General features: G+C 40.4%; 1 protein-coding gene, 1 long non-coding RNA gene and 1 other non-coding gene across 3 annotated transcripts in view; 1 reads left to right on the top strand and 2 right to left on the bottom strand.

The window, feature by feature from the left end:
• Positions 1-1,650, top strand: part of LOC133797922 (uncharacterized) — a 2,727-nt gene extending 1,077 nt beyond the window's left edge. The window contains exons 2-3 of the long non-coding RNA XR_009875737.1: positions 270-333; positions 1,494-1,650. This is a non-coding gene — a long non-coding RNA (uncharacterized LOC133797922). The remainder of the gene's footprint in view (positions 1-269; positions 334-1,493) is intronic.
• A 29,184-nt stretch (positions 1,651-30,834) lies between these two features.
• On the bottom strand, positions 30,835-31,317 carry LOC133795689 (secreted RxLR effector protein 161-like). The gene has a single exon (XM_062233147.1). It carries the CDS (start codon positions 31,315-31,317, stop codon positions 30,835-30,837), a length of 483 nt encoding a protein of 160 aa, XP_062089131.1.
• A 4,460-nt stretch (positions 31,318-35,777) lies between these two features.
• Positions 35,778-35,884, bottom strand: LOC133798953 (small nucleolar RNA R71). The gene has a single exon (XR_009876168.1). It is a non-coding gene; the product is annotated as a small nucleolar RNA R71 (small nucleolar RNA).
• Positions 35,885-72,089: the final 36,205 nt, after the last annotated feature.

Below are 72,089 nucleotides of genomic sequence, written 5' to 3' on the forward strand. Positions count from 1 at the left end.
TATGTATTGTTATTGAAGTATTTTTTTGTTATTAATATTGAAGTAAGTTTATTTATAGACGATAATTATTATTCTTGTTATTATTATCATAAGAGTACATTATCTTATGAGCAAGGTTTAAAGCATGGTTTTATATGAAGAGTTATTTGTATTACGTTGATAATAATTATTATTATCATTCATATAGTTTATGGTATTGTTAATCTACACTATCAATAGTGTATATTTACGATTTCGATAGAATTTAATAAATGATGTGCCTTGAATAGGATTTGTATGGATTTGATTGATTGACTCTTGCTGAGCAATTTTAAAATAAGCTAAGGACCTAAGGTAAGTAAATCTCACCTTTTGTGCTTAAGTGTAAGATGCATGACTACATTGATTGTGTACATCTGATGAGTTAAGTATGGTATGATGATGATGCATATGATAAGTATGTGAAGAATGGTTATATGAACACCATAAGGGTGTTGTGTGATATGTAATTGATGAATTCCGTGATATGTGAAATATGTCTTACTTGGTTAAGAATGATATGAATTATGTGCAAATATGTGTTCTTATGTTGATGGATATGTGAATTACTTTATGTTCATGATTTGTTATATGTTATGATATATGAAGCGTTTAAGTTTTTAGACTGGAAACCTTAGACCTGAGCCATAGCTCTACGTTAAGGTATAACAACGCCACCAACCCAAAGCTTCATGTATTATGACTAAAGATGTTTTGAGTTATATGAGATGTGATACAATGCCTTGATTGAATACCATCAACATGAATCATGAACATGAACATTGGCATTTCAGCATCAGCCTGTATGCATGGCATGTACAGTTATGTGATACATTATTATGTGATATAAGACCATGCATATAAATATGAGAAAAGTTATGAAATGCCTTGAAAAGTCTTATGTAAAATTTAACATTTTAATGACACAAGACTTAAGCAAAGTGATAATAATATGTTTAAAAAGGGTGCCACTGTTTTGATGAAGCAATTAAGTAAGTTCAGCAAAGAAGACGGAGGTCTATAAGACTAATAGTGGCTGCCCACTAGTATGGGCTAGGTCAGAGTTGACCATTCAGACATGCTTGCCATGTTCCCGTCTTTCTCCTCCATATGTGTAATAAGTATGGTAGCTATGGCGACGATGAAATGAGTGTTATGATGAGCCTAGCTGAGATGATGGCTAGCCGGAGGAGAACCCATGGGATTCTATATGATATGTGTAACAAGCCCTGCAGGCATTGGCCGAATCAAACAGTGTGCACAAGTGATATTGGGCCCATAAAAATGTGAAACTAAAAGAAAGAGCATAAAAGTAAAGTTTGAAAGTGCATGAGCAATAAATGAAATGCATAAGTATATAAGTCAGCATATTAGTATATGTGCACTACAAACTCACGACATTCATGTGTATGTGTATGCATGAGATTTGCTTACTGAGCGTTAGCTCATTATGTTATTTTCCAACATTTTTCCAGGTGTGGCTTTAGCTGTTGAGCAACTTGTGGAGCACGGACTCAGTAGCAATGCAATAATAGTTTAGAGTTTTCATATGGCTGCCTTAAATTTAAAGTATTCATACGTGTAATAATTTCTTCTAATAAGTTTATATAAAAGTTTTAAATTTTTCTGTAATTCTTCGTATCATTTTATTTAATTCTTTTGGTCAAGTGCCTTACATACTCGTAAACCCTAGAATTACGAGTATGTGGCAGACGTACCCTACCTTAGGGACGTTATAGTTCTCTTACCACCTTTTGGTTGGTACATTGTATTCCATTTCGGCTCATCCTTTAGCAATCTCCAACAGTCCATAAGCAGAAAATTTGAGTTGTTATTTTCAGATTTGTACAATTGATGTGCATTCTCAAGAATTTGCTCATCAGACCAACCACTGTGATGTGCTTGTTGTACTCGTTTATAACACCCATTGAAACGCGCCACCTTTTGATTCATCTTGTTCCAATGATCTTTGCATTGCCTTCCAGTTCTTGCTTGCTCGCCTTTTTGGTTGGTGTTGTAGTATTCTGCAATCCGAGCCTAGAAATGTGTAGAAGTTTGGTCATTCCCCACAATGGCACCCTTAGATGTATTAAGCCATCCACTTATCAGAAGTATAGTGGCTTCCTTGCTCCATTTGACTTTACATTTATGCCTTGATTCATCTTCATTGTGTTGAACTATATTTTCCAACCCTTCAACACTATGTTCAGGTTGGGTTTCAGAGACAGATGTCGATGATGTTTCGTGATTCAAATCAATACTAGACTTTTCCATACTTGGCCTATAATTTCTTGAAACCATTTCGGGTTGGTGTAGGGAAGGTATATGAAATGCATATGGTAGTGAATTTGTTGGTGTGAAGAATGGAGCTTGTTGGGGTGTCTCAATAGAGCCAAAATTTTGGTAAGGGTAAGAGGACATGGGATAATTTTGAGAATTTGGAAAACTTTGGTTAAATTGATAATATTGAAAATTTGGATTTTGAGGATTAGTAGAAGGAGTATTTTGAAAATTTTGATTGAAATGAGAATATTGAAAATTTGGATTTTGGGGATTGGTATGTGGAGAAAATGATGAATTTTGAAAATTTAGATTTTGGGAGTTGGTATTTGGAGAATTTGGAAAATTTTGAGAATTTTGGGAATCCATTGGTAAAAAAATAAATTTTGTGATATTGATAATTTGGAAGAAAAATGTATGAAATAGTGTGAAAATTGAATGAAATAGATGAGTTTTTAATATATTACCGTTTTTTACACCAACGGTAACATTTTCCTATATATAATATATATGTATAATTAAAAAAAAATAAAGATAGCACCGTTGCCTCTGTGAGTCAACGATTCCTTCATAATTGAAAAGCCACTTTTCACTCCAATGGTAAGCCATCAACATATTCGGTAGCCTGTCAGAGAACTATTTAGGAGACCACGAGCGTTGGAGATGGCCTAAGATGACAAATACTTCCTAGAAAATTGGGCCACTAAGCAATATTCCATGTTGCACTTAAAGCTAATTTAGCAAGAGTATGGGCAACACCATTAATAACAAGATAACAATGTAAAAACACAACATAAAAAAAAGTAATTACAAACAAAAATAATGTCCTTAAGGATGACTCTAAGATAAGAATCATATGTCTCATTTCCATTAGTCTTGTTTATCACGACTTGGCAATCTAACTCCAAAATCACTTGTGAAAAGCCAAGAATTTTGCACTGACGGAGCCCATAAAGAATCGCAGTTGCCTCCGCCATTTGAGGAGAAAAATTCGCTTATAATCTCCAAATAACAGAAGCCACTACAACCCCAGACTCATCACGCACAACTAAACTGATCCCCACAAGACAGTCAACAGAGTTCAAAGCAGCATTGACATTATTAGCCTTAACCTTTCCGGCAGTTGACCGAACCCAACGAGGAGAATGGTCCACATGAGAAGGCTCCAAAGCAACAGGTGAAGGAGTATCCAACATGGAAAAATTTGCCTTTTTGTGAGACTCCAACTAGTCGAGAGCCCACGACACAATAAGATCACCATTCAATTCAACTCCATTGTGAATCTTTTTATTCCGCCTATGCCAAATCCTCCAAAAGACAACAAGGGCTTGCTCAAGTTCAAAGGAAGACAAAGAGTAGCATAAATCTACCAGAAAACTATGGAAATCAGACCACTTATCGCCACAAATTTGATAAGCAAAAGGACAAAGCTTACAAATACGATGCAAAGACTGGCAACCCCACAAAGCATGGAGAGTAGACTCAACTTCTCGAGATCAAAAAGGGCATATAACTTCAGTAGGAACACCATGTCTCTTAAGATTAGCCAAAGTAGGAAGCCACCCAAGAGAAGCTCTCTAAGCAAAAAGTTTAACCTTGGGAGGGATTTTAAGATCTCAAAGTTTCTTCCACCAGAGTGAAGGTCCAGAAGAAGAAGAAGCTTGACCAAGACCTTTAGCACGAAGAGCAAATCAATAGCCACTGCGAACAGTGAAGCAACCCGAATCATCATGACTCCAAACAAGCTTGTCTGGCCTTTCAGTAATTGGCCAAGGGATTGAAAGGATAACTTCAGTCTCATTATTCAAGAAACAATGGTCAATAAGTACTTTATCCTATTCCCCCGAAGGTAAACGTATGGATGAAACTCGCACATCCTCACCTAACAAATGCGGCGAGAGAGACACACTAAAATTAGGAATGGGGATCCATCTGTCCTTATAAACAACAATGGACTTCCCGTCACCCACCCATCAGGTAGCACCATTTAAAAACAACTTCTTTCCCCATAAAAATTATTTTCCACATAAAAGAAGCTTTCTTGGAAGGAGAAGCCGATAAAAAAGGATTATTGGCATGCCAAAGCCCATTAACAACTTGAGCAGTTAGAGAGTGGGGCAAATTGTACAGTCTCCAAGCTTGTTTAGCTAGGAGGGACTGATTAAAGATAAATAGATTATGAAAGCCCATACCTCCATCTCTCTTGTGTCAGCAAAGTCGCTCCCAAATGCACCAATGCATGCATTTTCGTTTTCACATCACTACCACCCCACCAGAATTTAGCACACATCCTATGAATATCATTAATAATCGCCACCGATAAGTGAAAAAGATTCATAGTATAGGTAGGGATTGAGAGAATAATTGCTTTAATCATAATTTCTCTACCAGCCATAGAGAAAAATTTAGATTTCCATACAAACATCTTCTTCCAAATTTTATCATAGATAGAGTTGAAAAGATCTTCTTGCTATGCCCCGCAAAGCAAGGGAGACAAGATACTTCTAGAAACAAGCAACCTTGTTAACACCCAAGATAAGTGCAAAACAGTCTCCATCCAGCTCGACAATGTTAAGGCTAAAACAAACCGCACTTTCTTGAAATTCACTAACTGACCCGAAGCTTGACCATACCAGTGAAGAAGCATCTTGAATCTATGGCAAACCTCATTCGATGCTGCAGAAAAAATAGACTTTCATCCGCAAAGAGGAGGTGAGATATTGTAGGCCCTGTACTCCCGCATTGAAGCCCCATAAGCTACCCTTCTCCACAGTTCCACTTAACAAGAGAAAAGAGACCAATGAGAGCATTATTAGTAATGAATCTACTAGGTAAGAATGCACTATGTTCATTAGATATTACATGTAACGACCCAAAATCACTATTAGGGCTTAAGGGCCTTGATTAGCATGCCGGGATGACATAATTGGTTTATGTGTGATTTAATGATTAAATGCATGTTTATGAGTATTAAATATGCATGTGGGCCCTGTTTATCTTATAAGGGCATATTTGTAATTTTGGTCCGTTGAGGGCATAAATGTGATTATAGGTAATAAATTGTTGAGACCACATTATTATGTGGATATATTCGCAGAACATGGCTCGAGATGGTCCTAGTGAGCAGATTGACGAAATAGTCACGGCGGGGATTTATACTCGGCTCGGGGGAGCCTAGGGGTATTTTTGAGGATTTAGAAAATATATCGGGGTTTACTAAACATTGGATAAATAATTGGAGGACGGGATTAATTGATAAATGTTAGGAACACTTGAGGAATTAGTGGGAATTGGAAGCAAATGACTATTATACCCTTAGATGGATTAAAGTATTAAGTGTTATGTGGGATGACAAAATGGTCTTTTGGGTTAAGTGATATATTCAGACTTCGGAAAAAAAAAAGAGAGAACTAGAAGCTAAAGGAAAGCTCTCACTCCCTCTCTCTCATCTCTCACGTACTTCCTCTCTCTCACCCTCCCTTGATGAAATTTGAAGCTAATGAACAAAAGGGCATAAGCTAGACTTTGGGCTGGTGATTTTTGAAGGAATTGGAAAGGAATCAAGCTGGGAATTGCAGCTACAAAACAGAGGAGAATTCAAGGAATTAAGTTGAATTGGTGCAAGGATTCTGTTGGGAAGTTGGGCTACAATTTGAGGTAAGAACCTTGATTTAATCTCTGTGTTATGCTGGGTTGGTTTAGGTAGAATTTTGAGTTCTTGAGTGTGAATTGAGTGATGAAATAGGCTGAGTTTGTGAGGTGATAAGAGTTGAAGGATTGGGACAGTGATGTTGATATTGTAGCTAAGGTTTAGATGATTAAAAATATGTAATTAAGTCTTGAATTTGTGGCTGGTTTAGTGTTAAATTGGGGGGAATTGATAGGGAAAATTCTGGGTTCAATTGGGTGCTCTTGGCTGAGAAGGAGGAGGAGGAAAACCCATATATTTTGGGTTCGAAGGGGGCATGCCGCGGCGCGTGTGGCCATTTTGGCCTGGGGATGCCTTTGACTTGGGGGCACGCGGCGATTCACTAGGCCAAGTCACGGCTTGCCTCCCTTTTTGGCTGGGGTGCTTGCTTTCTGACTTGGGGGCAAGTCGCGACCCGCCCGAGGAATTTAGCCCGAGAATTGTTTCTAGAATTGGTAGGGCTTGGGGGTTCGAACCTAGGTGCTTGGGACAATTTCTACTACCCGGTTTAGTAGAAATTGAGGTCCCGGAGGCTAGTTTCTGTCTCCTAGGTATTTTATTTTGATTGGAAGTTGATGGATACCCATTGGCCCTTGTGACTAGGTATATCACCAAGGCTCGGGGCTAAGGATCATGCTCGGAACCATTTCACCTTCTCTGCTCAGAATTAAAGGTAAGAAAACTGCACCCTTTTGTGTGGCTGTGTTGGAACTAGGGTTCCCTATATTTGAATACAAATGTTGTATGATTATGATATGACATGTGAGCATGAAATAAATGATCTAAGAGTGCTGGGACTGATATTTGTGCATAGGATGCGGCTCGGCCACTGAGAGCTGAGGTCAGCTAAATAATCACTGAGCTTGGCCTAAGCGAGCTGGAGTCAGTGGGTTAAATGGAGGGTACCCTGAGTATTGTATGATGATTATGATATGCTTACTGTTGTTAATCTGCTGTTTATGGCTTGTGATTTGTTGATTTCCATCACTAATTATGTGTCTGTCATAACATGCTGAATACCTAGTTAATTGCCTTATGGATTATTTGTTTGTCTGTAATGTTTATGCTATGCTATTTGGTTTTCTTGCTGGGCCTTGGATCATGGGTGCTACGTGGTGCAGGTAAAGACAAGGGTAAGGTGGACCAATCATGAGTTGGAGAGCTCTGGGGGCGGGATGTACATAGTCAGCTGCTCGTCTGCCACGGCCGAGGGATAGTATAGGGACAGGAAAACCTAGAATGTGCATTTTTCCATTAGAATGACCTTTGCTTGTATTTAACTTTTGAAAGTTGTAAATTTGTTCTTTAAATCCTGTTTTTGGGATCCCACGTACAAAAAATTTATTTAAATGAAAAATTATTCGTTTATGACCAAAATCTTTTAACCCTAGCTTGCTTATTACTTTAGGGTCACATTTTGAACTAAACGACTTGACTAGCAAGTCTTGCACAATTATAAACACACAGTGTAACGGTCTTGATTATCCAAGGCGTTACATTACTTCTCCTAAAATCTCTCTCATTCTATTAGTCATAGTTTTAGTGATGATCTTGTAAACCACATTGTAGATATTAATAGGTTTGAATTCAGACGGATGAGAAGGTACCTCCACCTTTGGAATTAGAGCAATAAGTGTGCGGTTGATATCCTTAAGGCAACCAATATCACCATTCAAAAAATACAAACAGGCCGTAGAAACATCATTGCAAATCTGATCCCAATATTTTTGATAGAATGTTGCACTCATACCATCAATACCCGAACTTTTAGAGGGGTCCATTTGGAATAAAGATTGCTTAACATCTTCCAGAAAAAAAAGGTCTCATGAGGCGATTATTCATGGAGTTAGATACTTTACAAGGGACCTTATCAATTACCCTGAGTAAATCATCCATGGTTGGTTCCTGAGATGAAAAATGATTTAAAAAATAAGACTAAAAAACAGGAATAATGGAAGCTACCCCCCTCCATTTAAACATTGTTATCATTCATGATACTCTTAATACCATTCTTCGATCGCCTGTGGGAAGCACACTTATGGAAATAAGCGGAGTTTTATCCCCGAGCTTAAGCCAATTATTTTTCGATCTCGAAGCCCAGTATTTTTCCTCCTTTGCATACAAAACATCAAGCTCTTTTTTAGCCCTTCTCAACTCAGCACAATTAGCAAAGGATAAATTAGCATCAATCATCTCAACCTCTTTTATTTTCGAAGCAATAGCCTTTTTATGCTTAGAAAACAATTATTGTTCCAAGTGGCCATATTGGATGCCACGACCCCAACATTAGCAACCACATTAGTCAAGCTATTCATATGCCTAGGGACCCAATCACGAGAAACAATCTCATTACACTCTAGTTCGTCCGCCCAAGAAGTTTCAAAATCAAACCTTGAGCCTTTAGAATGTCTCCCAGTAATATTCGGAGCAATACAATTAACAGACGAAAAAGCAATATGGCAGTGATCCGAGCCCAAGAAGCCAAGGTGAGTCACACTAGAATTAGGAAACATTCTTAGAAAATCATAGCTACAGACAAAGCCGTCTAACCTTGCTTGGATAAAGGATGACCTCTTTTGGCGATTACACCAAGTAAAACGAGGCCCAAAAAACCAATATAAAAAAGACCACACGCATCTAGTGCACCTCGAAAATTATTCATCAAGGTAGGAGATCGAGGAGGACCACCATCTTTTTCAGAAAGCGAAAGAATCTCATTCAAGTCACCTCCACACATCCATGGACAAACACACTCTCTAGCCAAATACTTCAATAACTTCCAAAAGTGTATACGAAGGCTTGAATCCGGTTGACCATATAACCCCGTAAAGCACCAATAAGGAGATACATCCATTGAAACCATAACATCAATGTGACCCCAAGAATAATAAAGGAGGTCAACCACCACATTATCCTTCCACATAAGAAAAATACCTCAACTTCAGCCCACTTTCTCAACAACCATTTTTCCATAAAAACCAAGTCTAACACGAAGAAACTCGATTTGAGAAATCGTCCCCAAAGTTTCGGAAAGAAACAAAATATTTGGACATAAATTCTTCACATGAGTGTGTAGCACTTGGAACGTCCTGTCTTGACCCACACCTTGAACGTTCCATACTAACACATTCATAATGATCGGCGGTCCTGCACCGCAATCACCGCCGTTAGTGGATTTAAATGTTCATCACTGGCCACAACAGACTTAATATCCAAAACAAAAGAAAGACCCGACCCCTCCTCACCAATCTCGGGCTTCGAGATGTTAGGAACGAGTTTCCTAATACGCAGCAGAAAGGTGGTGGGGTTGGCCCAGTGTACAACAAAAATTTTGTAACATATTTAAACTACCTTTAAATATGCGGATCCATTAATATACATACATTAATCATAAGCAAGTTAATGATAGAATTCATACCTCTTGAAGCCTATCAAGTGTCCTTGCTATCTTTTCGTATTTAGAATGATCTTCCTATCCAAGCCGCTCCCATGTACTCACACCAAGATCTTCCAAAGCGTTCTTTACACCTCAAGAAGTGTGTGGGCACTTAGAGAATGAATGATAGTTTATTTGTGATTCTACTTGATATACTCAACACATGAGATCAAGAAAATAGGCCTGAGAATTGGTTCTTTATTTTTCAGGGAGAGAAAACTATCGTTCTATTTTTCACAGAGCGAATGTTTTGAGTTGTCTTCGATCTCTGAATATTTTCTGATTAGTCATACTTAAAAGAAAATATTCAAATTTAAAAAATAAATCTGTAACCAACTTACAATTGAATTTTTAATTAATTAATTATTCTATTAATGAAAAAATCTAAAAACCAAAATTTGAATTATCCATTAATTAATTAATTAAATAAATAAAAATGAAAATCCTATCCCTGAAAAATAGCCCTACGCGCCACACACAGTCCATGGACTGTGTGTGCACGTGTAGCATCCCTATTTTTAGGATGTTAGTTTTTTCAATTTTTATTTAATTATTTATTCAAACTACTTTGTCAGATAAGATCTAACAACTTGATAACTAATTCAAATTTAATTAATTATTTGAATAAATATTAATCTTTTAAATTCAAATCCAATTTGAGCTTATCAGATTATTATCTCCCACTCAAATAAAGATATTTAATTAATTCTACCAATTAATTAAATCCAATATTTTCGAAAATAAATATTTAATTTATTATAATTTCAAAAATTATAATTAATTAATTATTTAATTAAAATTTGAAATTAATTTAATTATTTAATATAATTTCGAAAATTATATAATAATTAAATATTAATTAATTTTGTTAACTACAACTCATTTGTAATTAATTAATTAATCACTATTATCATATAATTGTATATTTGGTCTGAAGAACAAATTTCTTCTCAAATATGTCTTTAAACTATTTTTCCCTTCATATCAACTTTTACCTTGAATAGTGTTGATAGAGCCGTTATGGGGACCTATAATTCCAAGCTCCAATAAATTTGAGATTATTAATTAAACTCTTTAATTAAATAATCTTAATTTATTAATCTCATGATTACTCCACTATAAATATGAGACTGCACTCTTGTAATTATAGACATTTCATTTACTGAGTAATTTATAATTATAAAGCGTCCATTGATGTAATCATTGCATACAACTTGACTCTCTAATAATGGTTCATAATTAATCGGGAATAAAATTACCGTTTTACCCTTTTAATTATCTCTTGTTTCCTTAAGTACCATTGACTTTACTAGTGAAGGTTAATTCATAACTAAATTATGAATTTGAGCTCAATAACCTTTCAGTCCCAAAAGTCAACCCTTAAGAGAACCATCATTCAATCTCTTGTGAGAAGGCATAGATTCCATATCTGTATACTATGTCCCAGTCATCTACATTAATGAGTTCCCAAAACAAAAGTTTCTAGCCTGATCATTCTAACAGACCCTAACAAGTGAAGCAAAGAACTTATATAACATAAACAGGAGTTCATAGTAACTTCAGGATTAAGATCTATTTGTATATGATCATCAGTTGATATATTTAATTAATACTTCGAAACGGTATTTAACTAAGTATTAATAAACATATCTGGTCTAGTTCTATATATTCTCTAATATATAAAGCACCTCCACTAAAGTGTCCTACCACACTAGTGATCCGGATCTAGATCACATGTATTCATAATACTAGTAGACCGTACTTGTAGTAATTAATCTAAAGATTCCATAACTTTATTTTACTGCGAACTATTCAAGTTCATTTATCTCAAACACAATCCTCCCGTACCAATACGTGTTTGAGATCACATATATGAACTTAGGAATTTTCCTGATATTTACATAATATTATCACAAAATAATATAGTCCATAAAATATATGCATAACAAATTCAATTTATTTATTTATTTCATAAAACAATGTCTACTACATATGCTTTCAGGGCACATTTCCAACACGAGATAGGGGTTGTGCATTTTCCTTAGTTTTTCATTTCATGACCCGCTTAGGCAGGGGTTTGGTCACATAATTATCAGTTTTCAAACCCTTGCACCCCATCCTATTTTTAATGGAGCCAAAATTACCACAAAGAGTGGCTGGAAATATTCTCCTCTTCAGACTCAACGTTGCTACCTCAGGATTAGTCGAGGAAAAATTACCAAAAACAATAGATGAATTTCTATTAGGCAATGTGTTATGAAGACTAGAATTACCATGCAAACATAAGGAATTCCCATGCATATCCTTATGTGTTATGATTGGTTAAATACAAATGATAAATGATTAAAATACAAGCAAGGTATAAACACTTAGTAGAATTCACATAGTGAAGATGTGAATTTGAGTTTCAATTGTAGGCACTTATAAAATGCAAATTTGGGTCCAAAGTGATACATAAGAGTATCTAAGGGTTCCCAAAAATTTTGGTGGCATTTTGAGCATTTTTGGGACCTTTGGAAGTGTCCAAATCAGAGGGGGTGGCGATACGTCGCCACCCAAGAGGCGACACATCGCTTGAAGGCTAGGGTTTCTAGAAACCCTAGCAGGCGATGCATCGCATGCTTGTAGTCGCCTGCTATATTACTTGAATTTACGTAAATCCTCTAAATTACGTGTTTTACAAGTCTAATCCTATTGGTTAGACATAATGATGGTGCCTACTCTATATAAGGGTCGAAAACAGTGATTTGGGAGACTTGATCAGTCTCTCTACCCTCTCTTTCTCTCTAGCTCCAAGAATCTCTAGTTTTCTTTAAGAACTCTCCAAGAAAGTGTTTGACTTAGAGAGTTGAAGACTTGTTCAATCTCAATCCTCATTTCCTCAAGAGAAGACCTCAAGCATCAATACTGGCTGGGAAATAGAATATTAGGACAACGTTCTACAACGTGTATAACCCTTGGTTTGTGTTTGGTTTGCTCAAAGGATTGTTCAAAGTGGTGAATTTTCCTAGGGTTTGAAGCTTCATCAAAACTTGAAGAACACCACTGTTCTACTTGGGTTTGGATGTTCTTTCTTAATCTTTTTTAAGTCTCTGTCAATCCAAATTTTGTGTAGATTCTAATTTTTGTGGTGGTGTTATCTCACTCTCCCCCAACATTATGTCCATGTGAAGACCCTCCCAAAAAATCACCTCCAGTACATGTATCAATATCACCACCATCGTTAGTCATAGTAGCATGATTGGTGGGACTCCCTTTGAATTTGATGCACAATGTGTGCCAAAATTCCCAAGATTAGGTAATTTAATACTCAATTGCATACGCCTACTCAACTCATTGGGAGGTTTTTATAATTAAGATTGTTCCTCAATTCATCACATTTCCCATTACAAGAATCATGTAAATTAGAAACAATCAATTTATTTTGGGTAAAAATCTTTTTAGAGCTGTCCACATGTTTATTTTTACCCAAATCTAATTGCTTGCCTTTACCATGACTAGAATCATGGCCAATTGGATTCGTCTTCTTCCAAATAGGATTCAAAAACCCTGGCGGCTTCTCGTTACCTTTCATCGGCGAACTCGAGTTGTTGGCCATCTTAGGAGGACCCAATCGAGCTCTTTTTAGATTTCCAACCGGTTTTTGAAGAGCAGAAGCATGAATTCAGTCTCCGTATTTCCATTTACGACCCTCAATAATATTCTTGGGAAGAGTCGCACACTCCCGAATGGGGTGTCCCAGCACTCCACAACAATAACAAAGATTTACGAGCTTTTCGAACTTCAACGGGATGAGAGATTTCTCCTCACCTTTAATCAAACTGAATTTTAAAGCATTGGGAATTGGTTGGGAGATGTTAATACTAACATGGGCCCAAAGAAACTGCCCCAAACAATCACCCGATGTGTTGGTATCAATTATCATAACTAGACCAAGAAGACCACCAATCTTTTGTCCCATCGTCTCCGACATATAACCAATCGAGATTCTATGGCATTGAACCTAAAAATTAAAATATTCAAATTCATTTTCAGATAATCACCTACACCGGTAGGTTCTTCTAAAGCCAACAAAGCATTTTAAATAATCCAAGGACCGCTAAAAAAAAAACCTTCGGTTTATCGGCAAGATTAGCAAACTGAAAAAGAAACAAGTTCTTTCCGGGACTCTCTGATGGGAAATCTTATACAAGATCTTTATTTATTTTCATGTAGATCTAATATTAAACAAGTTAATATGAGACAACCTAGAATATGTTTTTGTACGCCCTGATTTTCCCACGGGCAGATTAGCGAGCTGAGCTGCAGCCTAATCATGATTATCTCGTGGACATCCCCAAAACCGAAGCTTCCGTCATAAGGTCGTACCTCCTTAGATCGAGATAACCCAAAGGTTAGCCAAGATTGCTTAAGACTTGAGTCCGGACTCTGGAGGCCGAAGGTCGAGTTAGGCATCCAGCTCGTGGTACAAGCTGGATTTGGAGGCTATGACTCTTTGTAAAGTCAACACACGCAAGGTAAACGTGCACATATCAGACATCACGTGTCTGATATGCCCCTGACTTCTCGGACACGCAGCAGGAACGTGCGTATTCAGACACCCACGATTGGGTTGGGCCGTGTGGCCCATTATCTCCTTACCTATTGATTTGACCACACTTACGTGTCAGGTTTAGGAATTAATCATGAATGTCACAGAGTTGATACGATAGGTAAGAAGGTCACGGGATGACCTTCTTACCAACTCCCAGGTGCCTTCTCCTATAAATATGGAGACCCTGGGAGTTGATAAGGGTTGGATTATCTCTTGTAAGAAATATCCTGTAATCATATACCCAGAATAGAGCAATAATATTGACTAGTGGAGTAGAAGGATTTTAACCTTTGAACCACTTAAAAACCGTGTCTTGAGTCACCATTTCATTTTCGAAGATCACATATCTGTTTCGGTTCATTATTAGCACTAATCCCTTTCTCTTCTTTTCTAAAATTACCTGTTGGCGAAGAACCGCGTCAACAGTTTGGTGCTTTCATTGAGAGCAAAGTTCAATTAGTGCAGTTGCAAACATCCAACTATGGTGACTACTCGATCCAGGCACGGTAACGAGACAGAACAACATGATGGGCAGGAGGCTCATCATACTGCCACCCCTGGTGAACAAGTTCCTGAGGCCCAGCGGCGGCCAGGAAAGCAGCCGGTGGGCCAAGATGACACCGAAAGTTCGGCCCCCCGGCCACCTAATCCAAACCCGTGTTATTACACGGCGGTGGAGATGGAGAACACTCAGTTGAGGAGCCAGCTAGCAATAGCTAACCAGCAGATCAAGGATGTGCTGGCCCGACTACCCCCTCTCACAACCGACGTCAACGTCGGAGAGAGGCAAGGCGAGGCTCCTAAGTCTCGCCGGGGTAACCGGTCCAGGCATAGCCGGTCGGATAGAATTTCGACAGCCAATTCCACTCCTTCATCACATCACCGAGAGGCAAGCTTCGAAGAAATGCCTGAAGCCAGGCAATAGAAATACAGTCGTTTGGTCAGAACGTCAACTCCTAGCTCCCAGCCATCCTCGAGAGCGCCCAGGGGAGCTCGAGGAAATTCCCGAAGGAGATCCGGGGAGGGCTCGCAGCATCAGCCCATCCCCAACAACCGACCTGCGCCTCGTCCAGATCGTCAAACGCGGGACTAGCAGGTTGGCAGGGCCGAAAGGCCGCCACCAAACTTGATCCGTCCTGACGGAACTAGGATTGCCTCTCCAGTCAGGCATCCTCCTTCCCCAATCAGGTATCCGTCTCCTCCTCGGCCCGTCCGAGATATCCCAGCCTATGGGAGTAGTAGGAGAAACCCACCATCAGCTGGACCTTCCCGGCGTAGCAGGGCGCCAAGGGAAAGCTCAGATCCTCACCACCAGAGACGGACTCCAAGCCTATCTAGCAGGAGCCACTGGACCGGCAGTCGCCGGAGTGATCTCTCTGGGGGAAACCTGCGTTAGCGTTTGAGTTCGGCACAAAGTCATCAAACCACGCAGGGAGGCGACCTGCGAGATCACCTCAACTCTCATAGAGGGGAACAAGCAAGAGGAGATGGCCATGCTCGCTCAGGGGGGGCTCTGTCCGAAGTACGTAACAGAGGGAATGTCCCAAATAACCTATCTCAAGATAGGAGGGGCAATAACCCACCAAATATGTACAATGGATCCGGAGCTGTTGAATAGCCCCGGAATAACCAAGGACATCAGGACCAAACCCTCGAGCGCCTGACTCAGATGGAGGAGCTGATGAGGAAGCTCCTGTCAGAAAAAGAAAAAGGCGAATATGATTCAGGGGACGAGATGGAACTCTTCGCCCCCAGTATTGCAGCAACGGCGTACCCATCTAGTTTCCGTATGCCGCACTTGTCAAAGTTCAATGGGGACGGAGACCCATCGGACCATCTAGGGATGTTCAACACCCTAATGATGGCCCACAACATTGGCCCCGAGCTGAGATGTTTAATCTTCCCTTCCACACTGACTGGACCTGCCAGGCAGTGGTTCAAGCAAAGTAAAAGACAGTGAATCAGCTCCTGGAAGACTTTCTCGGCAGACTTCAAAAGGGCATTCCGAGCCTCCCAGGCCGCCCGTGTTCAGGCCGACTCCCTGGCTAACGTGAGGTAGCAGCCCAGTGAGACTCTGAAGACCTACCTGAGCAGATTTGCAAAAGTCGCTGCTCGAGCCAGAGACGCGGATGATAGCTCCAAGCTCATGGCCATGAGAACTGGAATCCTCGTTGGAGGAGATCTCTGGAAGGATATACAAAGGAAGGGAGTCAGCTCGGTTAACGAATTCCTTAACATGGCCCAAGAATGGATTAACTTGGAGGAGGCCGAAGCCTCAGCTGCGGGAACCAGCCAGGTCCCCGAACAGCTCGCTGGAGTAGGGACGGAGGTCATGGCAGCGACCCAAAACGTCACACAGAACAACCAGCCCGATGGAGGCAAAAGAAAGGGAAATGGCGAAAACAGTCAGCACGGCCAAAAGAAGAATAAGTCCGTAGACAAAGTCAAGCCCGTCTTCGCGACTTATACAGAGCTCACCCAGTCTAGGGAGAACATCTTCCTAACCAACTCTACTCGAGTCCCCTGGAAGAGGCCGTAGCCACTAAAGCATCATAAGGGGAAGAGAGACACCTCCAAGTTTTTCCGTTTTCATAACGATGTTGGCCACAATACCGACAATTGTAGGCATCTAAAAGATGAGATCGAGACTCTCATCCGAGCCGGCCCCTTGGCTCAATACGCGCGGAACAGGGTTCCAGCAAGTCGATCAGGACGTCCCTCCTCCCGTGGTTGGAGGAGAGATATCCACCATATCTGGGGGTCCGCACATGGCCGGCACGAGCAGGGGGTGCTCAGAAGAGATACGTGAAAGAACTAAAGGCTCATAACGGAGTAGAGTCCGTCCCGGAGCAGCGCCAGTCAAAACAGCAGCGGTTGGAGAGACAACCAATCATTTTTACGGAGGAAGATGCGGGCCATGTCCAATTCCCTCACAATGACCCTTTGGTCGTGGCAGTTTAGCTCGCCAATAGGAGAGTAAGGAGGGTGCTGATCGGCAACGGGAGCTTGGTTAACCTCCTGTTCTGATCTACGTTAGAAAAGATGGGTTTAACCATCGCTGAGTTGAAGGCAACCTCCATGATGCTGTATGGTTTTTCGGGAGAGGGATCAGCAGCAATAGGGACGATCGAGCTGGTGATCACCCTAGGAGAAGGATCACGGACAGTCTCCAAGCTCCTCAAATTCGTGGTCATCGACTGCTCCGCTGCATACAACGCGATCTTGGGGTGACCTACGCTCATGACGTTTGAGGCCGTCACTTTCATTCGCCACCTTGCGATGAAATTCCCTACTTCCACAGGAATATGCACTGTTCATGGCGATAAGCTCGCTGTCAAGGAATGCTACAACATTTCTATGAAGGGAAAATCTAAACCCGGGCAGCTGGAAATGGCCATTCAAGGTGGTGGAGAGGAATCTCAGGAACCCTTAGCTAATCCTGAGATTGAAAAACCTCAAAGCGCCGAAGGGGAAAATGTCGTCTTAAGTGAGGACATTGACCCCCGAATAGGCGAGGACAGATCCGAGCTCCAGGCGATTGAGGAGCTTGAGGAAGCGAGCATTGATCCAAAAAATCCATCACGGATGGTCAAACTCGGAAAAAACCTCTGTAGCAAGAGGAAGGCGGAGCTGACTAAGTTTCTGCGGGATAACCTGGACGTGTTTGCATGGTCCCATGAGGACATGGTGGGAATCAGCCTGAGTATCACCATGCATACACTTCATTTGGATAAAAGCATTCCCGCCAAGTCCCAGAAGCAAAGACGCCTAGGAACAGCTCGAGCTGAAGCCTTGAAGGAAGAGGTGACCCAGCTCAAGAAATGTGGCTTTATCCATGAAGCCAAGTTCCCAATATGGGTCGCCAACCCCGTGCTAGTTCCAAAGCCTAACGGGAAATGGCGGACCTGCATCGACTTCTCCGACCTGAATAAAGCCTGCCTCAAGGATTGCTTTCCATTGCCCAGGATTGATCAGTTGGTGGATGCCACGGCAGGGCACGAGCTCATGTCCTTTATGGACACGTACTCAGGCTACAATCAGATCGCGATGAATCCGGCGGACCAGGAACACACCAGCTTCATGACCCCGACTAACGTTTATTGTTACAAGGTCATGCCGTTCGGCCTGAAGAACGCCGGAGCTACCTACCAAAGGTTAGTAAACAGAATGTTCGCAGAACAGATCGGGAAAAACATGGAAGTTTACGTTGATGACATGCTAGTCAAGTCAAAGACTGCCGATAACCATGTTTCCGACCTGGAAGAATGTTTTAAGATACTGCGGGAATATGGCATGAGGCTCAATCCACAGAAGTGCACTTTTGGAGTCGCGTCGGGGAAATTCCTGGGGTTCATAGTCAATACACGAGGAATCGAGGCAAACCCCGACAAGATCAGATCACTGCTCGAGCTTCCTTCGCTCAGGTCGCGAAAAGATGTCCAAGGCCTGACAGGAAGAGTGGCAGCCCTCAACCGGTTTATTTCCAAGTCCACCGATAAGTGTTTTCCATTCTACAACCTGCTCCAAGGAAACAAGAAGTTTGAATGGACAGTAGAGTGCGAAAGCGCATTCCTCGACCTGAAGGCACATCTGGCCGAGCCGCCCGTACTATCCAAAACTAAGGCAGGAGAGCCTCTTTTTCTCTACCTGGCTGTCACTGAGGACGTAGCTAGTGCCGTATTGGTACGAGAAGAGGAACGAGTTCAGAAGCCAGTCTACTACATCAGCAAGAGACTTCTCGGGGCTGAATCCCGATACCCGCTGATGGAGAAATTGGCGTTCTGCCTTATCACGGCTTCGCGAAAGCTCAGGCCGTACTTCCAGTCCCACTCGATACACATCATGACCGATCAACCTTTAAGGCAGGTTTTGCAAAAACCTGAGGCATCGGGACATTTTTTGAAATGGGCAATCGAACTCAGTCAGTTCAAGATTTTTTACACTCCCCGAACTGCTATAAAAAGTAAGGCCCTGGCCGATTTTATGGCAGAGTGCACGGGATTCCAGGAGGATCCCGCAGAAGACTCACCCCAAATCAGCTCGCCCCAAGCTTAGTGGAGGATCTTTGTAGATGGTTCGTCCAACGAGAACGGCTCCGGAGCTGGAATCATTTTGATATCCCCCGAGGGACATAGATTCCACTCGGCGCTGAGATTCGGATTCAAAGCCTCCAACAACGAGGTCGAATACGAAGCTTTGCTGGCCGGGCTGAGGGTAGCCCAGGAGTTGAAGGCGAGCTCCGTCCAGTGCTTCAGTGACTCCCAGCTCGTGGTAAATCAGGTTCTGGGCGAATACAAGCGCGGGGATCCAAGATGGCCGCCTATCTGGCAAAGGTAAAAGTTGAGCTGTCCGTGTTTGAGCGAGGCTCGATCGAACAGATACCTCGGGAGCAGAACGCTAACGCAGATGCTCTTGCCAAGCTCGCCACGTCTGGGGAGACGGAGACCTTGCGGTTAGTACCAATAAAATTCTTGGAAAAACCAAGCATAGAAGATGTCAGGACGGAGGCCGAGATGATCGATGCCAGGCCAACCTGGATGACCCCCATCCTTGAGTATCTCGTCGAGGGAAAGCTGCCTGAAGGGCGTAATGATTTACGGCTAGTCCTGTATCAAGCACCGAGGTATACGATGGTGGACGGGATGCTATACCGACGTGGGCACTCCCTACCTCTCCTCCGATGTGTTCTTCCAGACGAAGCAAAGGCCATCTTACAGGAGGTGCACGAGGGATTTTCCGGAGACCACACCGGGGGGAAGATCTTGGCCTCAAAAGTCCTAAGGCAAGGGTACTACTGGCCAACTTTGTCCAAGGAATCGATCTCATACGTGAAGAAGTGCGACAAGTGCCAGCGATTCGCCACAGTTGCCCGAGCTCCTCCAGTTGAGCTAAAGATGATCTCATCCCCATGGCCGTTTGCCGTTTGGGGGATAGACTTGGTTGGCGCCCTCCCCACTGGAAAAGGCGGGGTCCGTTACGCCGTGGTAGCCATCGACTACTTTACGAAGTGGGCTGAAGTAGAACCCTTGGCAACGATAACGTCCAAAAAAGTACTTGACTTCGTGGTTAAAAGCATTATTTGTCGATTCGGCCTGCCCAAGAAGATTGTTTCCGATAACGGCACTCAGTTCGACAGCGACCTGTTCACCGAATTTTGTGAAAGGTATGGAATTGTGAAAAGTTTCTCCTCCGTGGCCTATCCTCAGGCTAATGCCCAGGTCGAAGCTGTCAACAAAACTCTAAAGGCGAGCCTCAAGAAGAGGTTAGATGAAGCGAAGGGGGTCTGGCCAGAACAGCTCCCCCAGGTCCTATGGGCATACCGGACCTCGCATCGGACTCCTACGGGTCATACTCCTTTTTCCCTGACCTTTGGGAGTGAGGCAGTCCTCCCCGTGGAAATTAAGGTGCTTTCGCATAGGGTCCAATCTTACGACCAGGACCGCAACCACAAGCTCCTGTGCAATTCCCTCGACCTAGTTGATGAAAGGCGAGAGGATTCGCAACTCCAACTCGCCCATTATTAGCAAAAGATCACTCGCTATTTCAACTCCAAAGTCAAAAAGCATGCCTTCAGCGTTGGCGACCTGGTCCTAAGAAGAGTCTTCTTAGCCAGTAAGGACCCCAAAGATGGAGTCTTGGGACCAAACTGGGACGGACCATATCAAGTCATCGAGGTCATTAAGGAGGGAACTTATAAGTTAGCTCGGCTTGATGGAGGGGCAGTCCCGCGGACTTGGAACACCATCCATTTAAAGAAATATTATCAATGATTCGCTTGTAAGGCCTGGAAGGCCATTTTTTATGTATTAATGAGAATCAACTTTTTATGCATGTTTGCAAGTGTAATCTAAAGTAACCACGAAAGACCTTTCCCAGTTACTTGGGGGGGCATATGGTACCTGGATATAACCAGTTCTCCTTAACGACTTAGAAGTTGATTCATATCGATTGACTGTTGTTTTTCTTAAAAAACGCGAGATGTTGATAAGGGTTAACGCTAACTAAGTCCTATCCTGGATATAACCGGGTCATAAAACTTATAAGTTGATTTAAATCTATTGATCGTTGTTCTTCCTAAAGAGCTCGAGATATGGATAAAAGTTAACGCGAACTAAGTTTTCAAATTAAGTTCCTAGTCCTAACCGGGTCATAAAACTTAGAAGTTGATTTAAATCTATTGATCGTTGTTCTTCCTAAAGAGCTCGAGATATGGATAAAAGTTAACGCGAACTAAGTTTTAAAATTAAGTTCCTGGTCCTAACCGGGTCATAAAACTTAGAAGTTGATTTAAATCTATTGATCATTGTTCTTCCTAAAGAGCTCGAGATATGGATAAAAGTTAACTCGAACTAAGTTTTAAAATTAAGTTCCTGGTCCTAACCGGGTCATAAAACTTAGAAGTTGATTTAAATCTATTGATCGTTGTTCTTCCTAAAGAGCTCGAGATATGGATAAAAGTTAACGCGAACTAAGTTTTAAAATTAAGTTCCTGGTCCTAACCGGGTCATAAAACTTAGAAGTTGATTTGAATCTATTGATCGTTGTTCTTCCTAAAGAGCTCGAGATATGGATAAAAGTTAACGCGAACTAAGTTTTCAAATTAAGTTCCTGGTCCTAACCGAGTCATAAAACTTAGAAGTTGATTTAAATCTATTGATCGTCATTCTTCCTAAAGAGCTCAAGATATGGATAAAGATTAGCGCGAACTAAGTTTTTCAAGAAATTGTAACCAAAATGCGTAAGGGCAAGAAAGAGGATCAATTAAAAACGTTAAATCAAATTGTCTCGAGGTGCAAGCACCTCATGCAAAGGTTACACAAAAAATATTAAAAAAATAGTGAAGGGCACAAGAGAAGAAACGCCCTAGGATCCGCCAGGTGGCCCCTTGGAGGTCGATGTCTCGCCTTGCTCAGCTGCGCCAGAGCCTTCCCCGGCCTCGGAGGGCGCTTCCTTATCAAGGCGAGCTTGGAACTTCACCAGCAAGCGCTCCCAGAGGCTCGCTGACAGGAAGGAGAAGTCAGCATCTGGATTGTAGGCCCAACAATGGTAGAAAAGGTCTTCCAGGGACTTTTTCGAAGTTGTCTGCTCGGCCTTTAGGGCGGCCTGAGCCTCAGCCTTCGCGGCATCTAGGTCTGTCCACGAGGTGGCGAAGGAGGTCTCGAGCTCTTGGACCTTCGAGCGGGTTTTTTCCAACTCGACCTGCGAGGACGCCAAGGCATCCTTAGCCGCCTGCAGGGTAGTCTGGTGCTCGCTCCTCATCTCCTCGAGCTGAGTTTTGGTCCTGGCGATGCTCCGGTGAAGGGCAACGGCGCTCTGCGAAGGTGAAAAGACAATTGCTTTAGAAAAAAGAGAGAAAAAATAGGGCAAAGTGCAGTAATAAAAAGCCATAAAGGGGTAAAGTCAGCTTACCGTTAGGGTCATGCCCAGTGAAGACTCCAGCACGCCCACCGGGCTCATTGTCTCGATGGCCCGGAGCTCCTTCTCATTGAACTTGTATATGTGGCTGACGGCATAGTTCGCCGACTCATACAACGTTCCCCGGAAGGCCTCTGGGATCTTCTCCAGGTCCTGGGGATTGACTGGGATGCGTACCTCGGAGTGCACAATCGCCGAGGTCCCGAGCTCCGCTTCTGCGTCCCGGGCGGTGGCAGGAGCTCGCAGAGGAGGTGGAGGCATGTTGCTTCCCCCTGCAGCAGGAGGGACCGCTCCCACGACCTGAGCAGCTGGGGCTTGCTCCTTCTCCTTTGCAGGAGACTTGGTGGGGGTCCCGGCGGTGTGCTTGGACGTCCGGAGCCTCTTCATTTTTGGCCCAGCGCCCCCTGCTGGGGGGTTCCCCCCGAAGAACGGACCTCGCAGACTCTCCTCGGGCTGAGACATCTCTTCTGTCAAAGCAAAGACATGATTAGTACAAGTTAGCAATCACACAAAAAAAAACAAGGGGGGAAAAAGAAAAATTCAAGTATGTGTATACTAAAGGGAATCCTACCCCCCGGGCTAGAAGAAGAATCTAAGTTGATTACTTCCCGAGCTGGCGCAAGTTCTGGGTCCGAGGCTGACTCAGGGCTAGATTCCTCTACATATTGCCTAAGCCCTGGAGCTAGGGCACCCCTCTGGAGTGATGGCCATGACCGAAGGTTGGTCCCATACTCCTCGAAAAGGATCGACCTAAAGGCTAGGGTGTTATCTACTACTACGGTACCCTTAGGCCGGCTATCTTGGTAGTCCAACACGAGTCGGTCGACACAGTGGAGAAGGGTTGTATTCAGGTCCGGATCACTTCGGTGACGGTGGACGAGCTGCCTAGGATTGAACCTAGCCATCCGGGGGTCTGTTGTGGCCCTATCTAAACTCCTAAACATGTAAGGGTTACCTTGGCCAGAAGGACCTGCGGATGCTCCGGATTGGATCCTCTCCTCGCCCGTCCTCGGGGCGACCTCCAAAGCCCGCTTCCTATTCCTCACGAGGGGAACTTTGTCACCCTCATCCTCCTCATCTTCATCTCCCGCGACCTCCTCCACGATGATGGGTCTGGTGTCGCAAGCTGGGGGAAGCCCCCGGGGCCTCCTGAGGTTCAAAGTCTGATTTGGGAAAATCAGCTTGCAGGCTACCATCGTCTCATCTGTTTCGAGCACGCGGTAATCTTTCTCACTGGGGGGCAAGCCCGCCAGCTTCTCGTATTGGGCCCCGAGGGTCACAGATTTCTCTGTCCTCGCGAAGATGGCTGCAGAATTGGTCTAAGTCAGAAAGGGATACAGGAGGAGCTAAAACGACACTTAACTTATGAGCTAAGGATACAAAAAAAAAACGCTTACGAGGACGATTGAATTAGTGGAGCTTGCAGTTTCTGAACCCCGTCGACATGAAGAACAGATCCTTAAAATCATTGGGGTGGCTAGGCAGCTCGATGACCGCAGCCGTATTGGGAAATCGGGTCAAGTAATAAAACCTGTCGCCTCGCCCCCGCTGATCCGGGCTGGCCTTGAGGCAGAAGAAGTACAAAATGTTCGCTGGAGTGGGGACCTCCCACTCGTGCTTCAAAAATAAATATCTCAGCCCCGCCAACAACCGATAAGAATTGGGGGGGAGCTGGAATGGGGCCAACTTCACATAATTTAGGAAGTCAGCGAAGTACTGGTCCAGCAGGAGGAATGCCCCCGCCTTGAAATGCTCGCCGCTCCAGGCCGCGAATGCCTCGTCGAGCGACGCGCAGCTCAGCTCGCCTTCCGCAGAAGGTCGGGCAATCACTGATGTCCTCCCCAGCGTGATGTTGTGGGAGAGGAATATCTTATTGATCTTCGTCTGGTCGGTGATCTTTGAGACGATCCTCTCCTCCTCAAAGAAGGCATCAGGAGCGACCTCGACCTCCTGCTCCACGGCCGGCCCAAAGTTGGGGATCGGGGAATCCGGCATCACCGCCTTTCCCTTGTCTTGCTGAGAGGCCGAGCTGCCGACGGTCTTCTTTGGAGCGCTCCTCTTCGGTGCCATCTAGTCGCCTAACGAACAAAAGAAAATATTTCAGAAAAGGCGACCTTAGCGTGAGGAAAAATCAAATGTCATTTGCACGAGCTGAGGTAAGCCCAGCCTGTGGAGAGTGGGACCACGCGGTTCAATGAACACGTGCCTGTGCTCCCAACAGATCCTCGATTACTCGGAATTCGTGTGTCAGGAGGGTCAGGATAGAATTTTCCTTGGGGGGAAAGTTTCAGTAGGCAAAGATTGCAAAACTGCCTGTGAAGCGTGTCCCCTAAGCTATCCGGTTTTGCACCCAAAATTCCAAAACTCCTACCCAGAAATTTTCCCCAGAAAGTGCATCCTATAAACCATACTCCTAAATGATTCCCTACAGCAAAAAATACCCTAACCTAAAAGGCTTTCACCCTTCATACCCACAAAAACCAGTAAACCCTTGCATGTGGCTACAGTAAATATTTACCTAAGCTACAGTGAAAAATATTTTTGAAACACGCATGGTCAGGATACTTACAGTGTTTGGTTAGGAGGTGAATGAAGGTGTCGCCTAGGTTGGAGCTTCGTAGGAGTTGCTGTCTCCAAAGATTCGAAGGAATCCTCATGCCTGAGCTTCTTAAACACTGAGAATGGCGGTCGCAGAAAGGAGGGTTTCTTTTTCTTCTGAAATGAAGAGGGAAGAAGGAGAGAAGTTCTGAGAAATTTCAAATGAAAGGGTGGCCCATGCGTAGGGTGGCCACCCCTTTTATATATAAAAAGGAACCCGTGTAGAGGGCCGTTGGATGGCCCTGATGTGGGATCCAAGGCCCTCCACTCGAAATACGAAACGACGGCTGGGCATAGGCTAGGCCATTAAATGCGGTTCTCGTAAGACGTATCGTCACCAACCACGATGTTCCACGTATCAGGCGCCTGCGTAAGATGTGGAATGTGAAGAGTTCTTTGGGAAGCCTAAAAGTCCCTACTGTGGCCTTATCCGACGTCGTATACCATGAGCAGGGGCTTGGGGGGTAGATGTACGCCCTGATTTTCCCACGGGCTGATTAGCGAGCTGAGCTGCGGCCTAATCATGATTATCTCGTGGACATCCCCAAAACCGGAGCTTCCGTCATAAGGTCGTACCTCCTTAGATTGAGATAACCCAAAGGTTCGCCAAGATTGCTTAAGACTTGAGTCCGGACTCTGGAGGCCGAAGGTCGAGTTAGGCATCCAGCTCGTGGTACGAGCTGGATTTGGAGGCTATGACTCTTTGTAAAGTCAACACACGCAAGGTAAACATGCATATATCAGACATCACGTGTCTGATATGCCCCTGACTTCTCGGACACGCAGCAGGAACGTGCGTATTTAGACACCCATGACTGGGTTGGGCTGTGTGGCCCATTATCTCGTTACCTATTGATTTGATCACACTTACGTGTCAGGTTTAGGAATTAATCATGAATGTCACAGAGTTGATACGATAGGTAAGAAGGTCACGGGATGACCTTCTTACCAACTCCCAGGTGCCTTCTCCTATAAATATGGAGACCCTGGGAGTTGATAAGGGTTGGATTATCTCTTGTAAGAAATATCCTGTAATCATATACCCAGAATAGAGCAATAATATTGACTAGTGGAGTAGAAGGATTTTAACCTTTGAACCACTTAAAAACCGTGTCTTGAGTCACCATTTCATTTTCCAAGATCACATATCTGTTTTGGTTCATTATTAGCACTAATCCCTTTCTCTTCTTTTCTAAAATTACCTGTTGGCGAAGAACCGCGTCAACAGTTTCTAAAATTGAATTCAAAGAGAAATAATGATAATAATACTTACACTATACACATCGGAATGAATGAGTAATTCCTTCAGTTTCTCTAACCCTTGTATCATTTCTGTCACAGAGTATTACCAAGAAACTGAACCGTTCTTCAATTTTCTTCACAGTTTTTCAAAGTATCCTTAGAATCACCTACATTAGAGTGGGCAATTCTCAACACATGATATAGATACAGAGAGAAGAAGAGAAAAGAACAATAAGACTTAGAAAATGACTTATGGTTAGAGAGAATCTAAAACCTTTCAGAAACTTTTGTTTTGACTTATGTTTTGAACTCTCTCTTAACATTCCTTTTATAGACTCATTTAGGTAATTTATTTAATTAAAAAATCAATAAAATAATAGCCAATTAACAGCCCTAGGTCAAAATTATCATGGGCTTTAGGCCCGTGAAATTTCTCATTTGATCATAAGCTCATTTGACTTAAAATCAAGACCTGTATTATTTTCTATTGATTTAATTAATTAAATAATTATTTAAATCCTTTATCAAATTAATTATTTATAATTTGAACCTTGATTTAAACTTATTTATTAATTTAGATACCAATTTATCTTAATTAATAAATCTGCCATAATTTCTCTTTTCTTCTCAAAATTACATAACTCTGTGAAACTATCCAAAATTGACCTGGTCAACTTTGATAATTTTAATTGATAATTAAATCAAGTAATTGAGACTATCTAGATAATTTTATCCAAGGTACAGTGTGGACCATGGGCCTATGAAATCAAGCTCCAATAAGTTATCATAAATCTAATAAATAAATTTACTAACTTATTAATTCCTCGTGACTCCACTAAAGACTTGGAATTGCACTCTTGAATTCATAGAACGTTCTATAACAAATATAGATACGCTATTAATTATCCATTGTTACAACCATAATTGTCACTCAATTCTCTATAGACGGTCTACAATGAGATGGGATTAAAATACCGTTTTACCCCTCATTGTATTTTATCCTTAAAACACTTAGTTCCTTGTAAATGATATTTCAGTAAACTAATATTAATTACTAAAATGAGATCTGTATCATTTAGCACCTTGAACCAAACTAAAAGGAAACCATCATTTCACTTCTTCATCAGAAGCTATAGATGTTCATATCTATGATTAACACTCCCACTCAATTGTACTACCAAGTTCCCAAGATGTAAGTATGGGCTAGTCCGTAGGGTAAGCTGGTAATGAACAAGTCAAAGAACTCAAATAATACAATCAGTTAGAATACTAACCACTCAGAATTGAGATTGAATTGACCTATGGTCAACTATATGATATGACTAGAATAGATAATAACGGTATGTTTACTTATCCTATCAATTGTCAATATCAGTCCAGTCTGATGTAACAAATACATCCAATCTTATCTACTTTGCTAATGTTCTGGAAAAAACATAACACTACAATGTGTAAGTAGATCATATTGTAGATTGGCAAGCCAGTGTAAATCCTGTGTATTGACTAATATTAGGACTAACTTATTTTGAACATATAATTATTTATATTCTACTATGATTACGTCACTATAAATACGATTAGCTATATGCTCGGGATTTAATAGAAATTTATATTAAACAAATAATCATGAAAATAAAACATGTGAGCAAAGTGATTGACCAAGTCAAAAATTGATTTCTATTCTTTTATTGATAATATATGAGATTACAAATAAATTAGGTTTTAGTTAGGGCATAAAACCCTAACACTCTCAACTTTGAAGTTTCCATTAATCTTCCAAAATCCTCGAACAACAGAGATAATGTTTTCCCTGGCTACAACCTTGGACGTAATCATCATTTCGACAATTGTTTTGGCCATAAGATCGGCAACACATATAGAGAAATCCTCCTCAATAACATCAGTCCCATTATCACAAAGATCAAGAGATTCACATAAAGCAGCTAGTTCTTTGTCATCCATGGAGACAACCAAGACTAAACAACAGCTTCGAAACACCCTCTAATGTCTAAAAATTTTACCACCGGGAAGGAGGAGAGAGAGACGAGAGAGAGCCGAGAATTGTCATTTCCTAACCGGGGCGGGGGGGGGGGGGGGGGGGGGAATTAGTGAATTAACTTATTTTCCTTTAAAGTTAAAAGCTCATATTACTTTGAATTATATAGACTATATTACAATACATTCAATATAAGTTAAATTTTATTTTTACTTAAGAGACTTGATTTCGTAAAATTCTAACTATGAAATAATATTACGATGACATTATTTTACTTTAATATTTTTAAATGCTTAGCGCATAGCAATATCAAAATTGATTTATTTCAATTTATAACTTAGTACTAAATTTTATACCATGTATCTTTAAATTTAACTTTTTTTTAGTAAAGTGCTACTCATACAACAAAGAGATCGAGTGCTACAATGAATATAGTTGAAAGAGCATTGAAGGATATATCATATATTAACCCTAGAAGAATGAATTGTAATATCTTATTCCAAAATTTAAGTCTCACCTATATCTAAATAGCATATCATATTATTTGTATTGATAACAAAATTATTAATATTAAATACAATCTTGAATTTATAAACCATTATAAAAATATTCTTTAAATATAGCTTTGATGAAGTTTATTGTTAGGGTGTGACTATTGGCACACACTTTTTTTCTCTTCTCACACCTTTTCTAATTAAACCCCTCTTAAAATTTAAAAATAAAAGAATTTATTTTCAAACCCCTCTTAAATTTTCAATAAGTACAATATTATCCATAAAACTTTCTTCCCACACCCTTTTATATTATTATTACTAAATAATACAAATATTATTAAAACCACTATCTCTAAACAAAACTAAAACTTAAGTCATTGTCATTGGCGTAAAATACTCACATGATGATCAATGACTTCATGTCATAATCAATGTTATGTCTTTTACATTTCATTTTCACGGCTTAATGACATTTCTTTCCCCTATATGTTTTTATTTGGTTTTTTTAATGATGTAAATCTTGAGTGACTTGTTGTTATCATTCACAATTGTAAGAATAAAATACAACAAAAAAGTTCATACATATGATAAAAAAAAATAAAAAAAACTCATTAGAATTAAAATATTTAGCATCTCCACATCCACATCAATATTCATATCTATATTTTGTTCATCCATTACCTTTTTTTTAGAGTTTTGATTTTTTAAATTGATAATCTAACATTTTTTGAATGTTTATACCTAATATGTTGAGAGGGTGTGTATTAAGAATTATGGTTTATAATTATAATTGTTTGAGGATATTTATGTCAATTTATACATGATATTATGTTTGTAAATGATCAATTAATTACCCATTAATTATAAAAGGGTGAGGGGAGAAAAAAAGTGTGTGCCAATAGTCACACCCTTATTTTTAATATGGGTAAATACCATTTTAGACCATGTGTTGTGCAAAAATTATTGATTAGATCCTCTGGTTTATAAAATGACAATTTGAACCATGTGTTTTGCAAAATAAAATAAAATAATACTCTGAGTCCGATTTTGATCAAACTTTTTTCAATATGACTAAAATACCCCTACTTTTATAAATTAGTTAATTTTATAAATTGAAAACTATTGGGGGATTAAGACCTGCACAACACAGCCAATACAATGCACAAAGAATAGAAACAAAGAAGAACAAGTAATAGAACATTAAACAAACCCAAAAGTAATCAAAAGTAAAACACAAAAGAAAGAACACCAAGAATACTTGGTTCAGATACAACCAGTTTGGTTGATCCTACATCCAAGGCTAGGCAGCAATGCCTAAGTCAAATCCATTATATCTGAAACTAGATTACACCCTCCAAGCTCTCAAGATTACAACAACACTCATTCAACTTCTCTTGAAACACTTTCTCACTTGAGTATTACAATACAGTTCTTACTCTCAGCCAAAACTCTCAGAAATTGAATTATCTTAGGTTGATCAGGCCTAAAACTATATATAGGGTCGAGATACAAGAACTAAAGAACCAAACAAAAAATTAACAGTAACTAACAACAATTTGTTATTCTGTTATGATTTACTGGTGTCCACGCAGATGCAACTGGAGAAAACGTAGATGCAACTGAAAATTGCAGACTATTGTAAGCTATCATTTTACTAACCTTTTGATTAGTTGAGGAAAGATGTCACAATATTCACAATTCTCCACCTTGACTTCTTATTCCGAAACAGGATTCAGTGGATTAGACAATGTTGCCTTAACTTTAGCTCTAAGGGATTCCCATCTTGATGCCAAGTAAGTTCAAGGCTGAAGTGAACTTGCTCACGGGTATGACCTTAGTCATCATATCAGCTGGGTTGATCTCAGTGGATATCTTCACAATCTTGACAAGTTGTTTTGAGACAATATCTCTGAGAAAATGGAGTTTGACATCTATGTGTTTCGTTCTGTCATGAAACATAGTATTCTTAGACAAATGTATTGCACTTTGTGAATCACAATGTACAATCACATGATCTTGTCTAAATCCCAGCTCACTCATCATCCCTTTTAACCAAAGAGCTTCTTTAACTGCTTATGTGAGAGCTATGTATTCTGCTTCAGCCGAGGAAAGAGCCACAACATGTTGTAAATTAGACTTCCAGCTTACAACATTCCCTCCACCAGTGAAAACATACCCAGATAAAGATCTTCTTTTATCATAATCTCCAGCAAAATCTGAGTCACAATACCCAATAACTTCACATTGATTCTGGTCTGACTTTGTGTACAAAATCTGTAGATTTGCAGTGCCCTTCATGTACCTTAGTAACCATTTCACAGCTTGCCAATGTTCCAAGCTTGGTTTTCTCATAAACCTACTAACCAAGCCAATTCCATATGCTAAATCAGGTCTTGTTGATACCATAGCATACATAATGCTACCAACAACATTAGCATAAGGAACTCCCTTCATCTTTTCTTCTTCAAAAGATGCTTCTTCTTTTGTAAGAGACTTGAGCTTGAAGTGGGCTCCAATGGGAGTGTTGACAGATCTGGCTTCCTTTTGATCAAACATTCCCACTACCTTCTTGACATATCCTTCTTGAGAAAATCTCAATATGCCCCCATTTTTGTCTCTAGATATCTCTATTCCCAAAATCTTGACAGTTGCCCCCAATTACTTCATATCAAATTCTTGACTTAGCATCTCCTTGAGCCTTTCCATTTCTGATATGTGTTTACATGCAATAAGCATGTCATCCACATAAATTAACAAGTATATGTAGCTTCCATCTTCAAGAACTTTGAAGTAAACACAACTATCAAACTTTGATCTTTGAAATTTCTGTCTTAGCATAAAATCATCAAATCTGAAGTACCATTGTCTTGGTGACTGTTTCAAACCATATAGAGATTTCTTCAGCAAGCACACCTTCTCTTCCATCCCTGGCTGTATGAATCCTTTAGGTTGTTGCATGTGTATTTCTTCATCAAGATTACCATGAAGAAATGCTGTCTTCACATCAAGTTGTTCCAATTCTAAATTCTGAATTGCAGTGATAGCCAATATAATTCTTATAGAAATGTGTTTGAAAACAGGAGAAAGCACTTCATGATAGCCTATCCCTTCAACTTGAGACAATCCTTTTGCCACCAACCTTGCCTTGAATCGAGGTAGCTCAACTCCTTCAATCCCTGGTTTTCTCTTGTAAACCCATTTGCACCCTATTACTCTTTTGTTCTTAGGTTTATCCACTAGGATCCATGTCTCATTCTTGGATAAAGATTCCATCTCTTCTTTCATAGCCTTATTCCATTTACTCCATTCAACACTATTCTTGGCTTCCTTGTAGAAAATATGCTCATGTAGCTCTAGTAAATCAACTACACTAAGGGCAAAAGCAGTAATATCAGCATGTGCAAATCTTTCAGGAGGTTTGATCTGTCTCCTTGCTCTATCTCTAGCCAAGAGATAATCTGAAGCTTGAGTATCTCTGCCATCAGCTTCAGTGCCATCTGCATCACTTCCAGATGCATCTCCAAGTTCACTCTCCTGAACTCCACCTCGATTCTCATTCTGTGATGTTTCTCTTAATTCAATCTGCATAGTATCTTTCTACTCAGCTTGTTTAGAGCTGGCTTGATCACTAAATTTTATGTTAGTTTTATAAAATCAGTGCTCATTGAATATAACATCATGACTGGTAATGCATTTTTCTCATCTATTAACCAAAGTTTATAACCCTTGACACCACTTGGATAACTAAGAAACACACCCTTCATAGACCTAGGATTCAACTTCCCTTGACTAATATGAACATAACCTATACAACCAAAAGGTTTCAGGTGACTGTAACTTGGTTTATGACCAGACCAAACATGTTCATGAACCTTACAACCTAATGCAGATGAAGGTGACCTATTAATGAGGTAGTAAGAAGTAGCAGCTGCCTTTGCCCAAAATGTTTTTGGCAAACCTGAATCAGCTAGCATGCATCTAACCTTATTCATGATTGTTCTATTCATTCTCTCAGCAAGACCATTTTGCTGAGGGGTGTTCCTAACTGTATGGTGCCTAATAATGCCATGTTCAGTGCAATAAGAATCGAACTCAGCATTACCGAATTCCAAACCATTGTCAGTTCTAAGTTTCTTAACTTTCTTCATGGTTTGATTTTCTACCATAATTTTCCATTCTCTAAACCTTCCAAAAGCCCAATCCTTAGTTCTAAGAAAATAGATCCACACTTTCCTAGAATAGTCATCAATAATATAAAGGAAATATTGAGCTTTACCTAGAGATAATGGAACCTGGGATGAACCCCATAAGTCTGAATGGATGTATTCCAATATTCCTTTGGTTTTATGAGTTGAACTTGCAAATTTCAACCTGTGAGCTTTTCCTACAACACAAGTTTCACAAAACTGTAAGTCTGAAATATATTTAGAGTTCAAGAAACCTTGCTTACCAAGTTCTACCATTCCCTTGTGACTTATGTGCCCAAGTCGTTTGTGCCATAATTTTGTGTTATTTGGGTTCTGTAGTTGAATCTCCAGCAGACCCAGTTGAAACTCCAACAGTCCCAGCTATGGTCTCTCCTTGTAGTATGTAAAGTCCTTGTCTTAGCTCACCTCTCATAAACACCATTGTACCTTTGGATACTCTCAAGACTCCACCTTCAGCTTTGTAGCTATAGCCTTTGGAATCTAAAACACCAAGAGATAACAAATTTATTTTTAGTTCAAGTATAAATCTAACATTAGAAAGTACCTTTATGGTGCCATCTCTCAATTTGATCTTGATAGAACCAATTCATTGAATTCTACATGTGCTATTATTTCCCATCAACACTTGGCCTGAACTTTTTTCTTTTAGATCAAAGAACCAATCTTTTCTTGGTGACTTGTGAAATGCACACCCAGAATCCATAACCCATTCATCCTTAGGATCACTAGTTGACATAGTCAAAACATCAGTATTCATAGATCCATCTGTGACATGAGCTTCATCTTTGTTGTCTTGCTTTTGTCCTTCATTTCTTTGCTGTGGACAGTTTCGTCTGAAGTGACCTTCTTGGTTACAAATCTAGCAAGTTCTTCTTGGTTTTGACTTGGATCTTGATCTCTGTTAGGCTAATTTTAGCCTATCTTTTTAAGTGTCTTTATCAGTGTCTTTTTAATGGTTCTTGTGTTTTTGGAGCGGAATTATGCTTGTTTTTGCTTGATTTCAGGTTAAGCTTATGTTTTGGGCAGTTGGAGTGGATTGTGTAGAAATCAAGCATTTGGAGTGGATTGTGCTGAAATTTTAATTAGGGCCGCGGCGCAAGAATTGGCGCTGCGGCGCTCTTGCGTATTAGAGCCGCGGCGAGCCCCTTTCCAGAAACTCGAGATTTAGCATTTGCCGAGTAGGGCCGCGGCGCTGGCGTCTGTACACCTCAGAATTTTTAAGGGCAATTTCGTCATTTTTGGAGGATATAGAACGAGGTCTTCATTCTGAAAAGGGGATCGCGATTTTGACAGGGGAGACAGACAAAAAGAGGGGAAAAACGAGAGAAGAAGAACCTTGGAGCAAGCGTGGGCGATCTGTGACAATTCCCCATCTAGTTTCATTCTCTTTTTCTTTGATTTCCTATGTTATTGTTTACATTCAGTTTGATTATGGATATGAATATTGAGATTATGAGCTAAACTCCTATTAGGGATTTGATGGATATTGACTGAGATTCATCCCATGGTTAATGCTATTTGATTATTTCTTCTTGCTTGTTTATGAGATTTGTTCATTTTTGTGCTTAATGTATGCTTGAGATTGATCACCTTAAGCATGATTCATGATCCTAATGTGAAATCTGAAAAGTGAGTATTAGGAATGCTCTAAATGAATGAACATAGGTTTTGATGCGAAACGAAAGTATTCGCATAGCTTATGTGACTTGTAGATTATTACTTAATGCGAATTGTTTGTTGTGCTATCTCAGAAATGCAATAGTTGACAATGCAATTTAGAACCTAAATGATCTGAAAAGAGTTTAGGTGATTTTATAATCTGTCATCTCATTGAAAGAAGAAGAATAGTTAACTAGTGTTAACAATTGGGTAATCGAAGCAATTGAAATCATATCCCTATCTTCACATCCATTGTTAAACCCTTAGTTTCTTATTTGTTGATTTTGCTTGTTGTGTTTTCTGCAATTTAATTAAAAACCAATTTTTATTGTCGCCACATAGAAATATAAATCCAATTTGGTTAGTACTTGGCTGCAATTCCCTTGGGTTCGACCACACCTGTGTGAGTACTACTTGTATGATACGTGCACTTGCGTGTATTAAAATTAAACAACAAGTTTTTGGCGCCGTTGCCGGGGAATTATTTAGTTAATATTACGTTAATTGGATTAAATTCTAATTTGGTTTTCTTTTCACTTTTTGCTAACTTGTTTGTGTCAAATTCTTCTTATCTCATCCAGGTACCATTGGTTTATGCGACGTCAAGGACCAGCTGCAAGAGTGCCTGTTGATCCTGAGATAGAGAAGACTTGCTGGCAAAACAGAAAAAACAAAAGGTTGGAAAGAGTTGTACACAGGATTGAGCAAGAGGAAGTTATGGCCAACTACGGTAATAATGGGGGTGCCATAGAAGACCCAGCTAATGGTCAGAATCCACCCGACCGTAGCCTGAGGGACTATGTGTTGCCAACAATGACAGGGGTCCAGTCTTGTATAAGACCACCCACCATAGATGCAAACAATTTTGAAATAAAGCCAGCCATACTTCAGATGGTTCAATCCACAGTCCAGTTTGGGGGACTACCCACTGAAGACCCAAACATGCATCTATCTAACTTCATGGAGCTCTGTCAGACATTTAAGATGAATGGAGTTAGTGATGATGCTATCAGACTGAGATTGTTCCCATTTTCTCTGAGGGAGCGAGCTAAGAGTTGGTTGGTATCTTTGCCGCCTAACTCAATCAATACATGGAATGATCTAGCACTGAAGTTCCTCTCCAAGTTTTTCCCTCCAGCTAAAGCAGCTAAGTTAAGAGGAGAGATCAATAATTTTTCTCAGTTGGATAATGAGTCTCTCTATGAAGCTTGGGAGAGATTCAAAGAATTGATAAGAAAGTGCTCGCATCACAGAATAGAGAAATGGATGCTAGTACATAATTTTTATAATGGGTTGTGTGGTACTACTCGCACACTCATTGATGCAGCAGCTGGTGGTGCGTTTATGAGAAAAAGTGCCAATGAGGCATATGACTTGTTGGAAGAAATGGCCATGAATAATCAGCAGTGGCCAAGTGAAAGAAGTTCTTCAAGGAAAGTGGCCGGTATGTATGAAGTGGATGCAATTTCGAAATTTACCGCTCAAGTTGAGGCCTTGACTAAGCAATTGCAAGGCAATGTGATAACAGCTCCAGTGCAACAGGCCCAGACTTTGTGTGAAATATGTGGGGGTCCTCATGCCTATGAACAGTGTCAGTATGCTGGTGTAAACAACATGCCTATGGAGCAAGCTCAGGCTATTGGGAATTTTCCTTGACAGAGCAACAATAACCCTTACTCCAATTCCTTTAATCAAGGGTGGAGGAATCATCCCAACTTTTCTTGGAAGAATGATCAGCAAGGACAATCTTCAAGCCAACAACAGTCATTCCAACAACAGCCACAGGGGTTCTTTCAGCCAAGATTTAGGCAGCAGCAACAACCCCAACCGCCCACTCATCATCAGCAGCAACAAAATTCTGGTGGAAATTCTAATGCTCAGTCAGATGTGTTAAACCAATTCATGGCTGAAACTCGGTCTTCTATTAGAAATTTGGAGACCCAAATGGGACAATTGGTTACTCTCATGGCTAATCATGCCCAAGGTAACTTGCCTAGTACCACTGAAGTGAATCCAAAAGAGAATTGCAAGGCAATCACGTTAAGAAGTGGGAAGAATTATGAGGGACCAAGTGAGAAGCAGCCAGTTGAAGAAGCGGGTCAGGATCAACAGGCACAGGCACCGACACAAGAGGAAAAGAAGCACAGTGAAAAAAAGGCTACTGAAGGCATGCTAGCAAAAGAAGCTTCGCCACCAATCAGTATTGAGCATCACATAAAGATTCCCTACCCCCAAAGGCTTCGAAAGAACAACATGGACAAGCAGTTTACTAAATTCCTGGAAGTATTCAAGAAACTGCACATCAACATTCCATTTGCAGAGGCCTTAGAGCAAATGTCGAGCTATGTCAAGTTCATGAAGGACATCTTGTCCAAGAAAAGGAAGATGGAGGACTTTGGAACTGTGGCATTGACGGAAGAGTGTAGTGCTATACTGCAAAAGAAGCTCCCCCCTAAACTGAGAGATCCTGGGAGTTTCACAATACCGTGCACTATTGGGAGAATTGAGGGAATAAATGCTCTTTGTGATTTGGGAGCCAGTATCAACCTGATGCCATTGTCAGTTTTCAAGAGATTGCAACTTGGTGAAGCCAAGCCCACAATTGTAACCTTGCAACTAGCTGATCGTTCGTTGGCACATCCAAGAGGGGTAATTGAAGATGTCCTGGTCAAAGTAGACAAGTTTATTTTTCCTGCCAATTTCATAGTTCTTGACATGGAAGAGGATAGCAATGTGCCCATTATTCTTGGGAGACCCTTCTTGGCAACAGGCCAAGCACTCATAGATGTTCAAAAGGGAGAGTTGAAGTTGAGAGTGCAAGGAGAAGAAGTTGTGTTCAATGTGCTCAAGGCCATGACTTATCTAGAAGCTAGTGACAATTGCTTTTCGGTGGATGTAATGGGTAATTTAGTGGAAGAGAGAAAACTGATAAATGATCCTCTTGAGTTAAGTTTGGTTGAAGATGAGGTTAGTGATCAAGATGGAAAGGAAGCTATGGAGTACGCAAAATGGCTTAATTCTTATGGGCCATTGAAGAGGAAATACTTTGAAGAGCTTGGGGCAGTACTAGAAAGGTCATTGCCTTCAGTTGAGAAACCCCCAGAGTTAGAACTGAAGGTACTTCCTAACCATCTGAGGTATGAGTTTTTGGATGAAAACAAGACACTTCCAGTTATAGTTTCAACTTTACTTTCTGATGTGGAGACTGAAAAATTGTTGAGAATTCTGAGAGAGCACATGAAGGCCATTGGGTGGACTTTGGCATACATCAAGGGGATCAGCCCCTCTACTGTTATGCACCAGATTTTAATGGAGGACAGAGTCAAACCAACCATAGATGCCCAAAGAAGACTCAATCCGCCAATGAAAGAAATTGTGAGAAAGGAAGTGGTGAAGTGGTTAGATGTAGGGGTAGCTTACCCAATCTCTGACAGTGAGTGGGTGAGTCCGGTTCAGGTAGTACCTAAAAAAGGGGGGATGACGGTAGTGAAGAATGAGAAGAACGAGTTAATTCCAACAAGAACTGTTACTGGTTGGAGAATATGCATTGACTACCGCAAACTCAACATGGCAACAAGGAAAGACCATTTTCCCCTTCCATTCATTGATCAGATGTTAGACAGACTGGCAGGAAAGGAGTATTATTGCTTTTTGGATGGTTACTCCGGGTATCATCAAATAGTCATTGCACCAGAGGACCAAGAGAAAATGACATTTACATGTCCTTATGGCACATTCGCTTTCCGACGAATGCCATTTGGGCTATGTAACGCACCAGCAACTTTCCAACGGTGTATGATGGCTATTTTTTCTGACTTGGTTAAGAATTGTATAGAAATTTTCATGGATGATTTCTCAGTGTTTGGCTCATCGTTTGATCATTGTTTGAGGAACTTGGAGCTGGTATTGATTCGATGTGAAGAATCCAATTTGGTGCTTAATTGGGAGAAGTGCCATTTCATGGTTAGAGAGGGGATTGTTTTGGGACACAAGATCTCACAGGAAGGCATTGAGGTAGACAGAGCCAAGGTGTCTACTATTGAGAATTTGCCCCCTCCAGTTTCGATAAAAGGGGTTCGTAGTTTTTTGGGTCATGCCGGTTTCTACAGACAGTTTATAAAGGATTTCTCGAAGATCACCAAGCCATTGTCTAATTTTCTTGTTAATGGAGTGCCCTTTGAGTTTGGAAGGGAGTGTATGGAGGCTTTTCAAACTCTTAAGGAAAAATTGATTTCGGCACCTATAGTCATTGCACCAAATTGGGAGCTTCCGTTCGAGTTGATGTGTGATGCAAGTGATTATGCTGTCGGGGCTGTGTTGGGTCAAAGAGTTGACAAGGTTTTTCGCACCATCTACTATGCTAGTAAGACCTTGAATGATGCTCAGTTGAATTGTGCTACTACTGAAAAGGAAATGTTGGCCATAGTATTCGCTTGTGATAAGTTTAGGCCATATTTAATCGGGAATAAGGTTATTGTGTACACAGAACATTCGGTGATCAAATACCTTATGGCCAAGAAGGATGCCAAGCCAAGACTAATCCGATGGGTCCTTCTCCTCCAGGAGTTTGAGTTAGAAATCAGAGATAAGAAGGGCACCGAGAACCTAGTAGCAGATCATTTGTCAAGATTGGAGTCAGAAGAGGGTCAGAATATGAAGGAAGTCCAGATAAATGATGAGTTCCCTGATGAGCAGTTGTTTGCTTTAAAAGAAAGTTTGTTGGTTCCATGGTTTGCTGATTATGTCAACTTTTTAGCTGCAAACATCACACCTCCTGACATGACAAGACAATAATTGAAGAAATTCTTTTATGAGGTAAAGCACTATTATTGGGAAGAGCCAATCCTTTATAAGCACTGTGCCGATCAGATAATTAGAAGATGTGTGCTTGAAGAGGAGATGTACTCTATCCTGAATCATTGTCATAGTCTGCAGTGTGGAGGTCACTTTGGTGGGACAAGTACTGCTGCAAAGGTTTTGCAAAATGGGTTCTTCTGGCCAACTCTCTTTAAGGATGCTCATGAGTTTGTCAAGGCATGTGATCGTTGTCAGAGGACTGGTAATATTTCAAGAAGGAATGAGATGCCTTTGACTGGTATTTTAGAAGTGGAACTGTTTGATGTGTGGGGTATTGACTTCATGGGCCCTTTTCCGTCATCATACAACAATCTGTTTATCTTGCTAGCTGTGGACTACGTTTCTAAGTGGGTGGAAGCAGCTGCAACTCATGCTAATGACGGTAAAACAATTCTTACTTTTCTCCAAAAGTACATTTTCACCCGGTTTGGTACTCCTAGAGCTATTATCAGTGATGAGGGGAGTCATTTCTGTAACAAGCAATTTGAAGCGTTACTTGTGAAATATGGAGTTAGACATAGAAAAGCATTACCCTATCACCCGCAGAGTAATGGACAAGGTGAGATTTCCAACCGGGAAATTAAGTTAATATTGGAGAAGACAGTACAGAGCTCGAGGAAAGACTGGTCTAAGAAGCTCAATGATGCTTTGTGGGCATATAGAACAGCTTTCAAAACACCTATTGGTATGTCACCATATAGGCTGGTCTTTGGGAAAGCGTGTCATCTTCCAGTGGAACTTGAGCATAGAGCGTTTTGGGCCATGAAGACCTTGAACATGGACTTAGTAGCAGCTGGTGAGAAGAGGCTTTTGCAACTGAACGAGTTGGAGGAGTTTAGAAACGAAGCCTATGAGAACGCCAAGATTTACAAGGAGAGGACTAAGAAGTGGCATGACCAGAACCTTCTCAGGAAGGAATTTCAACCAGGTCAACAGGTATTACTCTTTAATTCAAGATTGAAACTTTTTCCGGGCAAGTTGAAATCGAGATGGTCTGGTCCTTTCACGATATTACAAGTGTTTCCTTATGGTTCCGTCGAAGTAACAAGTGAAAAGACTGGCAAGTTTAAAGTAAATGGTCAGCGATTAAAGCTCTACTTGGGTGGTCAGTTTGATCAAGCCAAGTCCGCCATCCTCTTGGCGCCACAGTAAAGAGGAAACCATCGTCCGGCTATATGACGTTAACGACAGTGCCATTGGGAGGCATCCCAAATTGTATTTTGTTTTGCATTTTAATCTTTGGTTTGGAACAATTAGTATTTTTAAGTGTTTTTATTTCGTAGTTTTATTGTATTCTGTGTAAAGAGTAAACCGTGAAAAGCGTGAAAAGTTGAAATTTTTTTGCTGTATTTTAATTAGGGCCGCGGTACATCATGTAGCGCCGCGGCGCCTAAGGGTATTAGCGCCGTGGCGAGGTGCTGGACAGAGAGCAGATGAAAATTGGAGTCGCATTAGCGCCGCGGCCCCATATTCCTGCGCCGCGGCTCCTGGGAAAGAAAAATGCATTAGCGCCGCGGCGCCAACACGAGCCACCATTTAAATCTGAAATTTTGCCCCAATTTTTTTTTAGACCCAAAAAAATACATCATCCGCCTCTCTTCATCTTCTCCGCCTCTCCTCCGCCCAAATCACCATAAAACCTCCATAACCACCAATATTTCACTCATCTTTCATAATTTCTTCATCCCTTTCCATAAAAATCACTTCCTCCATCATTTTCTTTGTCCTTTTTCACCTAATTTCTTCAAGAATACCATTTTGCCCACTCATTTTAACCCTAATCCGAAAATCCCATCCTCTTCCTCAATATTGCCCATTTCTCCAAGCTTTGGATAACAATGGTGGATCATCAATGGGTTTCTCAATAATTGGTGCATTTTGGTTATATTTGCTATTCTGAAAAATTGGATTGGAGAATTGTGGTTTGTGAAGAAATTTTCTGATTTTGGGAAGTACCAAAAACAAGGGGAGGTGCTGCCAAAATTTCTAGTGATCTTACAAGTTGGTATTTTGGGAGTTATTTCACTCAATGGGGCCAAAGAAGGGTACTGTGAATGCTTCAGGTGCGTCATCATCCCGCCCTCCTCGTGTCTCAACAAGGGCGGATTATGACACCTCAAGATTTGTGAGCAAAGAGGCTCAAGAGCGGTTTGTGGTGTTGTCAGGAAAACCTATTCTTGAAGAAAGAGGTATGGAATTCAGTTCAGAACCCCTAGAAAACCAGCCACTGTATGAACCTATTCGAGCTGAGATTGCTCGGCAGCAGTGGGACCAATTTGTTGATTGCAATGGCAAGGCTAATCACACGATGACATACGAGTTCCTTGCTAATTGGCCAGAAAAAGAAAATAATGTTGTCATGGTGCGGGGCAAGAAGATACCAGTCACTCTTGCATCATTTAATCAATTGTATGAGGTACCTAACTTTCCCATAGAAGAAGAAGAGCTGCGGGTACTGGGGGCCGATAATCTAGACTTTGTTGACCTTGCTGAAACATTGGGTTTTCCTGGCGCAAGAATTCATTTGAAGGATGGTGAGCCAAACTGTATGTATCGCTGTGAACTTAACCAAGTGGCTCGTGCTTGGTGCTATTTTGTGAGTGCCCGACTGATTCCCAACAATCATTTGTCTGACATCCCTATTGACTGGCTTAAAGTGACATATGCTATTCTAAAGGGGTACAACCTAAACATTGGGAGGTATGTTCGGGAAAGTATAAATCATATAATTCAGGGCACCACTACTGGCGGGTTAGGACATGGCACTTTCATTACTGAACTTTGCGTGGCATATGGCGCACCTCAATATTTAACTGATATGAAGGTGCCTCCGCAAAAGCCAGTCAGAGTGGCCATGGTGAATCGCCTCATTCCACCGCATCCCTATGATGCCCCACAAGTTCAAAGAGGAAGAGGTCGCCGCTGACAAAGGACCGATGATGGTGAGGATGAGCCTGAACTTTTGGGTGGTCAGATGGATCCTGCTATGCAGTACACTCATGCTCAGTTGAATTACCTTATTCAGCAAAACATGCATATGCAGACTTATATGGGGCAGCGGAGTGCTTACGATGCAAACCATATTCAGCAGCTGAATAGTTTGGTATCTCGGTGGTCTTTGGATGAAGAAGATGAAAATTACTTTGCACTACCACCGCGTTTCACTCCTTATGATCAACCACCACCACCCAACCCATTTTGAGGGGTTGTCAGGTAAGTTTCTCTCTTTTTGATTGTCATGTTCACATTGGGGACAATGTGAAATAAAAGTTTGAGGGAGGGGGCTTACTTTTCTGTTTTGGTTTAGTTTAGTTAAAATTTTGTTGTTTCTTTTTTTTTTTTGTGTGTGTCAAAAGTTAAGCCAATGATACGTATAAATGCCGTTGTTGTCACTTGTCAAACGGAAACTGTGTCTAACCGTGTGCTTGATTTGATCACTCTTTGGATTAATTTTGATGCCTTTTGGAAATTTTAGTATATGTTGCAAATGTGAAAAAGTGGATTATGCTATACATGTGTTACTTGGGTTTGAGGTATGAATTGATGAAAATGATAGAACTTGCATTGCTTGCCTTTTGAGACGAAATCCTTGATGACATATGTTTTGGAATATGATTTAGGCAATCTTTTGGAACGTTTGGGCCTTTCAAGCTTACCCTTATCATTATTATCCCTAGTTCGCCTATTTGTGCCTTAACTTGTTTGATTGATTGTATAACCACTTCATTAAGCCAAAAATGTACCAATTATTATTTTTCCCTACCCTGTGAATTATGCCATAAGCTTAGAAATAAGTTTGGGGGAACGAATTGTAATTGGGTAAAAAAATAAAAATAAAGGGTCATTGGTGTAAGTGGATGAACGATGTAATCTTCTGATTGAGACAAGTGTGAAATGTAAAAGTGCTTGCAACATCACTAAATTTTGATTCCTTATTCTTGTTTAAAAAAAAAAAAAAATTTGAGTGATGAATAATTAAATAAAGTGATGTTGGAGCATTGAGTATGAGTCCTCAATCAATAAGAAGTGGGTGAATAAGGGGATGGTAACTGAATGCAAGGTGGTTTGTTTGATTGGTTTTTGATGTGCTTATGGTATAATGAAGCCTAAATGTCTTTTTTTTATCCACCTTCACCTAAGCCAAAACGTTATGAACCTTTGAAGTCCTTTTGATTCCATAACATGTGTTGTTGACATTAGTGGAGAAAGGTAAGTGTGCAAGCATATTGAATTTTGGCTAGTGGATCGTTGGAATGAGTGAGGCATGTACGGTGTTATCTAGTTATTCATTTGTTATTTGCAAGGTATAATCTAATTTCCAATTGAGGCATTCAGATTAATTGTTGGAGTTTTTGAATTGAAATTCTGGTTGATCAACAGTTGAAGTTTTGTGAGTGATGACGACGTGGTTTAAATAAGACTGGAGGCTTAACTTGTCATGTTTATTTGTTTTAGTTTAATGTGTCGTTCCCTTACTCGAGGACGAGTAAGAATAAAGTTTGGGGGAGTTTGTTAGGCTAATTTTAGCCTATCTTTTTAAGTGTCTTTATCAGTGTCTTTTTAATGGTTCTTGTGTTTTTGGAGCGGAATTATGCTTGTTTTTGCTTGATTTCAGGTTAAGCTTATGTTTTGGGCAGTTGGAGTGGATTGTGTAGAAATCAAGCATTTGGAGTGGATTGTGCTGAAATTTTAATTAGGGCCGCGGCGCAAGAATTGGCGCTGCGGCGCTCTTGCGTATTAGCGGCACACGATGCTTTTTACTATGAAATCAAGGATCTTTTTTGAAGTTATAGTCGCCAACGGTTCAGCCTCCGTCCACTTTGTGAAGTAATCCACGGCGACCATAGCATATTTTACTCCGCCCTTACCAGTCGGGAGAGAGCCTATGAGGTCGATGCCCCATACCGCGAAAGGCCATGGGGAAGTCAACATGGTCAGTTTGGATGGTGGTGCTCGGGGTATTGTGGTGAATCTCTGGCATTTGTCGCATTTTTTCACGTATTCGAAATAATCCGTTTTGATGGTTGGCCAGAAGTATCCTTGGCGTATGATCTTCTTGGACAGGCTATGCCCCCCGGTGTGATCTCCGCAGAACCCTTCATGAATTTCTTCAATGATTTTTTTAGCTTCGGGAGGGGTTACGCACCTAAGTAACAGCATGGAATATCCCCTTCTGTATAGCTTTCCGTCCAAAAATGGTGTAACGGGGAAGTTGATACATCAACTTTCGAGCCTGGTTCCAATCTTTTGGAAGAACTCCATTTTCGAGATAATCAACTATCGGGGTCATCCAGGTCGGCTCTATTTCGATCATACACACATCTTCCTCGTCTGGCTTGTTAATGCTCGGTGCTGGTAGGTGTTCTATGGGTACAACATTCAGCTCTTCATTTTCGGTGGATGTGGCGAGTCGAGCTAAGGCATTTGCATTTGAGTTCTGTTCTCGGGGAACCTGTTCGATTGCATAAAACTCGAAATACTCCAATGCTGATTTTGCCTTCTCCAGATAAGCTGCCATTCTTGTGCCACGAGCCTGGTATTCTCCTAGGATTTGATTAACCACGAGCTGGGAGTCACTGTAACAATATATAGCTTTAGCTTTAAGCTCCTTTGCTATACGAAGTCCCGCGAGTAGAGCCTCGTACTCGGCCTCATTATTCGATGCTTTAAAGCCAAATCTTAAGGCATAATGGAATCTACTCCCTGCGGGGGTAACCAGAATGACCCCTGCCCCCGCTCCATTTTCATTTGAAGATCCGTCGACGTAAAGTTTCCACAGCTCGTGGGCCGTGGTTATTACCTCGTCGTCGGCTATACCAGCACATTCCACTATGAAGTCCGCCAATGCCTGTGCCTTAATGGTCGTTCTCGGGTGGTAGGTGATCTCGAACTATCCGAGCTCAACAGCCCATTTAAGAAGTCGACCTGAAGCTTCCAGTTTAGACAGGACTTGCCTAAGCAGTTGATCAGTCAGTACATGGATGGGATGCGCCTGAAAATAGGGGCGGAGTTTACGAGATGAATGAATTAAACTGAGCGCGAGTTTCTCCATCAATGGGTATCTTGAATTTGCCCCCAGTAATCTTTTACTGATGTAGTAGAAGGGTCTTTGCACCTTCTCTTCTTCTCGAAGGAGCACAGCGCTTATCGCGTGTTCGGTGGTTGAAAGGTATAGGTACAGTATTTCTCCCGTTTCAGGTTTCGACAGGATGGGTGGTTCTGCAAGGTGGTTTTTGAGCTCTTGAAAAGCCAGCTCGCATTCCTCTGTCCATTCAAATTTCTTACCTCCTCTCAATAAGTTGAAAAATGGAAGACCACGATCCGTAGATTTCGAGATGAATCTGCTTAGGGCTGCCATCCTGCCAGTCAAGCTTTGGACATCTTTGTGCTTCCGAGGCGAAGGCATGTCAATCAGGGCCTTGATCTTGTCGGGATTAGCCTCGATTCCATGAGAGTTTACAATAAAGCCCCAAAACTTTCCTGAAGATACCCCAAAAGTGCACTTTTGAGGATTTAGCTTCATGTTATACTTCTTGAGCACGCCGAAGCACTCTTCGAGGTCATCAACATGGTTCTTGTTAAGTTGAGACTTGACAAGCATGTCATCAACATAAACCTCCATGTTGTTCCCTATTTTTTCTGAAAACATCATGTTTACGAGCCGCTGGTATGTGGCTCCAACATTCTTGAGCCCGAATGGCATGACATTATAGCAGTATAGCCCTTTATCCGTTATAAAGCTCGTATGTTCTTGGTCGGGGGCGTGCATGGGAATCTAGTTATATCCAAAATAGGCATCCATGAACGACATCTGGCCGTGCCCTGCCGTGGCATCCACGAGTTGGTCAATCCTCCGTAGCGGAAAACAGTCTTTTGGGCAAGCTTTGTTGAGATCTGAATAGTCAATACAGGTTCTCCACGTCCCATTGGGCTTTGGGACCAACACCGGATTGGCTACCCAGTCAGGGTAAAAGGCATCCCTAATGAATCCGTTTGCCTTTAACCTGTCGACCTCCTCCTTCAGTGCTTTCTTTCTGTCTTCGTCCAGCTGTCTTCGCTTTTGCTGCTTCGGGGGGAAGCTTTTGTCTATGTTCAGTGCGTGGCTTGCTACATTCGGTCTTATCCCCACCATGTATGAGTGCGACCACGCGAAGACATCCTGGTTTTTCTTCAGAAAGCAAATTAATTGCTATTTTGCCTCATCTTGGAGGTGTTTTCTGACCTTCACCTTCTTCGAGGGATCAACTTCCTCGAGCTGAACTTCTTCGAGCTCCTCTAAAGGTTCGAGGTCAACTTTCTCCTCAATCCTTGGATCAATTTCCTCGTCAACCTCTAAGATCGTTCCGTCTTTGTTTTGTACGATGACGAGTGCTTGTGCGCTCGTCTGTCTCTTTCCTCTCAAGGAGATGCTGTAGCACTCCCTCCCTGCTAACTGGTCTCCTTTCAATTTCCCGACTCCGCTAGGGGTTGGGAATTTAAGGGCCAGATGCCTTACTGATGAAACTGCCCCCAGCCCGGCCAGGGCGGGTCTCCCGAGCAGCACATTGTAGGCAGATGGTAAGTCTACTACCACGAACTCCATTATCTTGGTTATCGAGACTGGATAATCTCCCAAGGTCACGGGGAGCTCGATGGATCCCATGCAGGTGGTTCCTTCTCCTGAAAAACCGTACAACCTAGTTGCACACGCTTTCAGGTCGCGAAGGGAGAGTCCCATCTTCTCGAGGGTTGCTTTGTAAAGTATGTTGACTGAGCTCCCATTATCTATGAGAACTCGGTGGACCTTCCTGTTGGCCAGCTGAAGAGTAATGACCAGCGGATCATGGTGAGTGTAATGACCCATTAATCTAGACTTTTGGACCATTAACGAAACTATACATACAATCCTTAATAGAACTTACATTTACGAAAATACCATAATTTTATTAAGTAACTTGTAAAAATAAGAGTTACTTACAAAATAAATACCAAGAAGGATATGGGATCCCATTGTCTTTAAAAACAAAACATGATTTAAAATAAAAAAACATTACATAAATAGTGCGGAAAATACATGTAAAAAGACATAAAACGAAACTACATACTCGAATCGAATAATGCTCGGCTCCTTGACTCCATTCACCATCGATACACATTCTCTAAGCGTCCACAAATCTTACCGCCTCTTAAAGCTATTTTCCTGCACATAAAACAAAAAGGAATGAGCCTAATGCCCAGTAAGGAAAATCTAACACATAATCATAAACATAAAATTTCATGATAAACATAAAGACATATCATAACACTTATTACATACACTTATTATAATGGTCATTATTACTTGGGGTCCCATAGACTAAACAAGTCATATGCCCATGGGGTTAGTGGGGTCTTACTAGCTAAGTAGGTCATATGCCCATAACCCATTTGGGGTCTTGTTAGTCATATGGGTCATATGCCCAAGCCTACAAACATATATACATACATATCATAACACATTTAATAACATAAAACATATATAACATATTGATTCTAGCCTATTTTCCTTACCAAAGTTACCGGGATATGTGGACTGAGTTAGGACTTTTGGAACACTCCTAAAACCATAAATAAAGGGTGAATAGATTTGAAGAAAAGAGATGAAATGAAAGGGATGGAAAGACTAAACCATTGAAAGTCACACTTACCAAAACTTATGTGCTCAAGAATTTAGATTTCCTAACCAAAATAAGAATGAGGTTAGGAGACTGAGTAGAAGACTATGAGAAGGAAAATAACATGAAACAAATGAACTAGAGTTTTGGTTTACCTCAAAGACTTGCAAGACCAATCTACACCACAATCGAAATACTATAGAACCTAACTTCCCAAAGTGTTTGATAAGCTTAAGATGATTAAGCTTATGATTTCCCCACCCAAGTGTTTAACTCTCACACTCTCCTAGCACTTGCAGCTTCTGAACTTAGAGTAAAAGGTGAATAATGGCTGGGTACTAGGTCCTATTTATAGAGTTTGGGAATGAAGGAATCTTAATTTTACTTGAATAAAAATAATAGGTTTTTAGGTGAAAATAATTTGAATAATCGTTCAGCAGAGGCTGAAGACTCGTTCAGAAAGATGCTGGACTTATCAAGAGTTTGAATGGCTGAAAGGAAAAGAATTCAAAAACATTTGAAAATACACTGAAGGAGGCGATATATCGCCCCCTGTAGGCGATATATCGAATGGGCCAGTATGCCCGAGGCGACCGTGCATCGTCTCATGTTTTCCGTATCTACGTGCTGCGATATATCGCCCCCTATAGCTGTGATATATCGGCACACGCTGATTAATTAAACACGAAATTACACATTTTTAGCTAAGTTTGAATGGAGTAAACAGCCTTGACTAAGCCCTCAATGTATTCAAAGCTGCTGACTGACCCTAATGCATTCAAACTTTACTCCTTATTAAATTTAATCCTCCAAAATACTTAATCTTTAATCACCCATTCATAACATGTGCTTAAAATCCTATTGGTTGATATCTAAACCTTATAGTATAATAAATATTATTCTTAATATCAGCTATATAATCAAACCTTAGGTTAAAATTAATATTCTTAAACTATAGGTCAAACTTAGAAAGTCTATAAGTACTACTATGAGTGTCCAAATAATTCCCGGTCTGAACCAAAAATCCACAGTAACAAAGATAATACTATACATACTATAATACTACTAAATAATTAGCTAAGTAAAGTTCTTGGACTCTACAGTGAGGGAACTGGACATGGGAGGCATCTTCATCGGTGAAGGTTATTGGTTGTGTCTCAATCCTCTGACTTTTGGGAGCCCTAGGTTCGGGTTCATAAGGAGATCCATCCCCAGTCTTTAGTTCATTAACATATCTCTTTTGGGCGTTCCTGCCCATTCCTGCGAAGTGAGGCCCTCCCGAGATGGTTATTACATCCTCTTCATCTATCGGTGGGGGCTTGTCTTCTTCCCGAGCTCGGGAATTATTGTTTTGCGTCGTCGGAGGCGCGGCTACTCTCTGGCTCGTGGCCGTCTGACCCGTACTCGGGTTTTTGACAAACTGTCGGAAGTAACCTCTCGAGATCAACCCTTCGATCTCGTCCTTCAATTGTCGACATTCATCGGTTGTATGCCCGGTGTCTCTGTGGAACCGGCAATACTTACTAGAATACCTCTTGGATTTTTGATTTCTCATCGGGTCCGGACGCCTAAAGGGGACCTGGTTTTCATTAGCCAGGTATATGTTCTCCCGAGACTCATTGAGCTCGATGTATACTCTATACACGGAGAAATACCTCTCCCCTTTCTTCTTCTTCCCTCCTTCGGCTTCGGGGTTACTTCCTTCGTTCTTTTTCCTCTTGGAGGAGTTCTCCGTGGTAGGCTTTGGAGCTGCTGGGTCTGCCGAGGTTGAGGCAGAGTTGATGTTTATCGTTGTAGTTTCGGGCTGGGAAGTCGCATTGAGCGTCAACCTCGCTTCCTCTACATTGACAAATCTTTGCACTCGTCTGTTAAACTCAGTTATTGACCTTACCGGTTTCCCTTGCATATCGTCCCAAAGGGCACTTCCCGGCAATACACCAACTCGGATAGCCATCAGGTGCCCCTGTCATCCACGTCCCGAGGTTGGGCGACTTCCAGATTAAATCTCGTTAGGTAACTTTTTAGTGTTTCGCCCGGCTGTTGTCAGACGTTAGTTAAGGTGGATGCCTCTGGTCTGACCCCCATCATTGCTCTGAACTGCTTCTTAAAGTCTTTAGACAACTGTTCCCAAGAAGTTATTGAGTGTCTCTTATATTTTTTAAACCAACTTTTAGCAGGTCCTGCCAATGATGTTGGGAACAACATACACCTGAGCTCGTAACCCACGTTACTGGCTCTCATGATAGTGTTGAACGTGCTCAGATGACTACACGGGTCGGTCTTTCCTTCAAACGTTAGGACATGAGGGATCCGGAACCCTTGAGGAAATGGAATACTGGAAATATGAGGAGCAAATGGCTCGAGCTCCTCGTCAGAGTCCTCATATCGACCATTTCCTCGTTCATTCTTCAAAAGCCTAAAGGCTTTTTCAAGCTGATCGATTCTTTCTTGGACTGGGTCAGTAGGAGATACTGTCTGGAATTGATTGTCATTGATCGTGATTCCAGGCTCGCGTATCCGCGAGGGATCTCTACGCCTATTCAGGCGATCCCTCAGGTCCGGATTTGTTTGATCTCCATTACCCCGACTCTGGCTCAGATGATTTCGCAGGTCGGGACGATTCTTGCGGCTCCCAGTATTATTGCGACCTCGATCATGTTTACTGACGGACCTGGTATCTCCGGACTCATCACTGGTGAAACTCATTGCTCGGTTATTTCGTGATGGATTCTTCCCACGTCGCCTCGTCTCCGCCGTGCGAGATCGAGACGTTTGACTTTTCTCAGATGGGGCGCCTCTCCGCTCCTGGAAAGTCTCCCTGTTTCCTTGTCTCTCCCCCGCACGCCCTTCATTCTGATCTCGAACGGGTTGAGCGTTCCTGCGGGGGGGCGAAGGATATCTTATGGGTGACGGGGGGAACCGTATAGGCGACGGTGGCTGCCACCCTTGTCGTGGCCTAGAGGGTCCAGAATTTTCCCGAGATGGGTCGGTCGCATTTGGTGCGCTCCCAGGTACCTGAGTCCGAGCCTCTGCAGGGGTTCGGTTATTCTCAGCTCCCGCAGGCACTTCCACAGGCGGGTTAGCCGGGGCCCGAGCCTGAGTACTCCTCTGGGGCCTAGGTGGAGCGGATGGCTCTGCTGGTGTCGGAGGTTGAGTCGGCCTCCTTGTGGCAGCATCTTTTCGTGGACGCCCACGGGGTCTCCGGGGAGGAATATGCACGTCCCTTGGAGGAGGGACTTGGTTTTCGCGTGGAGGCAGGGGATGAGCCACCTGCGCCTCTGCGGCTATCCTTGTCAACTCCTTATTCCGTTTGTTGGCCTCTGCCAACAGCTGCTTCAATTGCCGGTTTTCAAGTTCTACAATAGGAACGTACCGCTCCGGATTGTAGTACATATCCTCATCCCTTGGTGGAGGAGGTGGTCCCCGGGAATCAGAAGACCCACTTCTCTCTTCAACATCCGGGTTCTCCATTGGTTGTTTTCCAGGACGTCTTGGGTAATTTTCTTCAGGTGTGTTCTGATTGTTTGTGGCCATGAATTTTTCAGGAATGAATGCTTAAGGCTCTCAATGAAAGCACCAAACTGTTGACGCCGTTTTTCGTCAACAGTGAAAGAAGAGCACGTAAACAAGAAACATCAATGACCAATTAAAATATAACAACACAAAACACGATTTTTACGTGGTTCAGCAGTTAAATCTGCCTAGTCCACGAGTCTCTGTTATTAAACTCAAGATTATCTCTGAAAATTCTTAAGCATGAATTCTTCAGAGTTTTCTCTCCAGGTTCAGAATTTTGGTCCATTACAATGGTGCATGACCTCTCTATTTATAGAGAAGGGTGCATAATACTATCCCACACATTTTGGGTAGTTACTCTTTTTGTGTAAATAAAATTAATGGCTTTAAATGCCTATAATCAGATATAAAAGGAAATGTCCCCTGAAGACCAGGGGGCGTATAACTAACCAAATAATATCCCACGATTTTAGGGGATTTACAGCAATAAATGAAGATTACGTCTCTTATGTATAACACTTATAGATATTCTCGGTTTTTATCATATATCTCCAAGGCCTTAGCCTTCCTGGTTTCTTGTCAGCTTTCGAGCTAATGACATCTCCCGAGGTCACACGGTTTTCGAGATCGTATGTGCGTCGAGCTCGGAACCCCTTATCCGAGGTCATCCCTGAGGATAGATGCGTCTCCGGAGTTACCTTCCGAGATCGTGAATACTTCGAGGTCACCATATTCGAGGTCGTCTCAGTCTTGCAGGCTCGATATTTAGTCCTGGAGCATACTCTAAACCTTACGAGTCTAGTCGTTTGTGAATCCAACTTTTGAGGTTACATTTAACATAACTCGAAATCTGGGTATAACACAGTGGAATTTAAATATGATTATATGTTCAAAATAAGTTAGTCATAAGACTAGTCAATGCACAGGGTTTACACTGACTTGCCAATCTACGATATGATCTACTTACACATTGTGGTGTTATGTTCTTTCCAGAACATTAGCAAAGTAGATAAGATCAGATGTATTTATTATATCGGACATGACCGATATTGACAGTTGATAGGATAAGTAAACATATCGTTATTATCTATTCTATTCATATCATATAGTTGACCATAGGTCAATTCAATCTTAATTCTGAGTGGTTAGTATTCTAACTGATTGTATTATTTGAGTTCTTTGACTTGTTCATTACCAGCTTACCCTACGGACTAGCCCATACTTACATCTTGGGAACTTGGTAGTACAATTGAGTGAGAGTGTTAATCATAGATATGAACATCTATAGCTTCTAATGAAGAAGTGAAATGATGGTTTCCTTTTAGTTTGGTTCAAGGTGCTAAATGATAGAGATCTCATTTCAGTAATTACTATTAGTTTACTAAAATATCATTTACAAGGAACTAAGTGTTTTAAGGATAAAATACAATGAGGGGTAAAACAGTATTTTATTCACATCTCATTGTAGACCGTCTATAGAGGATTGAGTGACAATTATGGTTGTAACAATGGATAATTAATAGCGTATCTATATTTGTTATAGAGCGTTCTATGAATTCAAGAGTGCAATTCCAAGTCTTTAGTGGAGTCACAAGAAATTAATAAGTTAGTAAATTTATTTGTTAGATTTATGATAACTTATTGGAGCTTGATTTCATAGGCCCACGGTCCCCACTTTACCTTGGATAAAATCATCTAGATAGTCTCAATTAATTGATTTATTTATCAATTAGAATTATTAAAGTTGACCAGGTCAATTTTGGATAGTTTCACAGAGTTATGTAATTCTGAGAAGAAAAGAGAAATTAGGGCAGATTTATTAATTAAGATAAATTGGTATCTAAATTAATAAATAAGTTTAAATCAAGGTTTGAATTATAAATAATTAATTTGATAAAGGATTTAATTAATTAAATAAATAGAAAATAATACATGCCTTGATTTGAAGTCCAATGAGCTTATAATCAAATGGGAAATTTTACGGGCCTAAAGCCCATGATAATTTTGACATAAGGCTGTTAATTGCCTATTATTTTATTAATTTTTTAATTAAATAAATGACCTAATTGAGTCTATAAAAGGGATGTTAAGAGAGAGTTGAGTTCAGAAGTAAAAAACACAAGTTTTTGATAGTTTTTAGATTCTCTCTAAACATAAGCCATTTTCTAAGCCTTATTGTTCTTTTCTTTTCTTATCTATTTATCTGGCTTATGTGTTGAGAGTTTCCCACTCTAGTCTAGGTGATTCCAAGGATATTTTGGAAGACTGTGAAGAAAATTGAAGATCGGTTCAGTTTCTTGGTAATACTCTGCGATAGAAAGGACACAAGGGTTAGAGAAACTGAAGGAATGACTCATTCATTTCGCTGCGTATAATGTAAGTATTCTTATCATTATTTCTCTTTGAATTCCATTTTAGATACATGTTCTAGGTTATCTCATATTAATTTATTTAATATTATATCTACATGAAAATAAATAACAGCCCTGTATAAGTTTTCCCAACAACTGGCCTCAGAGCCTTTGATAATCTTTATTTCATGCATGAACATGTTAAAAATTTAATTATTTGATGTGTTTGAATAATTGGATGGATTTCATGATTTTATGAAGCATCTTGAATTTTATGTGATTATTAGCAATTTTAGGTTATTTTGTAGTGTTTTCTATGCCATTAATTTTTATATATGCTTTATTTTGTGTAAAACATGTTAAAAATTATGCTTTTTAGGATTTTTACCCCCCGAACTATTATCACTACCGTATCGTGCCCCCTAATTTTTTCAAGCCGTTAAAAATTCCCCCCGAAATATTCACAGTAATGTAAAGAAGGACTTCCGTTAACTTTCAACACATGTGGCTAACAAAAGGCTGACATGACTCTTTACATGCTGATGTGTCTTGGCCATGTCAGCGCCATGTGTGTAATTTTAAATTAAAAAATCTATAATCATATTAAAAGTTAATGAATTAAACACTAAAAAATAGAATTAATAAATTAAACCATTTTTTATACATTAAAAAAAATAAAAACCATATTTAAAAACAATAAAATTACACACATGGCGCTGACATGGCTAAGACACATCAGCATGTAAAGAGCCATGTTAGCATTCTGTTAGCCACATGTGTTGAAAGTTAACGGAAGTCCTTCTTTACATTACTGTGAATATTTCGGGGGGAATTTTTAACGGCCTGAAAAAATTAGGGGGCACGATACGGTAGTGGTAATAGTTCGGGGGGTAAAAATCCTAAATAGCCTAAAAATTAATTAGAAAATGGTTTTGGTTTGAAAAATTGCACAAATTTTTTTTCGAATTTTTTTCCTCTGGCAGCCAGTCACGCGCGCATCACTCCACTCTGTGCGTGCGTCACTCGACCATCTGCTGCACACAGTGCGCGCACTGCCCAGACCATGCGCGCACGCCTGTGCGCATCATCCTAGCTGCGCGCACACCACAGCAGCCAGATCACTCCATGTGCGCACGGTGTCACGAGTACTGTTTATCCGATTTAATTTTTTTTAAAATAAATTAAATTATGAAAATTAATTATTTATAATTAAAGCAAAAAATATCAGAATTTTTTTTGTATTTAAAAATGTTTTTTAAAATAAGATATTTTTGTTAGTTGAGATTTAAATAATTAGATATTTTATACAAAGATTCAAATTCAAATTTTAAAATAGACTAACAACTTAATTTTAAATCTTTTAATATATTAAAATATTAGAATTAAGCTTTCAGATATTTAAGATATTTTCTTTTAAATACTTGATATTTTTATTAAATATTTATTTGAAAATATAAATATCTGTTTATTCTATAGTTTTTAATATTTAAATTATTTGAAATTTGTTAGTTGGATATTTTCATGAATATTTGAATTTGTTTAACCGTTATATTTTAGGGTTGTTATAACTATTAATATTTTTTTTTTCAAATGGTTAAAATATTAACTTATTTTTGTAACAACACAAAATATTTTTTGAAAAACAGTTAAGATATTGATTTTAAAATTTAAAATTGGTTAAATTTTGAAAAATGTCATTTTTTTCAACCAATTAATTAAATATTTTTTAATAAATGGGATTTAAATTAGCTTTTGTTAATTGTTGATAAATCATATTTAAATTAAATTAATATTTTTCAAATTAATCTAAACCAAGTTGATTGTTGATAAATTTCACTTAAATTAACTTTTGTTAATTGTTGATAAATTTCATTTAAATTGACTTATTTTTTTAAAAATTTAATTAATTCGAATTTTTTGATAAATTCTAGATAATTAATTGTGATACCTTTTCAAATGAAATAAATTGTGATATTTTTGCATAAATTCATAGAATTGCTCATATAGTAACATAATTAGACACATCCAATTATACCACATCTGTTTGCACTATATGCGGTATTTTTGCAATTGGGCTTAGATGCATATAATGCCCCATATGTTTGTTAGATATATGGTTTTCGCCTAATAAATTTTTCATAAAATGATAGGTTTTATTTGAGCCCATTAGAAAATGTAAAGTTTAAATTCCTCTTTTGTGGGTGATTCCACTTGTGAAGGCCCATTTACTTTGCATGACTATAGTGAGCCTAATCAATTAATAACAATTAATAAAATGAAGGTTTAAATTCCTGTCTTTTAGACATTGTATGGAAGATTGAGGGCCTTTGTAGTGGGAACGACATACTAGACCTAGCCATCCTCCATACAAGCTCAATTGTTAATGCCCATTTACCTGAGTTGGACTTAATTGTATATGTTCATTATATTAGTTAAACCTAAATATTGATTAGCAACAAGTAAATTCTAAATTAATTGAATTTGTTTCAATGTGACACTTTAGAATTAATAGGAAATTATAGGACTTTGGTTTTAAAAATTCTAATCTTACAATTTTTGGAGAACTATAGTCATTAATTTTCGAAAATTAATAATAAAAATACTATTTTTTAAAAATTTTATAATGAGCTTATTTTAAGAATTTTTATTCGATCTCCACCTTTGGTTTAACATAGTCAATAACTTAATGGGGCCTCGAGACGCTTTGATTCGTCCCCCTACGAAAGGTGTTCATTAGTTATTTTGACATGGTTAGATTTTGAAAGATAGATAATTATAGGTCAAAATTCTACTAGACTCACCCCAAAGGTGACTATTAGGACTAAATCTATTGATTATCGAAACTTGTAGAGTCCCAAACTTTACTTAGCTAGTTAGATAGTAGTAGTGGTAGCTAGTAGTAGTTATAGTATGATAGTTACAGTGGATTTTGGTTCAAGCAGAGACTTAGTTGAACACTCGTAGCAACACTTATAGATTTTATAAGTTTAACCTATAGTTTAAGAATATTAATTATAACATAAGGTTTGATTAATATAGCTGATTATAAAGATGTCATTTATTATACTATAAGGTTTAGATAGAATTAATAAGATCATGACACTTGTCGTGTGCATGTTTATTTAAGGATTTAATTATAGTTTAAATAAAAGAAAGTTCTAGAAACTCTAGAATCTTCCAAGACCATTAAGAGCATGACACTTGTCACAATCTTGTTTATTTGAGGATTTAAGCATTTTAAGTGGATAATTCAAAAATTGAAGTTTCTAGAAGCTCTAGACCCTTCCAGAACTTGCTGGAATCTCGTATTACTCAGTCAAACTTGATTAATCAGTTCAAATTATGCTAAAAAAGTGCAATTATGTGTTTAATATATTCACGTATGCCGATATATCGCAGCATAGGAGCCGATGTATCGCCACATGGGGAATACGAAAAACACGTCAACTTCGCACAAATGAAACAACGAGCACTCGAGACATAGGGCCAGGCGATATATCGCCTATGATGGGCGATATATCGGCCCTAGGGCCATATTTTCAAATGTTGTTGAAACCGATCTTGATTCATTCCCTAACCTCTTGACTAGCCTCTGAACGTTTTGACTGAGTCTTCAACGCCTGTTGAATGAATATTCAAATATTTTTCAATTAATACTCATTATTTTTATTCAAGATAAAAGAAGATAGTTCACTCCTTGAACTCTATAAATAGGACCTAGTACCCAGCCATTATTCTCATTCTTCAAGCTGTGTTCAGAGCCTTCAAGCTGCTAGGGTTACTATAGAGTGATAAACACTTGGGTTGGGATAAAAGATTTATCATCTTAAGCTTTATAAACACTTGGGAAGTGAGATAAATAGTGTGTTTTCAATATCAAGGTGTAGTTCGGTTCTAGTATATTCAAAGGTATTCCTAATCTTAAGTTCATTTCTGTATGGTTCCTTAGTTTCCTTTAGTTTTCTTTACTCAAATCCTAATTCGTTGTTTCCATTCTTGGTTAGGTATTTAAGTTCTTGAAACTTAAGGTCCTTCTTGGTAAGTTTCTTCTTGGTGGTTTAGTTCTTTCTTTATCATCTCTTTCTTTATAAATACTCACATTCTTATTGTTGGTTTTAGGAGTGTTCCAAATCCCGTCCTTGTTCTCATAAATCCCGGCATTGGTAAGGAAAATAGGATAGATCTTGTATACTTTTATGTTTTGATATGTTTATGCTATATATATGATATGTTTTTAGGTGTTTTAGTATATGAATTGTTTAGATAACAATCACATAATTTGTTTAGATAACAAATATATAACTTGTTTAGATAACAAGTCCCAATAATTTATTCCTTAGGCATATGATTGTTTAGATAACGAGCCCCATAAATTTATATGACTTGTTTGGATAACTAAACCCCGTAAATTTATGGGCATATGATTGCTTAGCTAGCAAGCCCCAAGAAGTATGATGGTCATTATAATGCATGTGTTTATAGTCATATGTTTTGTAGTCTTATGTTTATGTTTTATGCTATATGTGGTAGTAGATTTTCCTTGCTGGGCATTAGGCTCACTCCTTTATTTTTATGTATGCAGGAAAATAGTTATGGTGGCGGGAGGATTAATGGCAGCTTGGTTTGTGTATTAAGGATGAAGGGATTCGATGGACTACGTGATTGATTCGAGGGTGACGTTATTTTTATTTAGTCTCTTTAAATTATGTTTTATGTATTTTCCGCATATAGCTTTGTAAACAATTTCCTTTAGTTTAAAGTTATGTTTTATTTTAAAACAATGAGATCCCATACTTCGCATTTATGTATTTCAATATTTACTTTGGATTTTTAATAAAGTTGCGATCATTTCTTATGTATGTTTTCTAAAAAATAGTAGCTAATTCTAGTAGTTTTTAATGGTCTAAGGTCTTAGAATTAGTTGGGTCATTACAAAACCGCGGGTCTAGCTCATAAAATAACAGATTTTGTTTTCTTATTTTTATCGAATAGTAGGTTGTTAATAATGATGTCCATTATTAAATGAGTTTACAACTCTATTTAACTAGTGACATTTTTGACTCTCGCCAACCGGGACAAGGATATCATAGATTTGTTAAAAATCTAAAGAAATAGAGATATGATTATTTTGATATTTTTTCTCATATCTTACATATTTTTTATATATGTTGTGTTATTTCTTGAAATTTGTGTGATTAGGAGTTTTATTGAGCAAACGTGATTGATTTCTATTTTATTGATAATTTGTAGTTTTAAGTTAAGTAGTGTCTGTGTCTACTCCCATCCTTTCTCAACTTTCGATGGAGAAACTCACTGGAGAAAACTTCCTTAATTGGAAGCAAAATATCAACATAGAGTTGATTGGTGACAACTCCGAGTTCATCATGATTGAGGAACCCCCAGAACGAGCACCATGTTTGCACGTTCGTGATGGCACCATCAATAGTCGTGATGGCACCATCAATAGTCGTGATGGCACCGTAAATGCTTGGATGGAACCGTCTCCGCACATATGTGATGACACTGTGAATGCTCGAATGGCACAGTGTCTGCACGTTTGTGATCAACTCAACTATGGTCTGACACAGCTCATGTACGAGCTTCAGATTATTGAGCCTATCATGGGTAGACCTAGTAAATGAGGTGAAAATAAGACTACTGTTGTTGCTGCTGATCTAGCTAAGACTGAAGCTAACTCAACTTCGTCTTCGAAAGCTGGAAACAAGAGGAAAGGTGGACAAAACAATAACCCCAAGCCTGCAAAGGCTGTAAAGACGAGTGCACAACCAAATGCACAGACGCCTAAGGGGAATAACAAGAAAAACAAGAGAGGTAAAGGTAAGTGCTTTCACTGCAAAGAGAAGGGGCATTGGAAACGAGATTGCCCTAAATTTCTAGCAGCGAAAAACAAAGGTAATGATTATAGTTCATTTATCTTTGAAACATGTGTTTTAGAGAATGATAAATCCATTGGATTATTGATTCTGGATCTACCAACCATGTTTGCAACTCTTTACAACTTCTTGAATCGTGGGAGGAAGTGGACGAAGGCGACTTAAAGCTTAGAGTTGGGAACGAAGTGTTCGTTGCGGTCTAAGCTAGAGGAAGAACTCTTCTGAAGTTCAGAAATAAATTTTTAATCTTAAATGATGTATTTTTTATTCCAGATTTTAGTAGAATTTTAATTTCAGTTTCCATGTTGCAATTAGAACAATTTGTTTTGACTTTCACAAGTTCTAATACATCTATTTCCTTCAATGGATCACAATTGTGTATTGCATGTTTGGAAAACGGGCTTTATATTCTGCGACCTAACAAACCCCTCGCTCTTAACAATGATTTATTCAAAGTAGCTAAACCTAGGACCAATAAACGTCAAAAGATCGATAATGATAATATGACGTATCTATGGCACTTAAGACTATGTCACATTGGCTATGATAGGATTCAAAGACTTACAAAGGACGGGCCTTTGAGGGAACTCACCTTAGGTGAATTACCTGTCTGTGAATCTTGTCTAGAAGGCAAACTGACCAAGCATTCATTTTCTGCAAAGGATGATAGGGCCAAAGAACCACTTGGACTTGTGCGTTTAGATGTTTGTAGACCTTTGAATGTACAAGCTAGGGTGGTTTTGAGTATTTCGTCACTTTCATTGACGATTACTCTAGATACTCATGTCTTTACCTAATGCATAGGAAATCAGAAACATTTTCAAAGTTTAAGGAATTCTTAGCAATGGCTTAGAACCAATTAGGTAAAATGTTAAAGATCTTGCGATCTGATAGGGGTGGAGAATATTTGGATATGTAGTTCCAAGATCATTTAACTGAACTTGGGATTTTATCACAACTTACTGCCCCAGGTACTCCACAACAAAATGGTGTGGCGGAACGCCGGAACATAACTTTATTGGAAATGGTTAGATGCATGCTTAGTTACTCAACTCTACCAACTTCGTTCCGGGGACATGAAATTGAAATCGTGCAATGTCGTGCAGTCTAAATCAATCCCCAAAACACCTTTAGAACACTGGAATGGTCGTGAACCTAGTTTACGCTATTATAGAATTTGGGAGTGTCTCGCCCACGTCCTGAGGAAAAAGGAAGGAAAGCTAGAATCGCGAACTGAAGTTTGCATGTTTGTTGGCTATCCCAAAGGTACTCGGGGTGGACTTTTCTATAGTAATTCAGAAAAGAACGTGTTTACTTCTACGAATGCTACTTTTCTGGAAAATGACTATGTCCAAAACTTCAAACCTCGCAACAAAGTAATTTTAGAGGAGATGGTTAAAGAATTGACTCCAACCACTGTTCCATCGTCATCAATATGAGTTGATGATGAAATTCCCATTCTTCATGTTCAACCAACGCTAGTCGATTTAAATGAATAAAGAACCACTGTGACCTCGCAGCAAAGTAATTTTAGAGGAGATGGTTAAAGAATTGACTCCAACCACTTCCATCGTCATCAATGCGAGTTGATGATGAAATTCCCACTCTTCATTTTCAACCGGTGCAAGTCGATTTAAATGAATAAAGAACCATTGTTCCTGAGCAAACAGTCATGGAGCCTCGTCGTAGTGGGAGGGTTTCTAGGAACCTAGTTCGCTATGGTTTGGATGGTGAAACCAATATGGTTGTTGGTGACACTGGTGACGATGATCCACTGTCTTTCAAACAGGCAATGGCTAGCCTTGAAAAGGAACTATGGCTTGAAGCCATGAAACAGGAAATGGAGTCCATGTATTTAAATTTCGTCTGAGATCTTGTGGAAGCACCTAGTGGCCATTACGTGCAAGTGGATCTACAAAAAGAAACAAGGTGTTGATGGAAATATCGAGACTTATAAAGCTCGATTAGCGACAAAGGGTTATACCCAAAGAGAAGGCGTGGACTATGAGGAAATTTTTAGTCCGATAGCCATGCTCAAATCCATTTGCATCATCCTATCCATAGCAGCCGCTCTCGACTATGAGATCTGACAAATGGACGTCAAGACAGCTTTTCTTAATGGGAAGCTTGATGAAGTCATTTATATGGATCAGCCAAAAGGTTTTATAGTAGCTGGACAAGAAAGAGAAGTTTACAAGTTGAATAGGTCTATTTATGGACTTAAGCAAGCTTCTCGTTCTTGGAACCTTAGGTTTGATAAAATAATAAAACCTATGGCTTTGAAAAAACTATTGATGAGCCTTGTGTTTACCAACTAAAGGCAAATCAAATAGTGGTATTCCTGGTTCTTTATGTAGATGATATCTTACTCATTGGAAACAATGTTAAGAAATTATCAGATGTGAAGAATTGGATGAGCACTCAATTCCAGATGAAGGATTTGGGAGAAGCAAGTTATGTTCTAGGTATCCAAATCATTAGGGATAGAAAGAATAGACTCTTAGCTCTATCTCAAGCAGCTTACATAGATAAAGTGCTTGAACGATTCTCAATGACAAATTCCAAGAAAGGACGTTTACCGTCTCACCATGGAATTCATCTTTCAAAGAAGCAGTCTCCCCAGAATCCTGAAGAGGAAGATGCAATGAGAAAAGTTCCTTACGCATCTGTAGTTGGAAGTCTGATGTATGCCATGTTGTGCACTAGACCAGACATCTGCTATGCAGTGGGAGTAGTGAGCAGGTATCAGTAAAACCCAGGACCGGAACATTGGATAGTAGTTAAGCATATCCTGAAGTATTTAAGACGAACTAGAGATTATATGTTAGTCTACAAGGGTGGTGTTCTGAACCATGTAGGCTACACTGATTCAAATTTTCAAACTAATGTCAATGATAGGAAGTCTACTTCTGGAATGATGTTTACTCTTGGGGGTGGAGTTGTGATATGGAGAAGCGTAAAATAGTCTGAAATCTCAAACTCCACCATGGAGGCTGAGTACATAGCCGCGTCAGAAGCAGCTAAGGAAATAGTTTGGCTAAAGAAGTTCTATTCGGATCTTGGTGTTATTCCAGAAATGGATAAACCGCTTGTGTTGTTTTGTGATAATACAGGAGTGATAACTAACTCGAAAGAACCTCGTAGTCACAAGAGGAGTAAGCATATAGAAAGGAAGTATCACATTATTCGAGAATATGTGGCCAGGGGAGATGTGAAGGTTATGAAGATTGCAGCTGAAGACAAACTTGCAGGTTTGTTTACAAAGACACTACCAGAAGCTACATTTGATAACCATATCAAGGAAATGGGAATAGTAGAATTAAGGCATTAGTTTCAATTAGTGCAAATGGGAGTTTGTTAGGTTTTTATGCCCTAATTAAAACCCAATTTCTTTGTGTTTACCCAAAAAATATTTACTTGATGACGTGGTAGAATTAACATGCATGTGGGATAAATGTGTTCGTTTAAGTGAGTACGTTCTGTTCGACCATCGTCCAAAAGAGAATTCACTTAGCAGACGACATATTTTATGGGCGACCAGTCTGGTCGCAGCATTTCAAATATTTTCTACAAATATGTAATTTCGCATTTATGTAATAATTGTGATTTCCATTATTCTTTGGATACACTTGTATTAAATTTAATTAAGGCCCATCGACCCATGAAAAACTCCTTGAGCCTATACATAAGATTCAAAGGGCTCAAGAGAAGGGATGATTTTTTTTTGGGATTTTTAGATAAAATATAGTGTTTTTATCTTCCAATTTTGTATTCGTCTCCAAGCTTTTGAAACTCGTGAACCCTAGTTCATTGATCACAGTGTTTGGAGTTCTACATTAATAAGAACACTAAGTGGACATAAGTTATTACCATTACGTGGGGTCGAACAACTCTAAAAATTTGGTGTCATTTATCTTTTTGGCTTGAATTCATCTTGATTTTATCGTTTTACTTGCTCCGTGTCGTTGACCAAATCGAGAGTAAACATTTTGGTGCTTTCATTGAGAGCTGAACTCAAGACCTCCAAGAATATCAAATGGCGAAAATAGCTAGGAAGACTGGGCAAACCTCTGGTACTGCACCAACCCAACCTCCTCCACAAAATGTGGCTAAAGATGAGCCACAAGTGGAATTGGAAGAGGAGGAGATGGATTCTAAAACTTTGAGGATGACTCTGATTGTGTTGCAAGAGGAATTAGCCAATCTGTGGGCTAATCAAGAAAATGTGGCTGAAACAATGGCGCTGCAGCAGAGGGAGATTGATAGGCAACGCCAAAAGTTGAATGAGCGGCAGACCGACATGGACCGCCGACAGAGGGATGCCACCATCGCTCTGGAGGTAGCCATTCAGTTGGCCCGAGGATAGCCTGCACCTGCCTCCCAACCGGATCATCCACCTAGTACGCACCCACAACAAGGTCCACAATCAGATCATCCCCAACATCACCACACTCCGCCTCAACCGGCAAACCCTCAGAGGTCAGAGCAACCCCCTGCTGCTCATCAGGATTGGCCGTTCCAGGATCTTGAGCTGCAACCACCCTCTCGCGCTGGTCGAGGTAATCCCCAGCAGCAAAGACAGAGTAGGGCTGGGCAGCTTCCCCAGAGCCTTAGACGCTAAGTTGTAGAGGAACCAGACCCATCGAACAGGGGACAATGTCCTTCTGCAAGCAGAAGGCAGGTTGAATCAAGCTCTGCAGTCAAGGGTCCTTCTCGACATAATAATGCCCGGGGACCTACCGACCAACGTAGGCCTTCACCTATCAGTCGAGACATGCCGGCAAGGGGATGGGGAAATAGTGCGAATAGCAGGTTGCACCGTAATCGGTCACACTTTAGAGATGACCATGACTATAATGAAGCGGATTTGGGCAGAGGAAATGCTGGTCGGTGGGAAGAAGAGAGGGGTGGAGAAAAAAACCCTCCACCAAGAGAGAATCGACCGATGAGCTAGAATGCTGGGGGGCAGCCTTGGCAGCCCAACGTCTTTGATCGATTGGGCGCAAGCGAGCAAAGGTGTAGGGAGGAAGATTTGAGGGATGTTCTCAATGATAGAAGAGAAAGACATGACGAGTATGCACCTCTAGCACTAGTCGCTCCAATAGTGCCAGCCACTGTACATGCCCAACTCGATGCTTTAAATTAGGCCGTCCAGCAACTAGTAGGGAACCAGACATCCCATATTGAATTTGACCGGAGAAAGGGCACTCCGTTTGTGTAGAGAATCACGATGGCCAAGACTTTAAGAAAATTTAAGATGCTGGTCTTGCCCAACTTCACTGGATTAGAAGATCCTGTATCTCACGTGAACAAATTCGAGATACAAATGGACATCCAAAAGGTGTCAGATGACGCTCGATGCAGAATCTTTCTAGCCACCTTGTTCGAGACTGCTCAGGAGTGTTTTTTCAAATTCCCTCCAGCCATCATAGTTTCTTGGGAAATGTTTGTGAAGGAGTTTTACAGACAGTTTTATGCTGGTCGAGTACATCCGACCGAGGCCAATTAGTTGGTCGAGATATGTCAAAAGGAGGGAGAAACCCTGAAAGGGAATGTTCAACGATTCATGCGAGCTGCTGCTGGGGCTAAGACGGTTGGCGATGAAGGAACGATGATGGCTCTCACTGCTGGAGTACGGTGCCATTCATCCCTTTGGATCAATTTATGGAAGAATGGGGTCAAGAGCACCCAAGAATTTCTGGACCAAGCAGACATATACATTAAGCTCGAGGAGGCCCAAAAGAAGATCCCACTAAAGCCGCCAATGGGTTTGGGAAACCCAATGGCAACTGCAAAAATAATGGGAAAAACGGAGGAAAAAGGGCGAACCATGAACCATCAATGTCTAAGAACAAGCGCCCTAAAAGTAACAGATACGTGCCGAGGTTCACCAATTACACAGCCCTAGTCGATAGCAGAGCAGAATTGTACCAGACCGCTAACACCACTGTTCCCTTCAGGCGACCAGCCCCAATCATGAAAGATATCTCCAAGAGAGATACTACTAAGTTTTGTCATTTTCATAAAGACTATGGTCATGACACCAACGAGTGCAACCAACTTAAAGATGAGATTGAGTTCCTTATCAGACAAGGACACCTGAGGAGATATGTGCGAGCCGCTAGAGGTTCTCAGCGAGAAGCTCAATGAGGCAACGAGCAGGCACCTGTACGCCAACACTCGCCCCCTTTACATCCAGCTCCAGTTGCTGGTACATTGCTGACCATCTGAGGTGGCCCACACCTAGCGGGTGACAGTCGAAAGGCGAGAGAAAGATATGCTCGAACCTTGCGCCATGACCAAGATATTGAAGTGCTGAATGTAGAGGAGCGAACTCCCAAAAAATCTCTAACAGAGGAAGAATAGATAACTTTCGCTGAGCTTGATGCTCAGCATGTTCGATTCCCCCATTCAGGTCCTCTGGTTGTGGATGTCCAGATCGCTAATATGATGGTCAAGCGAGTATTGGTGGATATAGGAAGCTCAGTCAACATTCTGTATAAATATTCACTTGAGAGGATGAAGTTATTAGTGCAAGATTTGGAACCATGCAACCAAACCATTTATGGTTTTTCCGGCGAAGGGCTCGCACCAACTGCGTCCATCAGACTTCCAGTCACAGCAGGAGTGGCACCTGTGAACATGACATTACTCGCTACTTTCATAGTAGTTGATTGTCCTTCTACGTATAATGCTATGATTGGAAGGCCTATTCTAGTCGACCTGCGAGCCGTGACCTCAGTCTGGCACTTGGCCATGAAATTTCCAACCGACGCAGGAGTGGGATGCATGTTGGGAAAACAACGTGAAGCATGAGAATGTTATAATGCCTCGATTACCAAGGCAAAAAGAGGCGGATTGGGAGAAAAATTTGAGAAAAGGTTGTTATTGGCAAATGAAATACAAACCCAATAAGGTGAACAGGTTACCAAATATGGTGTTGCCCAAAGTGAGGATAGAGACTTAGATCCTCGCTTTGGAGATTTTGAAGAAAATGTGGGACCCGTGGAGGACCTCGAAGAGGTCCAACTAGAAGAGGCAGATTTGACCAGGGTTGTGAAAGTCGGTAATAACTTAGAGACAACAACAAAGAAAAAACTGGTGGAATTTTTGAAGAACCATGAGGTGTTTGCCTGGTCGCATAAAGATATGGTTGGGATTGATCCAACTGTTATCAGCCATGTCTTAAATATAGACAAAAATTTTCCACCAGTGTAGCAAAAAAGGAGGCTGCTCGACAAAGACAGATCGAAGGTGTTAAAAGGTGAAGTCGAGAAGTTGAAGGAGAACGGATTCATCATGGTAGCATTTTATCCATCTTGGGTTTCTAATCCTGTACTGGTTCCCAAGCCGAATGGCAAGTGTAGGACGTGCGTGGATTTCATAGACTTTAATAAAGCCTGCCCGAAGGACTGTTTCCCACTCCCAAGAATCAACTAGCTGGTTGATGCTACATCAGGGCATGAGATTTTATCATTTATGGACGCATACTCTGGGTACAATCAAATCAGTATGCATCCACCTGATGAAAATCACACTAGCTTTCGAACAGATACAAGGCTCTATTGTTATAAAGTAATGCCCTTTAGTTTGAAAAATGCTGGTGCGACTTACCAGCGACTGGTCAACCATATGTTCAAAGAGCTGATCGGCGTTAACATGGAAGTATATGTCGATGACATGCTGGTTAAGTCGAAGAAGGCTGAAGAGCACATCGAGGACTTGGGAGAATGTTTCAACATCTTAAACAAATTTCAGATGAAGCCAAATCCCCTTAAGTGTTTCTTTGGTGTTGGATCAGGACAAGTTTTGGGATTCATAGTAAACTCGCGAGGTATTAAAGCTAATCCCGAAAAGATCAAGGCCCTGATCAAGATGTAGTCGCCTGCCAAAATTAAAGATGTTCAAAGCCTAACAGGGAGGATTGCCATTTTGAGTAGATTCATTTCTAAGTCAACAGACAAGTGTGTTCCATTTTTTAATCTACTCAAAGGCAACAAGAAGTTCGAGTGGACGGAAGAGTGCGAGCAGGCTTTTCAGGTGCTATAGTCTCATATGTCACAACCACCAGTCTTGTCCAAACCAGTTGAGAGAGAAACTTTGTTCATCTATTTGGCAGTCACAGAATATGCTGTTAGTGCTGTTTTAGTCAGAGAAAGACCACAAACAAAAAGTAGTGTATTATATAAGCAAGAGGTTAGTGGGAGTAGAATTGCGATATCCACCCATTGAGAAGTTAGCCTATTGCTTGACTCTGGCCTCTAGAAAGCTGCAGCCATACTTTCAAGCTCACCCCATCATGGTACTCACCGAACAGCCATTACAGCAAGTCTTGCAGAAACCAGAAGCCGCCGGTAGATTATTAAAATGGGCAATCGAACTTGGGCAGCTCGATATTTCTTATTCTCCATGAGCAGCTTTGAAAGGACACGCTCTAGCAAACTTTGTCGCATAATTCATTGGAATCCAGATTATCGAACCGATGGAGGATACTGGACTCCAAAATCAAACTCCTTCTTGGAAGCTGTACGTAGACGACTTTTCCAATGAACACAACACAGGGGCAGGGCTGATCTTAGTCACGCCCAAAGGACATCGATTCCATTGTGCAATCAGATTCGACTTTACAACATCCAATAACGAAGCCGAATACGAAGCTCTGCTCGCAGGATTAAGATTAGCCAAGGACATGGATATAAAGTCACTTGAGATTTACAGTGACTCCCAGTTAGTGGTTAATCAAATTATAGGAGAATATCAAGATCGGGGTCTCAAGATGGTTGCTTATTTGAAAAAAGCAAAGGACTTATTGACACATTTTGAAAAGCATACCCTTTAGCAAGTACCTCATGATCAGAACTCAAATGCCGATGCCTTAGCCAAGTTAACAAGCGCGAAGGATGCTGACACCTTGAACATAGTACCAGTTGAGCATTTGACAGACACATGGATGACGCCCATCATTAAATACCTTGAGCAAGAAGTGCTGCCAGTGGAAAGAAACAAAGCAAGGACCCTCCAGAGACAGTCGACTTAATTCATTCTGGTCGGCGGAATATTATATAGAAGAGGGTATTTGATGCCTCTGTTATGTTTCTAAAGAAAAGGCCAAGGAATTGATGCAAGAAGTCCATGAAGGTTTTTGTGGAGATTACGCTGGGGGGGGGGGGGGGGGGGGGGCAGAGTTTGTCAAAAAAGATCCTAAGGCAAGGATATTTCTGGCCTACCATGAATGAGGACTCTATGGATTTCGTTCGAAAATGTGACAAGTGTCAAAGATTCTCCAAGATACCTCGAGCAACCCCAAATGAGCTTAAACAGATGCAAAGCCCATGGCCATTCGCAATATGAGGGATTGATTTGATCGGGTCCTTACCCACAGGAAAAGGGAACGTTAGGTATGCAGTAGTTTTTGTTGACTACTTTATAAAGTGGGTCGAGGCTGAGCCACTTGCAACAATAATGGCCAAGAAGGTATTATACTTTGTTGTCAAGAACATCATATGTCGATATGGGTTGTCGAGGAAAATTGTCTCTGATAATGGCACACAATTTGACAGTGATCTTTTCACTAATTTTTGTGAGAGCACGGGATTATCAAGAGTATTTCATTGGTAGCTCATCCACAAGCGAAAAAATAGGTTGAAGCTGTCAACAAGACCCTGAAGGACACCCTGAAGAAAAGGCTTGAAGAAGCAAATGGGGCATGGCCAGAACAACTACCAGAAGTCCTTTGGTCGTATAGAACATCCCATCGAACAGCAACAGGCCATACTCTGTTTTCTTTGGACTATGGGTATGAGGCCATGTTGCCTGTTGAGCTAGACCCACCCTCACATAGAAGGTTAGCATACGATCAGAGTACTAACGATAAGTTATTGATGGAGTCTTTGGACTTGGTCGATGAAAGGCGCGAGCAAGCTCAACTTCGAGTGGCAGCTTATTAGCAAAAGGTGGCTTGATATTTTAACTCTAAAGTACGAGAAAGAAAGTTTAACGTGGGAGATTTAGTACTTAGAAGAGTTTTTCTCAACACTCGCGATCAAGCTGCCGGAGTGCTCGAACCTAACTGGGAGGGTCCATATCAGATTGAAGAGGTTCTTCAACCAGACACATATAAACTTGCTCGCTTAAATGGAAATCTCCTTCCTCGCTATTTGAATGGAGAACACATACGCAAGTATTATCAATAAATAGTTCTTTTTAAAGAACTGGCTTGTATTAATTTAACTTTTTACAAGTTTATGAATAAGGATTGGTCAGTTATATGACTGGTCACTTACAAGTGTAAGATCAATTTTTGATCACTCGTACAGACACGATTTTTTCCATTTATTACGAGAAATAAAAGGAACTGTGCGCATCAAATTATTCTTGCCAATTATTGTATTTATTACAAATATTTGCTCATTACGTGTGTTGTTTTGCTATATTATAGTTTTAATTACTAGTGCGCGAATAATAAAGTTCGAACAGGACTTGTTCATGGCAAGTGATCGAGGACCTTGAGCTCCTCGATCACTTGGGGGGCATATAAGATACTAAGCGAGCAAAGCATATAAACTAGCATATGTGAACACACGAGCAAAATAAGGGAAAGCATACTACGACACTTAGAGTATTATTAAAAAAATTTGGATTTTGTAAGATGAAAACAAAGTGATATGCTAAGTTCGGTCATATGAGCAAATGTTATAATAAATAACAAAAATTATAATATCAAAATGAAATGATTTACACCGCGAGCAGTTGCTGCTCGGATGTAATTAGTGATTAAAAGAAAGCTGCCCTACGCAGCAAAAAATTGTCTTGACATTACGAACCATAGTTCGTATGTCCTAGTAACAAAAAAAAATATAAATAAAAAATAAAGGGATAAATCACTGAGCAGCAGGAGCAGCAGGAGGATCTGGATGGGATTGCTGGTCAACTGTGGTCCCCGCCTCTTCTTCAACACCCTCGATGCCTGTTGCCAAGGAGAATTCAGGAGATTCCCGGGCTTTCTCCCCTTTTAGGCGAGCAGCGCATCTTGTCAGCTCGAGTTACCTAGCATGCTCAAGAAGGTAGTCAAAGTTCGCCTCTAGATTGTTGTAACGCCCTGCTAATTAGGGTCCATTACCAAGTGTGTTTAAAACCAGTGCTGGACTTGCTAAACAAGTCATTTGGACTAAACATGTGATTAAGCCTCTAAGGGTTTAGGTATTAAAACTTTTGATCAACTCATAAACATTTCCATTAAGTTAAAAGACATGTTCTTTACATGGGATCCCAAAAACATCAGTTTAAAAACTAATTACAATACTCAGATTACACAATAAGCCGACCTAGGCGGCAAAAGCTGGGTTTAACCCTAGTTCCTCTGAGCATCTCGGCCGTGGTGGTCGAGCGGACCGCATATGTACATACCACTGCTAATGCCCTCTGACTCATGGCTGGTTGAGCTTCTCCTTACCTTTACCTGCACCACAAAGCACCTGTGAGCTAGAAGACTCAACAAGAAAACATAATCCATAGTTCACTGAATAAAACAACTATCAAACAGTAATAACTGAAACCGGTACATTCATCAAACCGAATTGGAGACCATAGAGTCACATAAGTGCATGTCGCACTTTCTTTCAAGTTGTTGGCATCCGAGCCAGTCAAGTGCATGTTGCACTCCCAGGGTGGCCCGGCCATGGTGGCCTGCACTCCACGTGCATTATGCCAATCTTAGCTTATAAACTAAGTTCCTTATGCCCTTGACTTATAAGTCAAGCCACCATGTGCCTCCAACTTATAAGCTGAAGCCTTAGGACTCTCAGCTAATAAGACGAGTTTCCTAGAGCCCATCATATTCTCAACTAATAGGTTGATCCTGACTTAACACCCTAATAAAACCCTAGTTTATAAACTAAGCTTCACAGTCATAACAGACAGTCACATGTTTCATATAGCATACTTTATCAAATAATCACACAATGCATTATAATACATTCACACAATAGTCATAAGCATAATCATAATTATGCACGTTACAGCGTACCTCATCAGATATTCGCAACATAATTATAATCATGTTCATCACCTTAACTAAGCTTTAATCATGCATTCACATAACAGGTGTAGTTTTCTTACCTTTGGTCCATATGCGGGTTATTAGCGACGACCCTCTGAGTACGACCCCCGATTCAAGCCCTTAGCGAAAACCTAGTCACAACCGCGACAAGG

Source organism: Humulus lupulus, chromosome 8 (assembly GCF_963169125.1).
Source record: "Humulus lupulus chromosome 8, drHumLupu1.1, whole genome shotgun sequence".
Taxonomy (NCBI): Eukaryota; Viridiplantae; Streptophyta; class Magnoliopsida; order Rosales; family Cannabaceae; genus Humulus; species Humulus lupulus.

What these genes read in the sequence shown, in the direction of transcription:
- LOC133795689 (XM_062233147.1), bottom strand. Translation starts at nt 31,317, where the DNA reads ATGTTTGATCAAAAGGAAGCCAGATCTGTCAACACTCCCATTGGAGCC.